We start from the raw sequence: 72,089 nt of genomic DNA on the forward strand, positions 1-72,089 counted from the left end.
GTAAGTAACACCTTTAAGCAGTGACTCGGCAGAAACGTTCTTGCATTGTCTGGGGTGAGCACTTAAGAGCATAAATGAGTATTGTTTGTTGACGAACTCAGTGTACCAGAACTCGACTCACTTAGTTTGAGAACACGCCATGATCCGTAGACGGTAGTTTCAACTACAAACTGGTGAGAAATAAAGTTCCCTAAACATATATATATATATATATATATATATATATATATATATATATATATATATATATATACCTCCAGATCTATCTTTAGGGAACTTTAGAACAAACTGGTGAGAAATAAAGTTCCCTATATATATATATATATATATATATATATATATATATATATATATATATATATCCAGATCTGTCTTTAGGGAACTTATTGTTCTTCTGGTCCAGGGTGTGGGTGGGTGTAGTATATAAATGGAATGCATTGTCACAAAAAATCTCAAAATGTACTTAACCGATTATTTACTTCCAATTTGTATAGATTGCTATAATAAAACTGTGGATACATATACAAAACGTTGTTAGCAAACAGGCAAGTTGTATTTGTAGCTTAACGGCTTATAATAAGGTCAGAGAGGAGGCAGTTGTGTGAGATGGGCAGGGGGGAGGGGGTGGGAAGAAATGGACACAGCAGAAAAGAGGAGATGGACAGAAGGAGATGGCATAACAAGATGGAGACAGAGAGGGCAAGCAGAAGATGAGTGGAGAAAGGGTTCAGATGGACAGTGAGGGGGGGGGGGGGGGAGGCAGGACGCAGGAGGAGATGGAGACAGAGGGGGAAGGAGAAGATGGGCAGAAAGTGGACGTAGGAGGATCTGGACAGAGGCAAGAGGGAAAAGAAGATCAGGACATACACATGGGGGGGGGGGGGAGAGGCAGGACGCAGGAGGAGATGGTGACAGAGGGGGGAGGGGAAGATGGGCAGAAAGTGGACGTAGGAGGATCTGGACAGAGGCAAGAGGGAAAAGAAGATCAGGACGTACACAGAATTATCAGACATGTTAGAAACGTGGTCTTTACCCCCTTTTGTATTGTTTCCCATGTTGCCAGACTGGGCCACAGCAATTCATGGCCAGGAACAGCTAATCTCTGATAAATGTCACAGCGTCAGAGTAACGATTTTGACAATGGTTGTATATACATTATTGTCGTTAGTGAAGGATACAAAAGTTGACGCAGGTCTTATTCACATCTATATGCCAGATGAACTCATATTAACAACTGTTCAATGTTGAAAGGAAATTGAATGTTTCAATTTCTGGGTGTAGTGAACAGATTCATTGATTGAACGAAGATTACTTCTCACCGAATGATATAATTTACTTTTGCAAAGCAAAGAGGCGAGAAGTTTAAACAGCATCTTTTGAGCACAGAGTAGTATTTTATTTAATAGTTTGAATTGTCTTACAAGTGACTGAAGAGTTTTATTTTCTGTTTCATTTTCTGTTTCATTTTCTCTCTTATGGCGGATTAGTGAAATAACTGACGACATTTTACATTAAAGCTATTAATTTCGATATTCATTCCTGCTATTCATCGTAGGCTTTTTCTCAGTCGTGTTCACGATCTGTAACGTAATCTTAAAATAAATATTTCTTTGGTCCAGTGAGAGAAGGAAACTTGGCCGGGAATACAGTTAATACGCAACCGACTTGTGTTAGATGTTTGTGATCTCTATGAGAGGCAAGACGATGCAGCGTTCTCGTTTGAGACAGCGTTGTCACCACCTAACAGAGACTGAAAGCAACTTCATTCTGACTCTCCATAAGGCCGGCTGATCAAATCATTCGGATGTGACAATGGGCGAATCTTAAAGTGCATGAGAACAAGAGGAGAGACATACTTAACATTGAGGTTCCGGCAGACCTTGTCTGACCACTGCAAGGGAGGATCGCAATACTGTGCACCAAGCACACCGCAACCCCTTCATATCTGCGCCTTTCATCCGAGAACAAGTAATTGGCTCCCTTCAACAGCCGGCCATAGTGGCGAAATGGTTCTTGGCGCTTCAGTCCGGAACTGTGCGACTGCTACGGTTGCAGGTTCGAATCCTGCCTCGGGCATGGATGTGTGTGATGTCCATAGGTTAGTTTGGTTTAATTAGTTCTAAGTTCTAGGGGACTGATGACCTCAGATGCTAAGTCCCAGAGCCATTTTAAGCTCCCTTCAACATTCTGTGTTATCCTGTACCATTTCTCTGAAACTTCCAGCAGGATTGTACAATTACTATCCCAAGCGTAGGCTGCCGTTAAGACTACAACACAAATGGCTGGACTTGCAGTGACACCGAGGCCGCTAACCGTAGGGTGCTGAGTCCTGATGAATAGAAGCCCGTTGTGTTCCTCCACCACCCAGAATGACCATAGTCGGCGAGTACGCGCTGACCTCGAAAGGCGTCACATTCATCCAGTTCTTTGGTAAGTGATACCCGTGTTAGTCCTGGTGTCGTGGTGTGGAGAGATATAGGGTATGATTTCAGACCACGATAGGTAGTGACTGAGGGAACTATAATGGTGCTTGACGGACACCATGAATGTTACCCCTCCTTCAGCATAATCTCGATGCCATGGCACGTATCTCGAAGAACTCTCAGCGTGATGTTGAGATTCTCGCACTGCTAATAAGATACCCAGGTAAGTTCCTTAATGGAACACACGTAGGAGACCGATCCCGTGGCAGCGCCAGTGTCTAGGATGTAAAAGAAGTGTAATAATTGTGGGCCCCCTTGCCTCAAGAGGATTAACGGCCATGTGACATCTTGCCCAGCCACATCAGCTCATGCATCCAGGCCAGGGAGGGAAAGGGGATGCAACACTGAACTGATGTTCGGGCTCATGCTGACAATTTCTTTGTAAATATTCAATTGGAAATGTGTCATTGAAATAACATCACGTACGACCTCGACCGGGAATTTTCGTAACTGTTTCTCTTCCTCTTGTACTTGCTTTACTTTTTTTGTCAGACAGTATATATCACCATAGACTGTATAAAATGCGTTCGTGAAACCAAGGAACATGGTATCACCCTAGGTGCCTATGTGTAAGGCACTACTGATCTCACGAACGAAGATATTTTTCCTTGATCCTGTGAGGATTTGTGATCACTAGTGAGAGAGAATGGTAACCAGATTTGTATACTAGGGTTGTCCAGAAAGTAAGTTCCGATCTGTCGCGAAACGGAAACCACAGTGAAAACCAGAAACGTTTTATTTGCAACAGTTAGGTACACCTTCCACCTACTTCTCTACATAGTTGCCGCTCCAACTTCGAGTGTTGTATCAACTGTCCAATATTCTCGTCAGAGAAAGCAGCCGCCTGTGCTTTCGGCCAGTTATATGCTCTGCTCTGTAGCTCGTTGTCTGTGGAAACATTTTGTCTTCATAGGCAGCGGTTCTTGTGCGCAGAGATGAGACTCAGGGAGAGCCAGTTACCGACTGTATTGTGGGTGATCAAACACTTCTCATCGGAAACGCTGCAGGAGCGTATTTACTGCCCCTGCAGTGTGCGTCCGAGAATTGGAATCAAGAAGGAACTGTTACATTTGTGTTATGTGGGTTGCATGACACAGGCGAAATCGCTAGCCAGGCCCTCATACTTGGCGGGAGACGCTATTCCCTACGCACCTTTACATGCTCACTGTTCACTCAAAACTGAAAAGAGCGACACGACACGATCGACGGGCATACTAGAGACACTGCCCAACACATCTGAGAAAAGCTTTACCGGATTTTCCCAGTGGTTTCCATTTCGCGACCAATCGGAACCTACCTTCTGGACAATCATCGTACTTAACATTTCGAAAAGAAATTTTAAATGTGTTAGCCACACTCATGTAACAGTAACTTCTCTGGACAAAAGAATCGTTTAATACGCCCCTGGACTTGATAACTGGCAGTAGTGGATAAGCAAGTTAGTCCGCAGCTTCTGCAAATACGTCGCATTCGGGTTAAGCTACTCGCTGAGGAATTTCGCCAGACTGCGAGAATGTTGATGTCGGCGTTTCACCCACTGATCCACCATGTCCCACAGATGTTTCTATGGGTTCAAATCAGGTGATATTGCAGGCCAATCGAGATGTCACAGGGTGCAACAGTGTTGAAAGATCCAGTAACATATTCTTTCAGTGCGATGACACCAGCGGTTGTCGCCTTGAAACGTAGGCCCATCAGTAATATACTCATATTGGTGATGTTGGCTGGAAGGCAACAGATGATTATCCAGACTATTTAAACAGACATACGGTTCATATTAGTGATATCTCAGCGAACGAGTCCAGTTGATTACAAGAAATAGACTACACAAAATATACAACTTGTATGTGACCAGTCAGCTATTGTCCATAATCGATGATTTCTAGCCCACTGAAGATGCACAGCTTTTTGAGACTTCTTTGGAGGTTACTGACTCCAAACGCTCGTTGGATGCTGTTCCACTCTCAGTATTCTCCCACTGACAGTTGGGGTTGGATCTTCATTCACTGTTGTGTTTAGAAGAGATATTGTGCTGCAGGCCGCGAAACGACTCTCTAAACCCCCCCAATCACGATCTTTTCCCGACCGCAGATCTGATGCGCTTATCGTGGCTATATGTTAAAGGACTACTTGTCGACGCGTTGGACAGTCCGCAACGATCCAACAACTTCACACACATTGAGCTCGGCCAAACACGATTTCACCTTTTTCCACTTTGTTACGACCTTAATTTTCGCCATGCTTATTGACAACGTCCGCTTGAAACACAAATACGATACTGCAGGTCCTGTGTTGACCCGAAGTACGATGCTATGTTCCTTCGGACATGCATGCATGTTGCGACTACAGGCGTTATGAAATGCAAGAAACGTATTTGCTGTTGTGAATATGGTAAACCATAAGTTGCATAATGGAATGACGACTGTGAAAAGCGGGCCGCGGTGGTCGAGCGGTTCTAGGTGCTTCTGTCCGGAACCACGCGGCTGCTACGGTCTCAGGTTCGAATGGTGCCTCGGGCATGGATGTGTGTGATGTTCTTAGGTTAGTTAGATTTAAGTAGGGGACTGATGACCTCAGCAGTTAAGTCCCATAGTGCTCAGAGCCATTTGAACCATTTTTGAACTGCCAAAATTTGTGCCAAATCGGACTCGAACCCGAATTTCCCGCTTATTACGAGTGTTCGCCTCACCATTAGGCTATCGGGGCACGACTCAGAGCTAGATCCAAACTTCCATATATCGTCAATCATGTATCCACAACCTGTACTCATACGACAATTATGTATATTCCCACTCACGGGAAACATTTTAATTGAAAGTCATTTGCCCGGTGTCTGCGAATAAATGCGGTGTCACAGTGCTTGCGGTGTTCCGAATTAAGATGTGATATTTTTTTCCGACATGTCGCTAGCGCCCAAACACGCTGTGGGTTGTGCCGCTCGAGTGCTTTGTCAACCGGAGCGCACACGTACGATGGAGACGTTTGCCTTGAATGTCTGGAGTGGTCCGACCCGCATCCGCAGAGCTGGCCCGGAAACCCCAGACGTCAGCCGCTCAGCTCACCAGCACCAGCATGTCCTCAGCCTACGCCACCACCACCGAGTCGGCGCTGCTCCTATTGCTGATCGTTGCCCACGCCTCGGCAGGCCCCGGAAAACTGCGTGAGTTAGCAGACAGCTCATACGAATCGTTTGCGCCTACCTCGCCGCCTAGCACACAGGGCGCTTTCTGTTCCTAAATCGCCAAACTTCTATCTACATTTATGAAGAAAACAGTTGGAAGAGATCTGCACCCCTTAATTTTTGGAGTGAATTTTAATTATTTAAAACCAGAGTAACCCGTTCTACTTCCGACGTTAGCGAAAGAATCCATATCAGAGTATGGTAACGAATTCCATAATAATACAAAACACAAAGTAATCCAGTAATTAATTTCATAAATAAATACCCTCAGATATAAATGGGGTTTGAAAAAAATTGGCACATGGTCATGAGTAACTGCTAATATGACATTTTCTACATGTGCATCTACATCCACCGTATTTACATACCCTGCAAGTCATTACACGTTGGGTGTGGCCGAGCGGTTCTAAGCGCTTCAGTCTAGAATCGCGCGACCGCTACGGTCGCAGGTTCTAATCTTGCCTCGGGCATGGATGTGTGTGCTGTCATTAGGTTAGTTAGGTTTAAGTAGTTCTAAGTTCTAGGGGACTGATGACCTCAGATGTTAAGTTCCATAGTGCTCAGAGCCACTTGAACCATTACACGTTGCGTGGTGGCAGGTATTCAGTAAAACGACTAATCATTTCCCTTCCTCTCTTGTTCCAGTAGCAAACAGAGCGAAGGGAAAGGGCTGTCTAACTCTCTCCTTATGAGCTCTAATTTCTCGCACATTCGTTTTCCTTACGCGAAATGCAACGGAATCGTTCTTCAGTCACCTTCGAATGCCGGTTCTTTAGATTTTCTCAATAGCGTTCCTCGAGAAGAACACCACCTTCCGTCCAGTGATTCGCATTATAGTTCCGGAAGTTTGTCCATAATTCTTACATTTTGTTTGAAGCTAGCGGTAAGAAATCTAGGAGCCCGTCCCACAATTGCTTGAATGTCTTTTTTTAATCCGACCTGGTGCATATCCCAGGCACTCGAGCACTACTCAAGAACAGGTCGCACTAGCATCCAATATGCAGTCTCCTTTACAGGGGTACCACACTTCCCCAAACTACCACAACCTTAAAATGATAGGTCGGTGGTCGGAATTTAGTAGCGTGTGAGACAATATAAACGAGTTACCACATACCACAAAAAAAATCAGTCGCACCTGATGCGCACATATTGCAGAGCACAGCCCTCGAAAAGGCACTTTAAGACACATGCAATAACAACTACAATAAAATAAAAGTGAAATAAGCCACGAACCTACTACGGTGTCGTAGCAGGCGGAGAGGTGATACTCCGACGTGGCGCGTCCCAGGTGGCGGATAGGGGGGTCCTCACCGGCTTGCCGGCGGACTTGAGCGAAATAAAATAGCTCTCGCGGACCAAACACACAACATCAAGAAATCCATTAGTGTCTGTTCTGGTATCCAGCGACTAGTGGTCTGCGTCTGTTTACCTAGTTGGTGCGGCAGTGAAATATGGCTTGATCTCAACAATCAAGTCTGCAATTACCGTGATCTTGTTGAAGGTCACCACAACCAACTTCAACTTGAAGTAATCATGATGGAACAAATGGAAAGAAATCCGCTACCCCAGGCCCCAGTCAACGGACTGGACTTTCCTGGTCATCGGATTCTGGGGGACCAGGAACATCATGAGGAGAAGAGTCGGAGCTTCTCAAAACCTCTTCGCAAGCACTACCTTGGCACTCTCAATGCAAACACTCTGTTCAAACTTGGAAAACTAAAACAACTGACAGACATGCTAGATAAATTTCACATCAAAATTCTTGCCATCCAAGAGACGCGCTTCGTAGATGAAAACCATTTCGACACAGAACATTACAGGATTTACAAAGGTAAACCTGCTGTCACAAGAGGAACACCATTATTGTTTGGTACAGGGTTTGCAGTACACAAATCAGTCATGGATAACATCATAGACTTCAATTCAATATCAGAAAGTATCTCGACACTGTCCTTCAAATCAGGTAATAAAGCATACACAATTATCAACGCACATGCACCTACAAATGACCATAACAGAAAGAAGCCACAAGAAATTGAAGACTTCTGGGAAGACATGGAGGAAGTAACTAACAACGTACCAGAAAGACATGTGAAAATTGTAATGGGTGATTTCAATGCGCAGCTTGGTAAGGAGAGAAAATTCAGAGAAATAACAGGCCCATACTCAGCACATATTCGCACGAACAGAAATGGGGAACACCTCATAAAATATTGTCAAAACTTTAACCTCAAAATCATGTCAACACAATTTCAAAAACCAAGACGAAAACTTACAACATGGAAAGCACCCAACACAGTGTGGGGAGAATTTCAGATTGATCATGTGGCCATATCCAAGAAAAATTCGCGGGAAATTCTAAATGTCAGAACACGTAAAGGAGTCTTCGAGTCTGATCATTATTTGCTACAAGTTACGATTAGGCCAATCCCAAGACTGAAACAGACAGCGCAAAACAAAATAGTCAAATCTGATCCGGAATACTTGAAGATAAACAGGGATAAAATCGTTGAAGAAATTAATAGGCACTCAATAGACACATGGACAGATCTGGCGAAGGCAGTCAGAAGACTATGTGCTGGGGACAATCACCTAGAAAACGCAAACATAGGTGGTGGAACGCAAAGTGTGATGAAGCCATTGAGAGAAGAAAGCAAGCATGGGACAAGTTCAGTAGCTACAGAAATTCAGAAACATGGAAAGAATTTCACGAAGTTCAGAAACTAGCATCGAAGGAAATCAGAAGGGAAAAACGAGCATATGACAATAACAGACTAAAAGAAATTGAGGAAGATTTCAAAAGAAATAACACAAGAAATTTTTACAGAACTTTCAAAGAAAGTATTAAGGGCTATCAACCCCCTAGCCTCTGCTTCCGAAGAACAGATGGATCCCTGGAAACAAACACAAAAGAAAACTGTAAAATTCTCAAACATTACTTTGATAAACTTCTTAATTGCAAAAAACCTACAGGAAAATTAACATTCCAAAAGACCACATCTAATGCCGATTCTGATCCACCCACAATAGAAGAGATAGAGGAAATCATAAAACAAATGAAAAATAACAGAGCTGCCGGAGAAGATGGTATTATCCCCGAGATCTGGAAACTCCAAGATGAAAACATCACCAAAAAAATCCATAAGATTATCTCCGAAATTTGGATCACAGAGAAAGTGTCAGAGGAATGGAAATGTGCATTGATCCATCCGTTACATAAAAAGGGTGATAAGTCAGATCCAAACAATTACAGAGGCATTTCGCTAGTACCAGTTACATACAAAATTTTCTCTAAGGTGCTATTAAACAGACTAGAACCACAAGCAGATCTGCAAATTGGGGAATACCAGGCAGGCTTCAGAAAAGGGAGATCATGCATCGAACAGATCTGGAACTTGAGAACACTTTTGAAAGTCAGACAGGCAAGAAACACTGTAGTTACCTTTGTGGACTTTAAAAAAGCATATAATTCCATAGACAGACAGACACTCTTTGACGTACTGGAAGAATATGGTATCGACAGAAAAACCAGGGCACTTATACAACAGACGCTTACAGACACTACCTCCAAGATTAAGTTCATGGGAGAAATTTCGGAACCCTTCCACATACACACAAGTGTCCGACAAGGAGACGGGCTCTCACCAATCCTGTTCAACATGGTGTTACACAAAATTATCAAGCAGTGGGAGGAACAAGTTAAAGGAATACAGCTGGGAAGAACACGTGAAACCAAAACAATCATAAAATGTCTGGCATTTGCAGATGATATAGCCATACTCAGCAATAATACACAGGAGGCAAAGGAAGCACTGGAATGCTTGCATGAAATAGCTGCCAAAACAGGTCTGCAGGTATCTTACGAGAAGACACAATATATGGAACGACAGACCAACAATGTACACACCATGCATACGGTATATGGATCCGTAGAAAGAGTCGAAAAATTTAAGTATTTAGGGGAGTACATACAAATGGGAGGATCAAACAAGGCGGCTAACATGGAACGAACGAAGAAACTCCAGAAGGCATACAAACTCACATGGTCACATTATAATAAGAAAAGCATATCGAGGCAGGCCAAACTTAGGCACTACAAAACAGTTGTATTACCAGAAGCATTGTACGCGTCAGAAACAACCACAATTGGAGCATCAGGCATCATAGACACAGAAAAAATAGAACGCAAAATTCTCAGAAAAATATTTGGACCAATTCACAGAGATGGCATATGGATGAAGCGACCTACCAAAGAGCTGTACCAGCACACTGACAGACTAACAGACGCGATCAGAAAACGCAGATTAACTTTCTATGGGCACATACAGAGAATGGACAACAACCGACTTACAAAGAAAATTTTTGATGTAGTAAACAGCTCAAGCAAGAAAACAAATTGGTATCATGAAATAGACGAAGACTTAAGGCAGATAGGGATCAACAGGCAAATGATAGGAGACAGGAAATACTTCAGAAACAAAGTTAGGAGTGCAAAATTTATTGTAAAGGAGAGAAAGAAGAAAGGAACATTATGGACAGAGCAAAGGAAACAGGAACACAGCCAAAGGATGAAGAGATTTTGGGAAGAGAAGAGGAAGAAAGGAAAGAAGTGAAAATTGTGTCATCATGTGATTTTCGAGTTCAAACACTGTCCATAAGGCAACAATGAAATGAATGAATGAATGAAAAGTGAAATAAGTTGATAGTAAACAGCATTGACCCTGGAATGAGATTTTCACTCTGCAGCGGAGTGTGCGCTGATATGAAACTTCCTGGCAGATTAAAACTGTGTGCCGGACCGAGACTCTGCAGAGTGAAAAAAATCTAATTCTGGAAACATCCCCCAGGCTGTGGCTAAGCCATGTCTCCCCAATATCCTTTCTTCCAGGAGTGCTAGTTCTGCAAGGTTTCACAGGAGAGCTTCTGTAAAGTTTGGAAGGTAGGAGACGAGGTACTGGCGGAAGTGAAGCTGTGAGGACGGGGAGTGAGTCGTGCTTGGGTAGCTCAGTTGGTAGAGCACTTGCCCGCGAAAGGCAAAGGTCCCGAGTTCGAGTCTCAGTCCACCACACAGTTTCAATCTGCCAGGACGTTTCAGCATTGACGCTGTTTATGAGGTGTCAACAAGATCAACATAGAAACACTCTTAGTAGAAACTACATTTACTTGATGGAAAGCAGATATGAAGAACAGTCATCACAACTAGAAAACATATTACGTTTGGAACTGAATGAAACGCTTTGAATCGTTGCAAGAGTACAGCGCTATGCTCTGCAGCTTACCTTTTCGTGGTCTGTGCGTTGTGACGTCAACAGTTGCTCGTCGTGATGGCAGCGTATGTACTGTGGTTCCATCAGCCATGAAATGGCAGCAAATACCCCGTATTGCTTCGTATATTATTATGCTGGCGGTCACATTACACTCCGTCACATTCTTTCGATACAAGCGTAACGTAATCGTAATCGTCGCTCTATCGATACATGTTCGTATATGCACGACAATAATATCTCATACACACACGGCACTGCTATTGGCATTCAGTAGAAGGTTTTCAAAGAGTAGTTAATTCACTTTAACTAGCCGATCACCATGTTACAGTCCTGCCGCTTTTAGTATGAGTATCACGACCTCAAGTTCACAATTCCGGTAAAACAGTCTTGGACGTACTAAACACTTGAAATATTTCCCCGTCGACGTGCTGCAGTTCATTGAGTTGCACACAAGACAAGAACACTGAAGTACGTTAGTTTATGCAGTTCAGTTATTCGCACGCAGTTCTTTTGTAAGAACGACAATCACTCTCCATTAGTGTCAACATAGTCATTTCTGTTTACAGTACTCCACCGAGCTAACAGTAAAGACATTGTCTAACATTATCATTCAAAATTTCCACGTCGAAATTTAGTTCAAGTTTTTCTATGCCCTACCTTATGCCTGGAGGTCTTGGGGACACAAATTTAGTTCAAGTCTTGTCTTTTTGTCCCACACGATAAAATGAAATGATCGCATGGCACTAATGGTCGGGAGTCACCAATAGGTGAACTTCAGCCATCGAGTTCAATGTATTTTCAGTTGGCGGCATATTGGGCGAGTCCCGTATCGATGGTGACGAAATGATGAAAAGAACAACACAACACATCCAGCCCCCGAGCGGAGAAAATCTCAGACCTCGTCGGGAATCGAAACCGAGCTTGCTGCATTGCAGTTGGACGCGCTCACCACTCAGCTAACGCAGCGGGCGTCCCGCGCAATCACATATCATGAACTCTCGTACGCCACGTCATTGCACATCTACTGACCGTCATTATTCGACTGCAGCTATCGGTATCGATATCGACTGCCACAAAATGCTGCATGTTACTTTTAGCTTGACATATTATATTTAACAAAAGCATTTGAAAGATCAAACATAAGATGAACCGTTTGCACACTGAATTAGTGGAAGATTCATGTAGCAATATAAACGAAACAAAACAGAGTCATTTCATACCGTAGAAGAAAACAATAAAATATTCTAGACCACCAAGGGTGAGTACAAATTACAAGTACAAAGTAAATGAGGCAAAAGAAAAGAAACAAGAAGTCATTTACCTATTGCAATTAGCAATACCTTCACACAGTGCACATCCGTCAGTGGAGCTTCTTATACGTCACTGTCCGCTATCAACATCGTCGATTGGGGATCCGTGTGAGGAAGAGCCTTTCTTACTGCAGGTGGGGAGCTCTTAGGTGCAAAGTGAGGTGCGGAATAGAGGATCGCCCTGGCTGCTAAAGAGACCGATGTTACTTTCCGCACTGACCGAATACAGGAAGAATTGTACCGCAAGTTATATTTTTTAAATTAAACGAGATTTTAAATCGGATCGTAGATTGTATTACTGTTTACACGGGTGGGTCTAAGCAGAGGTATTTTATCGGATGCTCCGTTTTGCTCGCCAACACTGTCCTGAGCACAGGGCTCCCAGACAAAAATTTTTAGTTTACCATACAGAATTCTTTACTATCCTGAGGTTCCAGTAGCGGAGGAGAGAGCATTACAAGAAATTCGGCATCTGCTCTGATTCTCAGTGCCCTTCTTGCTGTTGGTCAGGTGTACACAGCAGATCGGATGATATAAGAAGTGCAGGACGTTCTCCTTCTCTTGCGAAGTCAGGAAAAGAAGATAACTTTCTTCTGGGTTCCAGGGGACGTAAAAATCAGGGGAAATCTCTATGACGCGGCTGCTAAGGAGGAATGCTCCCATCTCTTAGATTGCTCTTCAGTCCCCATGCAGGCTGTTATCTACAGTTGTGACCCAGAAGACCTCCGACGCGGAGTTTCGGTGGCTGCAAGTGAGTCATAGCAAGCTGCGTTCAGTGAGAAACTTCAGTCCCACCGTTGCTCACCTCCTTCAGTACACCACGAGAGGAACAGGTAGCCCTTACTGCGCTTAGACGTTTTCTTACATCTTGAGGAGCTCGCCATGTGTCACAGATGTGGACCGTAGCTGTCGATACGATGTTTATTAGTGGAGTGGGTTTTGTATGATGAAGTGGGATAGATTTGTTTCTCCAATACCACTTACTCTCTTTAATCATAATAAGACGAATGTGTTTCGCATTTTAACAATTTGTGTGACGTCCCGACTTCATCCCAAATATTGGGTGTGAGATTTTAATACGACACAGAACGGTTTGGTAGCCCATTATTTCTAAGCAGTCACCCAACCACATTGATCTGTCCCATTTGAACCCCGTCTGTCTTGGTATTTTATATTTGATTCTTCCTAATGATTCTGATGTGTTTCGTCTGAACACGCTCACAATGACATGGTAGTATTTTCAATTATTGGTTGTATACAGCCGGCCGAAGTGGCCGTGCGGTTAAAGGCGCTGCAGCCTGGAACCGCAAGACCGCTACGGTCGCAGGTTCGAATCCTGCCTCGGGCATGGATGTTTGTGATGTCCTTAGGTTAGTTAGGTTTAACTAGTTCTAGGTTCTAGGGGACTAATGACCTCAGCAGTTGAGTCCCATAGTGCTCAGAGCCATTTGAACCATTTTTTTGGTTGTATACACAAATTGGTTTTCCAATTTATGGATATTTTTTATAGATTTTCAAATACGCCTTGCTGTTTAGCACCCTAACTGACAAATCATCATCATCATCCTACCTTGAGAGAATATCTTGTGTAACGAAGACTTGCTCGACTGGAAAAGACCACGGGTCACTCCTGTTCACATAAAACGTAAATGAACAGACGCACATGATTAAACCCCAATGTCGCCTACATCGGTGTCTTGCATGGTCCTCTAACATGAACAGTGTCGCAATTTTTTAATAATTAACTTCAGTGAGTGAAAAAACGTAAGTCATGTAGTTTTTATTTCCAGGGTCATGTTTGCATTTTTGGTGCATGCTGAAATCCCCGCACCACAATGTCCAAGACGATGTTAGCAGACAGAGAACGAATTCGCTCAATCCATTCATAAGGTGTTTCTTCAATTTCATCACTACTCCCTCTTTCATACTCAATTTTAACAACAGGCTGCAACATTTGGTTCTGCGATTAACTGGCGCGAGGATTTCAATACACGCAAGGATTACACTCTCGTACAGTATCACTCAAACATATTTTGTAGAGATAATAAATTCAGAAAACAATTTTTTTGCAGGAAAGTTTAGATGAAATCATGAAATTACCAAATCTCTATAATGAGTCCTTTATCATCTTACCCCTGTTGCCCAATTGTAGTGTTTCCATCCATAATAAAACACAAGTGAAGAAATTAATTAGATTAAAAGTATTCGGTTAAAACTAAACGGAATGAAAACAATAATAAAACCTTGACCCATGATGTTCTTGGCTTAACACTTGATTACATAGAACTTTGCGTGTATTACTGCAGCCCACCTGCATGTCATAGACTCCACGAGTTTGACCAGTCGCTCCTGCGGGATTTTATTCCGTTGCTCAAATAATCCTTTGTGGAAAGTCTCCTTTTTGGCGCAGTTTTGTTTGCGAACACGTTTACCCACCTCTGCAAAAAGGTGTGATATTGGATTTAATTGCGGATATTGGCTTGCCCATTCAAATACCTTTACTTCGTGTTGCCTCACAACTTTTAACACATTTCTGAAAGTGTGCTTCGGATCGTTGTCATACTAGAATTGCTAATTGCGTGGCATATTTCGGTTTCCATGAGGTATAGTATGGTCTGTTAGCATTTCACTATACGTCAGACTATCCATCACCCCATGAAGTTTGACCAGAGGGCCTACATTACTTCTTGAGAAACAGCCCCTCACCATGGTATTCTTCCACCGTGCTTCCTGTCGGGTACATAGCACTTCTTGTCATTTGTCGCGTTTTTCGGCTATCGAACCTACTGCACCCCGCCTGAGGAGAAGAGCTTAAACTTGCTTTCAACGCTTCACAGAATTTCTGACCAGTCCTCAGAAGTCTACGACGCTCACTTGTTAACGACCTATAGTTTGTTTAGCCATTCTATTTTTCGCACTTTTCATAGAATGGACAGTGTCTTGAAAGGAGGATATAAGATGAACATCAACAAAAGCAAAACGAGGATAATGGAATGTAGTCAAATTAAATCGGGTGATGCTGAGGGTATTAGATTAGGAAATGAGTCACTTAAAGTAGTAAAGGAGTTTTGCTATTTAGGGATTAAAATAACTGATGATGGTCGAAGTAGAGAGGATATAAAATGTAGACTGGCAATGGCAAGGAAATCGTTTCTGAAGAAGAGAAATTTGTTAACATCGATTATAGATTTAAGTGTCAGGAAGTCGTTTCTGAAAGTATTTGTACGGAGTGTAGCCATGTATGAAAGTGAAACATGGACGATAACCAGTTTGGACAAGAAGAGAATAGAAGCTTTCGAAATGTGGTGCTACAGAAGAATGCTGAAGATAAGGTGGGTAGATCACGTAACTAATGAGGAGGTATTGAATAGGATTGGGGAGAAGAGAAGTTTGTGGCACAACTTGACTAGAAGAAGGGATCGGTTGGTAGGACATGTTTTGAGGCATCAAGGGATCACAAATTTAGCATTGGAGGGCAGCGTGGAGGGTAAAAATCGTAGAGGGAGACCAAGAGATGAATACACTAAGCAGATTCAGAAGGATGTAGGTTGCAGTAGTTACTGGGAGATGAAGAAGCTTGCACAGGATAGAGTAGCATGGAGAGCTGCATCAAACCAGTCTCAGGACTGAAGACCACAACAGACATGGTTTATTTGTCCGGAGACCTACAAGGTGCATTCCACTGACCCCTGGTCACAGGAGAGGTGTCAAGAACGCAGTACATGATTATTGGAACAGCGGTCCCAGGTTATGTTCACGGACGAGTCCAAGTATAGTCTGAACAGTGATTATCGCCGGGTTTTCATCTAGCGTAAACCAGGAACCAGATACCAACTCCTTAATTTCCTTGAAAGGGACCTGTATGGAGGTCGTGGTTTGATGGTGTTGGGTGGGATTATGATTGGTGCACCTTCACCCCTGCATGTCTTTGACAGAGGAACTGTAACAGGTCAGGTGTATCGGGACATTTTGAACCAGAATGTTCGCCTTTTCTGGGGTGCAGTGGGTCGCACCTTCCTCCTGATTGATGGTAACACACGGCCCCACCGAGCTGCCATAGTGGAGGAGTACCTTGAAACAGAAGATATCGGGCGAATGGACTGGACTGCCTGTTCTCCAGATCCCATCGAGCACGTCTAGCATGCTCTCGGTCGACGTATTGCTGCACGTCTTCCAACCCCTACACTTCAGGAGCTCTGACAGGCACTGGTGCAAGAATTGGAGGCTACACCCCAGCAGCTGCTCCACCACCTGATCCAGAGTATGCCAACATGTTGAGCGACCTGGGTACGTGTGCATGGTGATCGTATCCCATATTGATGTCGTGGTACATGGGCACAAAACAGTGGCGTTTTGAAGTACATGTGTTTTGGGACGGTTTTCTCAACTTATCACCAATACCGTGGACTTACAGATCTGTGTCGCGTGTGTTCCCTATGTGCCTATACTATTAGCTCCAGTTTTGTGTAGTGCCACGTTGTGTGGCACCACATTCTGCAATTATCCTTAATTTATATGCATGAGTATAGTTTTTAAAATTTAAGATTGTAATGTGAATTTTATTATAACTTAGAGTACATCCATTGAATTTACAAACTACGTATTACGTGTTTATTTTACAATTGACGACGGCAGAACGCGCAACTAAACCTCGTTTACGTGCAGACGTGACCGAAGGCGCCCAACAATACTAAACAATACCCGAATGACCCAGGCCGGTCGGCGCTGTACAGTCAAACTATACTGATACTGTAGTACATTACAACTGATGCGTAGTTTTGGCGACTGCTGAAATGTATAGTTATCGCGGAAATATACGGTGTCGGAGTACACTCAGATCAAAAAGTGTTAATAAATAACGTAGTTCAGTTCTGTCGGTAAATACGAAAAAGCTTTGCTAATACCATTAGAGAGAGCTATGGTGAGTGGAGTAGCAGCAGTACAAAACTTTCCTGTCCTACGTGGATAAATGGTATTGTGAACACTTACTATGCAGCACCTTACTACACATACCTATTAGGTTGTAAAACAAATTTAACTTTTCCATACTAGTCTGTAAAATTATATAATAGCAAGTCTAGTTCTGTGTTTGTTTGTCTGTATTTATTTATTAGTTTGTGCACCAAAATCTCTATTTCATTTTCATTTCTTACGCTTTCCTATAGATTCACGTATTAATACCGAAGGTGTTTTTTTGTCTGCTACACATTCAAGTTATTAGATCGCAAAACGACACTTCAGTTTTAATTTGGAACGAATATCTGTAAAAGTACGTATTAATTTCTAATGTATGACACGTTCGCTGGAATTTTTAGATCCTGACACAATTTTTTCATTTTACTTTTGAACGGTCTCGTGTAATACAACAAATTAAAAGTGAATGTATAAAAAAAAATCCGTTTTCTCCTACGTGCTCTGCTTAATTTTTAGGACATAAAATGAAATTTAATTTCTTTTTGTTTGTTTCTGTTGTCTTTCGACAGAAGAATGTGCTAACACAGAGTAGTTTTAAGTCTGTTTTATCCGCTGCCATATACCAAGTACATTTTGATTGAGAGCGACTAGACCGCTGATTCGTCCTTCAGAACAACGAATAGCAGAGTACGGAAACACCAAACAGCGCTCCCACTCAAAACGGCAATTGTGAAGTGATCGGGGTAATATTATTTGAAACATGTTCGTTTTCGGGGGGGTCGCAATAATATGGTGTGCCTAGGGGCGCAAAATTTTTAAATCCGCCACTGCGAACGGTGGGTGCGTCCACAGCCAACGGAGCAGAACTGTTTGTGCCTTAAGAGGCACTTTATCGAAGAGTCATACCGCACAGATAGAAGGCAGAGAAACATCGTCCGCTAAGGCACAACATGGAGGAAACTGTCTGCTGAGTGATCGTTACAGACGGTTATTGAAGAGGAGTGTAACGAAACATAAGAGGACGACAACTGCAAAGATCACTGCAAATCGCTTTTCGGAACATATTTCGCAGGCAGTATCCACGTATGCCACTGAACATACCTACGACGCACAGTTCAAGAGATACGACGTCGTAAACACTGAGATGCGTGACAAAAATGCTGCATCATGCATGAAGTTTAAAAAAAAATATTTATTCCTTTATTCTGAGTCACTGCCCCCCCCCCTCCCCCCTCTGATACTTCACTGCGCATATGACAGCTTTCAACGGCGAAGCGCAAACGGCTGTAAATAAAAACACCCGTCTATAGAGCTATGAAGAAGCGTTGCGATAGAGACGTTTATGAAATGGCTTTGAAGAGACGCGAAGCAGCTGCAGCCAACTTCCCGAAACTGCTTCATCATTTTGAAGGGGATTTTCGTATAAATGGAAATGATTTTTTTTCTTATATTGCACTAGAAACAAACTTAATTTTTTTTCGGTTCTATTAGAAAATTTTCAGACTGAATAAGCCAGCAACGCCGTGTTTGTCAGTTGGTGTATCGACAAACAGATGGGGAACTGCTAGCGAGGATTTCAGTGAGACGGATGGTACCAGTTCTATTTGAAGCTGTAATTTACTAATCTTAACAGGTATTGGCAAATTTCATAACACTTTAATCATTTACAGAAACTGAACCAGCTTGACCAAGCTGTCTTCAAAACATGAAACCAATAAGAATAGCAAAAAAAGACGTTAATTTTGATTCTTACATACTCTTGAACGTAACCAATATAAAACTTTTGTCATAGCAGTTGGGGCGGAAATTTATTCTTCGCCTCCGCCCAAAGGAACGAACTATTACTACAGTTTAATAACAGAATTCAAACAGAGAAGATATTACACGGTTTAATATCACAATATACAACTTAAGGCAAATAACATGAAGCAAAATCATCCTAACACTAATTTAATCAGTTAAAGACAAATTAATAATCAGTATGTGACTAACCATGAATCTTCAACGCAATAACTTGAAACATTAATAGATTAAAAACACTCTAGATTATTAGCGAAACTATTAAAAATCTCAATAAAACTAGTGAACATAACTGATAGCTGAGCATACAGCACGGATTTATAAATTCTTTCTTTTGGTGTAGTCCAACAGGGAGACACAAAGTGGTGTAGAAGCTGTTCATGATTTAATACACTGAAAAACAAAATTTACTCCCTTGAGGCCACTTTTAAGTGAAATGCTCTGAGAAAACACATTAAAATAGGTGTATCTAGTAGAATCTGGCTCGTAAAATATTAACCTTTAATTATAAAATTCACACGCCAATGCATCGAACACATGCGGTGCTCACCATGAGTGCAGCGTAGCGACTTTTCCAAAGTACTTACATTAGTTCCAAAACCTGTGTCACTCATCACCGGCCAATATATTGAACATTGCACATGGCGTCAGTCTCCTGCCACAGAATCTGGTACACCCTGTGAAGGTAGTAGTCTACCGAACATCAGCGTCACATCTGAGACACTTGTGACAGTTCCAATCGAAATCGTGACTCCCCACTTGCAGACAGGCGATGTCAATGCGGCACAGCTGAACACACATCTATATTCTTTTCCAAAGAAACAATACGTAGTAGCGATACATATCACACGTAAAAGATTAGGAGAAGAAGAGGATCTGATAGCAATGCTGGACTGTAACAGTTACTCTGCCACGATCATTTTATTTACACATTTCATCCACCACAATTTTCGTTGACTCAGCGAACCTTAAACACATTTTTTTCTGAGTCATCAGTCTTGTGACTGGTTTGATGCGGCCCGCAATGAACTTTTCTCCTGTGCCAAACTCTTCATCTCAGAGTAGCACTTGTAACCTACGTCCTCAATTATTTGCTGGATGTATTCCCATCTCTGTCTTCCTCCGCAGTTTTTGCCCTCTACAGGACCCTCTAGTACCATGGAACATTACCTGATGTCTTAAAAGATGTCCTATCATCCGCTCCCTTATTCCTGTCAGAGTTTTCCACATATTCCTTTCCTTTCCGATTCTGCGCTGGACCTCCTCATTCCTTACCTCATCAGTCCACTTAATATTCTACGGTCGTCTGCTGTGCCACATCTCGAACGCTTCGATTCTCTTCTGTTCAGGTTTTCTCACAGTCCATTTTTCACAACCACACAATGCTGTGCGCCAAAGTACATTCTCAGAAATTTCTTCCTCAATAGCAGTATGCTCCAGTTGCACTACGTTCTGCGTGTATCAATACCTGGTGCCCGCTCTACCACTGTATGTACTTTCAGCAACTTTGTTGCCCCATGTATCACAGTTGTAAAATCAAATGCCTTAAGAAGAATAAAAGCAGCAGTAATCGGCCGATACCAGGGAGATTTTCGGCCATTGCGGTGAACAGTAGATCACTTCGTCGTCTGTCAGCTCACTGAAAAAATTCAGAGAACACGTTAAACAACTACACATTTTGTTTGTAGATTTCAAGAAGTCCTATGACTGCATAGTCATCAGGAGCCTTTATATATATTTAAGAGGATTCTTGATGTCACAGGAACTCATCAACCCTGTAAAAATTGGCATGAGTGAAACAGGCGGCAGGGTGAAGACGGAACGCGGAGTAACAGATGAGTTTGAAATTGTAACAAGTCTAGGGTAAGGAGACGGTTTATCTCCTATTATATTGAATTTTGCCTTTGCGAAAATCATACGTGAGAGCCGTAAAGAGAACTAAGGGATCGTCGTCGAGGGAACGAATCGGGCTTATCTAGAATAACTGAAGGAAATAAACAGAGCACTGGAGATGGCCGCTACCAAATTCGGACCAGCCATAAACGAAAGACTGATTGACCTCGTTATCTCGTCGACAAGGTGAAGATACTGCATAACTACAGTCAATGCGGATAGGAAACAGGTCCCACGATAGAGTCGCCGCATTTAAATAAGTGTTAGCACTTTTTACGGAAAATTCGTCATGCGAGATACAGATCAAAGTCAGGAACCTCCCATAGCCTAACACACCTGCCTTGTTCCAGACACGGTTCAAGATTCGGCTGCATGAAACTCATGACTGTGAAACGTGAAGCATTTGAAAGCAGGATTTTCGTGAACTTGTCCCATTTCAGAGGAAACTTTAGCGCAAGATCCTTGGCCCGATGTTACATGGTGCGTCAGGCACAACCATGAAACAGGTGAACTCTACCGAATTTCAGCAGAGTAGAAATCATCAGAAGTAAGTGACTGCTGTGGGCTAAATATGTAGTTTGAATGGAGGACGGCATGTGGCCACTGGAGTTCCTGGATTTCATCCTCACATGTAGGAGAATGCGAACGAAGCAGTGGAGAGAAGACTTGCAACAGTCAGTGATAAATGTGGCCGAATGGTAGATGCCAGCGACGGATATACTTGTGAGACGGTTGCATGGGGGCTTAATTATTATTAAATTTGAAAATCATTTTTATTTTTGGTGGCTGTATGTCCGATTACGCTGTGTCTCGTAAACGGTTGGCCCTGACTAGTATTTGTACGCAATCTGACTGCATAGAATAACAACAAAGAATGAAAGAAAATTTTCGCTAACACAATTAATTAATTAAGTCCCCAGCAACTATAAAACATACAAAACCAAGGCACAAGTATAACTGTTCTGTGTGTGGAAGTGTGATTCAACGTACACATCTGGCACGGTTCTTCTTTAATAAGACAAGAAATTTTAAATATCAATTATACTGAAGTGATAAAAAAATAGAAATACTATAATTGCTCAAGAAAACCAGGATTACACTCTAATACAAGAACACAAGCCAGATGCTTTGTTGACTGAACCTGTAATGACGCATTATTTAAAACATTGAGATAATAAAAAGAAAAGGAAAAACTTTTTTTTCTTTTACCTTCATATATTGACGAAAAGAACTCTAATCATTACAATATATCTCCACAACGACTCGCTACTACCACATCTCAACAAGAACTTTTCAGTACCACATCTCAGCAAGCACTCCCTGCTATGAGTTCTCAACAAGCACTGACTACTACGAGTTCTCCCCAAGCACTGCCAGTGGAGGCGGCTGAATAATACTCTTTGGCGCAATCTCTGGCGCTGTGGCTCAGTGTAGCCACCTTTCATATGCCCCTCCTCCACGGGCCAGAATTTGATGGTATTTTTGCCAGCATTGGTGGTGAAAATATCACCATATTCGTCCACAAAATACAGACAAAAATAAAAGATAATATTAATACGTATATATCACATAATTAGATAAAATTTTGGCTTTGCACTGAACTTTCAATAATTTAATATATAAAATACAGTAAGCAATACAACTTCTTTTCATACATGTGACTTTACATAATAGTTCACACAATACACAAAAAATCAGTTTATACAAATGTTCACATAAAATGCTTTCAATGATTAGTTCCAGCAGTAGCACCCAGCAATGGTCAACAGGTGCAGACACCAACAAGTGACATCATTCAGCAGAAGCAGTTCCATTAGTGGCACTCAGCAATGTTGAGCAAGTACAGACACCAACAGGTGACATCTTTTCAGTAGAAGCAGTCCATCAGTGGCACCCAGCATTGTTGAACAGGTGCAGACACCAACAACTGACATTATTTCAGTAGAATCAGTCCATTAGTGGCACCGAGCAATGTTGAGCAGGTGCAGACAGCAAGAAGTAACATCATATCAGTAGAAGCAGTTCCATCTGTGGCACCCAGCAATGTTGAAGAGGTACACACAGCAACAAGTCACATTTCTCAGCAGAAGCAGTTCCATTAGTGACACCCAGCATTGTTGAACAGGTGCAGACACCAACAACTGACATCATTTTAGTAGAAGCAGTCCATCAGTGGCACCCAGCAATGTTGAACAGGTACAAACAGCAACAAGTCACATTATTTCAGTAAAAACAGTCCATCAGTGGCACCCAGTAATGTTGAGCAGGTGCAGACAGCAACAAGTGACATCATTTCAGTAGAAGCAGTTCCATATGTGGCACCCAGCAATGTTGAACAAGTGCAGACACCAACAAGTGACATTTTCTCAGTAGAAGCAGTTCCATCTGTGGCACCCAGCAATGTTGAGCAGGTACACACAGCAACAAGTCACATTATTTCAGTAAAAAATAGTCCATCAGTGGCACCCAGCAATGTTGAGTATCAGTAGAAGCAGTTCATCAGTGGCACCCAGTAATGTTGAGCAGGTGCAGACACCAACAAGTGACATTATGTCAGTAGAAGTAGTCCATCAGTGGCACCCAGCAATGTTGAGTAGGTGCAGACACCAACAAGTGACATTATGTCAGTAGAAACAGTTCCATCAGTGGCACCTAGCAATGATGAGCAGGTCCAGACAGCAGTCCATAATATTCACTATCACTAATCACACTGTTCATCAGAGTTTATAAGCAGAAATTAAATATGTCCCAGTGGCACCAATCATGTAGAAAAAGTACAAGTAACAGTCCATAATATTCACTATCCTAATCACACAGATCATCAGCAGAAATTAATCATTTCTAAGTGGCACCCATTATGTTGAAAAAGTGCAGGTAACAGTTCATAATATTCACCATCACTAATCACACAGTTCATCAGCAGAAATTAAACATTTCTAAGTGTCACACATCAATGTTGAACAAGTGCAGGTAACAGTTCATAATATTCACCATCACTAATCAGACAGTTCAGGCATGAACAATAGTTTGAATACACATACAAATGCTTTTACACACTAAACATATAAATTCTAATAAACACACAATGATATCAGATAATTGTCATATTAACTATTACAAATACTCAAATATCAGTAAACCTATAATATTTATGGGTGTCAGAGCAAGCCACTACAAACAAATAAAATAATATTTAGGAGATAGGTTGGGACTAATTATTTGGGATTAGGAAAGGAAAACACACAAAACACACTCACTCTTCTTTCATCCACATTAAGTACTACTGTGTAATTGAGTAGTGTTAACTGTGTAAATGCAATTCTGTCAAAATTTTATGTTCATCTTGTGTATCAAGTAGTAGTGGCAGCAATGTATAACAGTCAATAATAGTTAAGTCAACGTCATAGTCATCATGTCAAGACCAATGTATGCCAAGCCAGATCAAAATGTACGGTTGCTGAACAACTGTCAGTGAGCCAAGATATGCAATTACTTCCTCTCTCCAAAAAAAAAAAAAAAAAAAAAAAAAAAAAAAAAAAAAAAAAAAAAATATATATATATATATATATATATATATATATATATATATATATATATATGTACTGCTTATTGACTTAACAAAGTGTGTGTAGACAATCTTCCTTCTACTTGAGTGTTCTAGTCTGTTATCTTCATCCTCCTTGTTCCATATAGACCAACAAAAAAAAAAAAATATGCACCTCACTTACTTTACCTCTTATCCACCAAAACTCCAATAATCATCAGCATCACATAATCTCAATACTTCAATAATACCTCTAACGTCGATACATATAAATCTTATCATCAATATCATTTACCTTACCTCTTGTCCCCAAAAACTCCAATAATCATCAACTTCATACAATCTCAATACCTCAATAATACCTCTTCAATACGTCCACACATATAAACCTTATCGCCAATATCATTTCACTTCCATAACAACTCTTTCCTCTAGTCAGTCTCCTCGAACAAGTACAGATAAAATCCTAATGCAAACCTCATCATCCCATACAATCCGAACACACACTCTTAACACACAACCTCTGTGTAATCCATGTGACCCAAATCTTCTATTCATTATGAATTATAAACAAAAGAAATGCATACATGACCTCTAACAGACTTAGTTCGAATAACTCTCAGCAATTAAGTACGATTACGTAGTGTGAATGATCATAATATTTCACAGTGTGTACAGCACTTCAAGAATCATGGCAAACAGAAGCAAACATGTGGAGTATTTCTTGTGTCAAGTGTCACTTCCTATTTCAATTGCTCACGAAAAATGCAGTGTAATAACTGTCAATGGTCTAAACCTAGTTTTGGTATGTCATGTCGTTAGCTTCCTTCCTACTAGCATAGATTTATACAGCTTCCACAAAACCTCCAGCTCATGTGACTTCTATGAAGTTTCTTGTACTAATGTCGTTTATGTCGAATTATAGCAGTTCATTTTCTTATCTTAAAAATATAAGGCACTGAGTGTAAGCAAAACATGCAATAGCGAGTAAATATACCAGTAGAGAACAGAATGTCAACAAGTGGATGCAGCACAATTCTTACAACGAGGCTCTGCCAAGCGAATAATCTATAATTACTACAATAGTGTGACCTAAACTCTATGTTTGTACACAGTATATCAGCATTTCTATACACCAAATTAAAGAGTAGTTATGACAACAAAACAGAAATGTGTAAATATGCAATCCATAAGCAAGGCAGCAAATATGTTATCTAACATAATAAACAGGTAATTAGCATCATATCAGCATAAACAAATAAATGTTCATATGTAATCTTAATAAGTAAACATGAAGGCGCAAGCAGATAAATCACAAAGTATAACTTACATACATAACCACAGTCAGCACAATTAATCAGGTGACAATTATAATTTAAATAAATAAGCACAACAGGCACATAAAAAAAAATGTGACATCAGTGAAAAAGCATGGCAGCCAAGCGATGCATAATATACACAACTTACAACCCAGTTCATTAATAATCATTGTCAAAATCAGCAAATGTACGCAATCACGTCGCTTCACAAGTAAATTCATGGAACATGAAATTTAGCACAAAGTATAAGTCACGTAATTGCAAGCAGCAAATTACGTCTAAAGTACGTACCTAAGTGGAAATATGTTACCTGAAAAATGAACTCAATTAATAGTTACCTTTTTAGTTTATTAGTTTCTTCTTGGAAATTACATTCTTTCTGAAATTTTCTCGATAGCAAGTCCTCTTAACGTCGGAGACACACAGAATTTACCTGAAGTTCTTAAATATCTTATACAACCGTATCCTGAAAAATACTGAATGTTAATAACATAATTTATCAAGTCACTATAGCTTTATACTGAATTTAGTCGGAGATATTAGACTCTGTATTTGTTTACGGCTGTCAGTGCATTCGCACTGTGCGCTCGATCAGCTGTAGGCGCGTGACGTAGGAAGCATTTGTTTGCGGTCAACGACTGCCTTGTGCGGCGCGCAGACTTGACTGTTGCTTTGAGTATATGCCGCCGCCAAAACACAGCGCGGTATCCTTGTATTCTCTGCATGTTTACGTAAACTGTTGGTTTCACGAAAGTATGTCATTCCACAAAAATTTTAACGTTTGATATATGATGTATTCCCTTAGAGCGTCGTGACTTAAGAGTTTCTATTTCAACAGTGTTATCATGAATAATTCTGCGAATTCTATATGGACCGTTATAAAGCAGAAAAAATTTGCGACACAAGGCTTTTCCTTTGTGAGACAAACGATGAGACTTAATTAACACCTTCTGACCAACTGACAAGATTTTTAAACGACCAGGATGTTTAGCTGATTTATCTCTTCTAGCAACTGCAGATGTAATATTTTACAGAGCCATGTTCACAACTTCAGAATGCCGCAGTTTCCGTGAGGGCGGAAAAGGAACGATTTCAGATATGCGATTTGTCGGTGCTTTGTTTTTTAATATCAGTATAGGCAGTAAAGGAGTTGAATCATTAGGGAGTTCATTCAGAATGTTTTGAAAAATATGAAGATACTGATCCCACGTTCTGTGATTCTGATGACAATAAAGACGACACAATTTATTGATTTCCTTCATCCATCTTTCTGAAGCGTTAGATTGAGTGTGAAAAAGTGAAATGAAAATTGGTTTAATTTTACGAAGAGTACGAAGCCAAATTTTAGAACGAACCTGTGAGCCATTATCTGATATAACCTTATCAATATGACCAACTTCTTTAAGAAAATGGTTAATGAAAGCATTAGATACTGAACGAGCTGTTGCTTTGCGTAACGGTGTAAAACACACATATTTTGATGTCAACTCCACTGCTACGAAAATGTACGCAAAACCATTAGTAGAACGAACCACTGGACCGAACAAATCGACTGCAGCCATGTCCTTTAATTTCGCTGGAATGATAGGAAACAACGGTGCTGTGAGAGAAATTGTTGGCGGCTTAGCCTTTCGACATAATTTGCATTTGGCCAGAACAGATCGAATCGTTTTTCCATATTACTGAAGTAGCAATTTTCCCGTAATTTATGAAAGCATTTTCTGGGACCAAAGTGTGCATAACTGAAATGTGTGTACCAAATCAGCTTATTAGCCCTCTCATCAGGAATACAAACTAACCAAACAGAGTTGTCGAGCGATTTTCGTTTAAAAAGTACTTTCCAGATAGATTGCAAAAACGAGGTGTGGCCAAATCATCCAATCTAACAAAGCGTCTAAGAAAATTACAGACACCAAGGAAACTACGAACATCACGTTTTGTGGTAGGAACAGCATAATTACGAATAGCATCTAATTTCTCTGGATCAGGAAGAATACCTTCTGTAGAAATAATGTGACCGAGAAATTTCACCTGAGAACGACCAAATTCAGATTTTTCTAAGTTCACTGTAATGCCAACTCTTGCAAAAATACGTAATAATGAATCCAAAATTTTGTTGTGCTCACTCCAAGAATGTTTAGCAATAAGAATGTCGTCAACATATGAAGTAATATTGTCACGAAGATAAACAGGTAAAATTTCGTTTAAACTACGAATGAATGCTGCAGAAAATATAGTAAGTCCAAACGGTAATTTCCGAAATCACATTTAGGTAAATAGTCATATCAGGTTATTGTTTACTTACTCTCTAGATAGATTGATAATCGAAGAGTTGTTTTGACAGATGCAAAGAGTAGTAAAAGAGTAGGCAGCGGTGCAGAAAACTAAAAGGGAAATAGCACCACTACAGCTCGGGGCCCTATGCTCGCTACGGCACATATTCACTTAGTGTAGTGAATCCCCTGAGGACTTTAATAGCCGCACATAATTTCCAGTTTGTGACTTAATGGCCAGTTTGGTGGAAGTGCGTACATAAATTGATCTAACCATGAACATGGATGTATGTCATACTTAGAATTCCGAAAGAGCTTAAATTTCCGAACTGTCAAAAAGTGTTTATAGTCAAAGTTTTCGCCTCGTGGCGACAAGGACCTACCGCGTCTGTCCCAATCCGAATGTCGACTATTGTCAAGCTCACGCGCCTGGCGCTCTCTTGTTGCTTCCCGTAAATGAAACAAATTATTTTCTTCAAAACCCTCTGATATCTGTGATTCTAAATTTCTTCTGTTATCTTTTCCTACGATTTCGCCTTCAATTTGCTTGACTTGCTTTCGTAATGCCTCAACTTCCCTTTTAACGGGTTCATTAAATTTTCCCTGATTTTCAACATGTTTATTTATGTTCTGGTACTCTTCAGTTTCCGCAAATGGTAATGGAGCTGTATCATCCGAATCTCTGTCCCCATTTAAACTAAGACTTGTCAATTTATCTGAAATCTCCTCATCTCTTTCCAATAAGTTTACGTCTTCCGTAAGTGTCGCAACTCGGGTTTCGGTATTGTCACATTTAGTAGTTGACTGTTCACACTGTTGCGTTAAGTCATTTGGTACGGATTCCTCGATTCTTTCAAATATTTCTTCCTTATCGTGTGCACGTTGTAAATTTAACTCTGAAAATTTTTGTACTATCACGCGATCTTTTTCTTCCTGTTCCCTGCCCTGTTCCTCTTGTCTGATTTCTGTTGAAATTAAGCTATTATTGTGAGCCTTCAAAATCGGTTGTACTTCTTCTCTACTTTCTTTCTTTGATTCATCTTTCATGTTTTTGAAACACGTCCCTATTCGTGAGTCTAACTGTGTTTCCATTGTTTCCATCTCGGTTTTAATTGTTCCTATTTTTGAGCTTAACCGTGTTGTCATTGCTTCCATTTGTGATCTCAAATTTAATATTGCACCCATCAACTGCTCCATTTCTTCTGTCGTTAACCACGTAATCTGTGAATTTTCTGATTGAGAAATATTTTGAACTGTTTCCGGACTATTTTCCCGACTTATTAAATTGTTTTCCACTTCATTATTCATGATACTGTTTTCCTCTGTTGGCGAGTTCGCCATGTTAACATTTTCGTTATTCTGACTATTCATCATTTTTGCCTGTTTCATTGACCGCGTAATCATTTACAAAACATAAAAAAATTCGTCACTGTACGAAAATTACACACAATGACTCTTTATCTCCAACAATACCATTTACACGAAATGTTTCCTTCAAACACGATTAATCGAACAATTGAAATAATTGCACTAAATTGTCAAACCCGTAGACAAGACAACACAAATTAAATTTTGAAAAATACCATTAGAAGAATGCAAATTACCAAATCTACAAGTGCAATATAGACTACAATTACTAAACTACAAATTACTACAACAATACTACTGTCTACTATTTTTACAATCAGAAGAATTCCAAGGGACAATCCGAAGCAGCGGTCGCCACGTGCATGGGGGCTTAACTATTAAGTTTGAAAATAATTTTTAATTTTGGTGGCTGTATGTCCGATTACGCTGTGTCTCGTAAACGGTTGGCCCTGACTAGTACTTGTACGCAATCTGACTGCATAGAATAACAACAAAGAATGAAAGAAAATTTTCGCTAACACAATTAATTAATTAAGTCCCCAGCAACTATAAAACATACAAAACCAAGGCACAAGTATAACTGTTCTGTGTGTGGAAGTGTGATTCAACGTACACATCTGGCACGGTTCTTCTTTAATAAGACAAGAAAATTTAAATATCAATTATACTGAAGTGATAAAAAAATAGATATACTATAATTGCTCAAGAAAACCAGGATTACACTCTAATACAAGAACACAAGCCAGATTTTTTGTTGACTGAACCTGTAATGACGCATTATTTAAAACATTGAGACAATAAAAAGAAAAGGAAAAACTTTTTTTTTCTTTTACCTTCATATATTGACGAAAAGCACTCTAATCATTACAATATATCTCCACACCGACTCGCTACTACCACATCGCAACAAGAACTTTTCAGTACCACATCTCAGCAAGCACTGACTACTACGAGTTCTCCCCAAGCACTGCCAGTGGAGGCGGCTGAATAATACTCTTTGGCGCAATCTCTGGCGCTGTGGCTCAGTGTAGCCACCTTTCACGGTGGAGAGGGAAACTTGAAGTGGCGTGCTGTCCAGCGCTGCTGATCGCGTAAAAGAAAGAAAGAATCACAGTTGTACTGACACAGTTTGTTTTTAATGCGATTTTTGTTCTGTAGCACATAAATACTTTCTGCACGACATAGAAAGGCATGGTCCTCATACAGAAACCTAAATTGGCACCAGACACATTCTCCTATCTGACTACAGAGTGAAAATTAAACAGACAAACCCTGAGAGTCTGAAAGAGACACCAAAACAAATGTTTTCTCTACTGTCATACATTTCTATGAGGATTTTTTAAACTGGTGGTGGAAGTTTCCTGTCGATGAAATGTGACTAAGCCAACAAAGTCTGCGCCGTTGCGGGGGACATTGGAAACACTTCTTTTAATGTGTTTTCCTGTGAGGTGCAATTTTACGAAGAAATAAAATCATACTTATAGCAGACAAAAAGTAACAATAGCTCTAATTCTTTATTGCAAAGAGACAACAAAATTAACACGACACAATTAGTTCGATTACAGCAGAGGCTCAAAATGAATCCATTGGCTTGTAAACAAGGATTCCACAAAGCGGGTCGTTTTCTATCTAACAAGGTCGAACCCTGCACGAGTGTTCTCGAAGCGTTCTCCTGCTGCTACTATCCAGGCAACCAGATCCTCTTCTGATTCAACAGTGGTTTTGTAAACATGGCTGCGCATCTGTCGAACTGAAAAAAGTCCAGAAGGGTCAAATCCAGCGATCTAGTAGGCCATGGTGCAGGGCCGCACGTGCCAAATCAATTTTCTGGAAGCTGTCACTTCTAGAACCGACGCACAGGGTGACTGTAATTAGCCGGCGCTCCGTCACGCTGAAAATTCATGCGCTGTCTTCTAGCGAGTGTTGCATCATCCAGTTGCGGTCTATGTTGGAGATATGGCCCGATTAAACGGTCACGAACAATATCTGCCCGCACATCCGCGTAGAACGCACGTGATGAGCGCGAGTGAATGCGGCACTTGTTTTAAACTCACTCCGAACATGGGAACAGTGAATGTAGAAGACCTCGTCACGTCCGAACGTTGTTTCATCTATAAACAGCACAGAGGATCGAAATTTGGGGTACATTTGGCACTGTTACAGGCACGACTGCGAAATCTGTGCTCTGAGAGGATAACATCTGGTTCGATGTTGTGCGCAGGCTATAACTGAAATGGATGGACGTTTCTTACCCCATCTGATTCGTCCCCATGCTACCCCCAATTGCGCAAGTGCTGATGGTAGGTTGTCGCTCCTTATGCTGCGGGACAGCTTCCTCAAATTGCAGAGTGTGTACCAGGCTTAGCCAACAACCGCGCCCGGCGGGCGCGGCTGCGCTGCTCCACGGGCGTAGGGCAGTGTAGTTCAGCGACCCGTACGTGTGTGTCGCTAGTGTCGGCATAGGAGCGACGGAGAGAGAGAGAGAGAGAGAGACAGAGGGAGAGGTAGCTGCAGAGCGAGTGAGACCACACAGCACTGCTCTGCGCTGGACTGTCCCGCGGTCAGATCCAACGTACCAAACAAAACAACAGAGGAAGCGCAGCTCTGTAACAATGGCCGATGAGCGGTAAAACAAGCAAACCATTTAATGTTTACGTAACAATTAGTGTACTAGTGGCAGAATTGCTACGCAAAACTTTAGAAAACCATATCCAAACAAGAGTCAAAGAACAGCTTAGTAGTTTTCTGAACCACAGGTTGATTCTATTAGTATTGCACAAGCATACTCGTCATATGTACAATAGGCGTCGTCTGAAAGATGAATCAATTTCTTAAATGAACTAGTGTCATAAATATTCCACTTTAGAAATAATTTTAAGTAAGGGATATACAGCCTCATTCTTACTGTTAGTAGTCACGAGTAAATATTTTTGTTGTACTTCGTGCTACGACCTTTTGTATCCCTTTTAAGATTTTAGACATCGGATCAGTAGTTTGCTGTTTAGTACGCTATAATTTTAATTTGCAATGTTTGAAAACTTACTTAAAAATTGAATTAAGGATATAAAGACCTTTACTCCTTACAGTGAACATTGTTAAAGAAGACAATTAACATTTTACAGGTTTCTCTTTTTCGAGGAAATCATTTTGTCTAGGTTTGGTGCAATATTCCGGAGGACTGCTAACCTCAAAGAATTAGTCAAATTTTTAAAGTAGTGAACGATTCTTAGGTTTAGCAAACTTTAAAAGGGAGAAAAGGCGCTCACAAATATAAGTGGAACCAAACATTGAGAGAAGTTTGGCCGTGTGCTTGTGCAAGAGAGGATGCTTCTCCAGAGGAAAACAGCTGTAAAAGTTGTCCACAGTTTCACACATAAAAAAGTTGTCCTTCAGGTGGATATCGTACTGCAGGTTAATCACTACTAGATGAAACATTTGCGAGACGTCCTCTGCCCGAAGGGAAAATGGGCGAAAAAACATATCTAAATGAAATTACAATTGAATGAAAACCATTAGCTGCTGACGGGCGTTAATATACATCAACGGGGCAGCTGAAAATGTGAGCCCCAACATGTTCAAAAGAAGAGATGCCATCTTCATAATTATATCTAAGGACGGTTGAAGCTCACTTATCTCCAAAACTCTGTTTTCAAACTCTTCTTGCAATTAGCAAATGATTCGAACATAAACTGAAAAATCTACATCTTTTTTAACGCTGTCTAATGCAGGGAAGTGCTCACAATTCTCCTCGTGCAAATGTTTTTCCCACAAAATAAGTTTTCCTTTTTTTTAATGTTTCAATCGACTGCACTAAATCAACAACAAAGTGATTTTCGCCTTGTAGTGAAATGTTAAAAGTATTTAAAGGACCATTTAGGTCACTCAAAAAAGCCAAATTCGCCACCCACTTAGGATCACGAAGTAATTCTTCTGGACGTCCTTTCATTTCCAAAAGGTTATTGATTTCGTCTCTCAAGGGAGAAAACCCGATGAAGCACCTTCCCTCTTCTCAGCCATCTTACTTCGGCTTGGTAGGGGATGTCCGCTTCGATATCAGCCAGAAATTCTTCAAATTGGCGATGTGTGAGTCCATGCGAGTGAAGATAATGAACCTTGTAATATCTCTTTATTTTCGATGAATTATTCTGATACAATTCTACCCCTGAATGACGTTTACTAATTCTCTATCTTCATACTCGCAGAAGCCACGCGAAAAGTAGTTCATACAATAGCTGTGCCATGAGCAGATTCACCGGATTCAGACGTTTCATCTTGGAGAAAAGGTTTTATTGAGGCGACACATCCATTCCTCGAAACTGATGAAGAACATAAAGAAATGGAATCTTATTTATACCGGACGATATGTTATTGTAAATACACCAAATCCTGGATCATACTTGTTGGCATATCCCGAATCGAAAAGAATAAAGGGATTATTCCCGCATAATGATATTAGGAAATTTTTTGAAAGATCGTAGATCTGTGATACCAAATATGGAGAAGAATTTAGAGTGGAATTTGACTATGAGTCGCATGTGTACATAAATATCAAGAAGTTTATGTTGTCTAGAGGTTAAGAGACAGTGAGATTACTCCTGTAATAGGTTAAGAGACAGTGAGATTACTCCTGTGGTAGGTTAATAGACAGTAAGATTGCTCCTGTGATAGGTTAAGAGACAGTGAGATTACTCCTGTGATAGGTTAAGAGACAGTGAGATTACTCCTGCGATAGGTTAAGAGACAGTGAGATTACTCCTGTGATAGGTTAAGAGACAGTGAGATTACTCCTGTGATAGTTTAGCACAAAAATTTTAAGATAGGTAGAAGAATTTGTTAATTACTAGTGTTTGTAAGTGTGGACTATGAGCAGAAGCCACAGTGATATACAATGAAAGTGCATCTACATTTCCTCAAGACACGGCACTTATGTGAGAATTGCGTGTGAAACTTGAACAGTGTGGGATATGTAGGTAAATACGCTGTGTGTATGATGTGCGCTGTTCGCGCAAGGAAACAAATGAACTGTGAAATGAAGCAACAGTCGATAATGTCACTGTTGCAAACAATTGAAGAAACTCTCTGGTTGCGCGAGAGAAAATTATTATAATTTTTAGATTTTTCATTATGCCTTCTTTACCAGGAGAATTAATTTAAGAATTTTAATTAACATTTTAAGAATAGCAATTTGTGTGTTTCATATTATGGACGTAATTGTTGAAATATATTTCCATAAACGTTCATGAGAGGATGAAGAAGATTTCCTCGAGTCGATGATTTGTTAAATGAACATACATCATTAATGGTATTTATTTGCAAGTCGATCTATAAATCAATTAATTATAAGAATAATGAAAATTTTTCAAATTATTCCTTTTGTGGAGTCAGTGTCATATGCCTATGTTTAAAATTTTTCATCAGGTGTAAACTTAAATTTTATCCATAATTTCGTAATTGAAAGCAAACCTCGGACAGATTCAATGCTCTACTTCCCCCTGCACTATAGCAAAACGAAGAATAGATTAAAAATTTTTTTGAGAGGAATGCATTCGATATGAGCTACAAAAAAATTTAAATTCCCACAGTCTATTTGGCAATGTTTTGGACAATCAGCAGTTGTAATACAAAACAACTTTGGTATTGAGGACTACAAGAAAATTCTCGATTGTCAGGACTGATGGATGTTCCAGTCTAGTAGAGATGGAAGAATATAATAATCCACTCCGATTTTGAGTTCAACGATGAACTATGGACTTCGTTGCCTTAATCCACTCTCTTCCAGGGATTTATTCAGTCAGAACCTTTTCTTATTCCGCTTTAAACCTGTTTCATGTTCACGTCCCTGACCATCTGTTCCTGAGATCATCTTCCTGTTTCTACGGCACATTACCAGCTTCTGTCCTGTACCATAAGCCATCGCCTGTTCTCCTTGCCGCCTCCACCAAACGCTGTACATCGCCTACCCGGTGTCCATACCCAGTGTTCCTGTTCCATCGACTTCACGAGATCGCCGGCTACATCGTCGAAAGAAGAATTTTGAAATTTTTTTTGAGCAATATTGTAAAATTTTTTTTGGCTATGAGGCACTTTTCCTTCGATCTAATCTATGGAGGTTCTATATATTTCAAAATTACTGTATTTAGGCTTTCCTATCTTCTTTAATACCTGAGCTGGGGTCTATTCTTCCGGGTTTTCCAGGGTTTCCCTGTGAAGGCCAGTTCCCAAATGGGTAGACCTGTTTCGTAATTACACCAATCTACATCTTCCCTGGTTGTGTACTCGGGATGCGGGTATACCCCGGTACATGTAAAAGCTACAGCTTAGGTATTCTCGTAACTTATTGTCTTAACACGTTACCCATACTCTCTATAATAAAATTCTACTAATTCAAAATATTCTTCTTTTGAATAAACAACCCAACAAATTTTTTCTGTTAGCTCGCAAAGTGTATTATCATTAACTTTGCTCGCTGCGAGGGGCAATTGTAATATCTCTTTATATTCGATGAATTATTCTGATGCAATTCTACCCCTGAAAACGTTTACTAATTTTCTATCTTCATACTCGCAGAATCCATGCGAAAAGTAGTTCATACAATAGCTATGCCATGAGCGCATAAGTATTCTTTGTGGTACTCTCTCTGGTGGTTGTTAGAGAAAAAAAAGGAAGAAAGCTTCCGAGATTGTCTTCGTGCCGATTTGCCTGAGCTTGGTTTGGAAGAACTGTAATCTGATTACTGAGATTTATCACAGAAGATAACTGATACGAACTGTACGATTAAAAAGGAAATATATATATAGATTGCTTCTTCATACAAAGGTGTGTATTTGACATTTGAGAATTAATGATATTTATCGATATATTGCGTAGTTGTTAATCGGAAGGGAACTTCCGAAAGACTGGATACGAACCTGCATTTAATAATCCAAGAGCTCCATTACTTCTTCGGAAGGTTAAACTTCATCAAAACCAAATATCCGCTTGATCTGAGGTTTCCCGACTGATTATACAACGCTCCCAAAATTACGAGGCATTTTATTTGTACAGATTAGCAGACTGCCGCAAAGCACGAGCCTGCAGAGAAGAAGAATCATCGCCTGATTTCATTCTAACAAGTAAAATTTCAGAATCATTTTGAGTGACTGAGCTATGACTGTGTTTCCTATCATGAATGATTAATTGCTCGAACGAATTGAGAGCTACAGAATTACGTAGATAGTAGGAAAAATTACAACCTTTCGAACAACTGTGTCCATATCACTTTTTATGTTGACAATTTTCGCACAAAGTGCCTACTGGTGTATCAGAGAATGGACTGTCGCGAATAAGGAACAGCCGAGTTCAGCGGCTTTTGACCTGACGTAAGCCAGGAATCCGGTGCGTATCCATTGTAGCACAGGGGTTCCATCTGTTGGTACACTGGTCAGGCGTTCCCATCTTAAACCCATTGACTGGAACAGGTTTTCCAGGGCTAGAAAAGTATCCAAACCCGTGGTTGTGACTTTTAATAATATAAGTCGAGAAATTCTTCGGTGACACAGAGATTGTCCGCGACGCCCCGAATGAATATGACGAGCTGAGGTATGTCCGCAACGTCCATAGACTCGTCAAGAGCGACAGAAAATGCAACGAAGTTTGCCGCTCTCTCCATTCATTGCTGCTCCATATCTGAGGCCATATCTTCGACTCAGCGAGCAACAGTTTGAGGCGAAAGAGCTATCTTTTCAAATTTTCTCGTGAGGTCTGCTGGGCAAATGCAAGCCTCCGTGTCGACCAAGCAATCCTTGATGAGCTTCCCAGCCGCAGAGGGTTTCCCTGCTGTCGCAATACTCAGCGAGCATTTGCAAGCTACGCGCAAACTTTCCCCACCTGTTTCCTGTTCCTACCACGACAAAAACACCTTAAATTAAGTTTGTACAATCCTGTTTTTAAAGCACTTTTATCAGTTTAACAGTTAATTGTTTCATTCATTGAAACCCAAGTAAAAAACTTACATGAAAAGTTTCCAACACACAATTCAACAAAACCTGACGTTTTAATTTCATAGAACGGGCATATGAGTAGTGAAACTGAACATCAAATTTCTGGATGTTCAGATAGATAGTAAGCTGTCGTGGAAAGCTCACGTTCAGGATCTTGTTCTAAGACTTAAAACTGACATTTTTACTATTCGAACGGTATCAGAAGTGAGTGATCGTTCGACATGAAAATTAGTCTACTTTGCTCATTTTCATTCGCTTATATCGTATGGTATTATATTTTAGGGTAACTCTTCCCATTGTAAAAGGGTATTTTAGGCTCAGAAACGGGCGATTCGGGCAATAAGTGGTGTAAGTTCACGAACCTCTAGTCGAACCCTGTTCACGACTCCGGACATTTTGACATTGGCCTCTCAATATGTTCTCAATATGTATATTCCTTATTGTCATTTCTTGTTAACAATATTAGCTTATTCCCAAGAATAGGTATCTTTCGTTCGGTTAATACTCGGTAGAAATCAAACCTACATTTGGATCAGACTTCCTTAACTCCTTTGCAGAAACGTGTGCAGTATACTGCTGCATCCATTTTCAATAAGCTACCACTCGAATTCAAAAATCTTAGCAGTAATCCACGCGCTTTCAAGTCGAAACTGAAGAGTTTCCTCATGGGTCACTCCTATTCTGTCGACGAGATCCTTGAAAAATTAAACTGATTCTTATTGTATTGTTGATTGCGTTTATTTAAACTTACGGACTGACTTTTTTCGGGCTCATAAACGTTTATTTTTATCTGTTATTACCTTTATGTTGTAATTTCATGTATTGACACGTTCCATGACCTTGGAGATTTGCTCCTCAATTTGGTCCTACGGAACTTGACGTGAAAATAAATAAATAAATAAATTGGTTTTAGGCGCGTTTTCCCCTAGTTCTTCTGCAAAGCGGTCAAAGACGCTAGCAAGGACAGCAGCATGTGGTCGCAAAATAAATTTTTATCTATTGGAACATTTTAGTTTTAATTAATTGAAAACATAGATCAAACAAACATATGTTTTCCCATACATCAAAACACAAATACACAAAAGCAAACAATGACTCTTAATGACACTTTTGCTGGCCGAGAGAGCGTTTGTGACGGCTTTTCAGAAAGCGGCATAAATTAAGGGCCTGAAACTTTTTCTTATGTCTGTGCTACGCGATTTGTTGCACCCAAATACAAAAATTAACCGAAAAGAAATGTTCCTTGTTGCTAACAATCTGATATTCGATAACTGGCATATTGCTAAGTGACATATCAGATTATAAAATATAGCTTTATTTATCATACGATAGGAAACAATTCACTGTAATTCTGCTTGAAATTTTCTTTCATCTCTACATGCTTTGACTGGCGTTCACATGATATTCCAATGACATACTACACATTTGGCTTGATTTTCGACAGCAGTACAAAAGAAATCAATTTCCCTCTTGGGTATGTGCACGAGCAGCTCCTATTTTTTTCTTTTTTTGCTGCTGTTGACCATCCACTCTACCCACTGTAGCATTACGTCTGTTGTCTAACAGCTTTGTGTCGTATCAGTGCTCTTACCGTTGCTGGTGCGGTCTGTCTTCTGTACGAAGCGCGCATACTGCGGCACGGCGAAGACCGGCGTGCGGACCGCACGGTCAGCTAACCGACACGGCTCGGCCACTGCAACAACATACGAATTCGACCGGGGCGCTTGCCTCGGGCGATCGTGGGCGCTAGCGCCCCACGGGCACAGTTTGGACGAGCCTTGTGTGTACAGTGTCAATTATTCCCCGTCCAGGTGATCCGCTACATGACGCGGTCTGACACAGATGTCGATACACATAAGTAAATGTCAAATGAAACGGCGTATAACGATTGACGCGTCCCTTGTGATTTGATTTGTAGAGCCCGGAGCCATATCAGTGAACTCATTCTATTTTTGTCGCTCTGTTAGTGAACAAGTACTGTTCTGTGTCAAGAAGTACTACTACTCATAAATGAGAATGTGAAACAGGTATAACAACTGAAGAGCGAAATAAGCCCTTCACCATTACAACAAAAGAGCGAATACGCCCTTCACCAGATTAAGTAATGCTCACAGGAAATTATAAAGTCTTAAAAAAAATTGTTTTTGCGCCCGGTGCAGCGTCCCAGAGGTTGTCGGTTTAAATAATTTTCACCCTCTACGTGCGGTGTAGATGCACATCCAAAATGTCTTGACGAATATCGAACGATCTCACACAGCTTCTTAAGTTCACCAGGTAGACTATTACTCCGTCCCTCAAAGTTTGTAGGTCTGGAGAGCTGTTGACGACGTACAACTGGTACCGGATTCCATTCCATCGCTGACGGCAGTCTTAGGGTGTATCCGTTGTGAATGCGACAATCGGTGGCAGGGTATCAGCGCAGGGAGATACGTGACACAACGACACATAGGAGCTGCTGTGTCCGGACGTGTCTGTGATAGTACCGTGAATGAAACTGTACACCTGTTGCTGTGTAACCATGAACTATTCGACGTTTCTGCAAGGAATGGTGTATCACTCGCGGAAACGTAGCACTGATTGAGAACACTGGTCGCGCAGAGACCTTAACTGATGCAGAACGAAGACACGTGTCAATGACAGTCAGCTCCAAATACGACACTAAATGATGCTGACGCTGAATGTAGGGAAATTTTAGCGAGTTTACGAGCAAGAACTGCGAAAGGAAGTGCATGCATTTGCTCATCTTGGCTCATGGTAGTGGCTCCACGGAAGTGTAGAGCCTCGATTTCACTTCTTATAGAGTATTTAAAGGCCTAGAGGGGACCGACTAATCAACATAAGCACATAATTTTAACATTCAGAGATGAACCTCTTCTTGAAGTGTTGATGTGGAATGAGTCAAAATGACATCTCATACTGTTTATCAACTAAATGGTGACAAATCAAAACGTGGCAGTTGCAAACCATGGTAAGGGAATTACGTTGTTTAATGCGACGAAACTCTTAAACCAGGTACGATTATGTTTGGTATGAGCCATATTAAAAGAAAAGGCTAGAAAGACTTTTGCTCTTAGGCGCCACGATGAACGGTCACTGTGTTATCGTTCTTGAACAGTTTGACAATACTTACCCATGAACAACCCGCAAAACAACGAGTTCTATTTACCAAGCTTTGTCTTACTGGGAGCCTGCTTCTATTACCAGGAAACCGTTCTACAATTGTTGAAGCTAACAATCACCGCAGAGAGAGACGATTGGAGATAACCTCTCCGTGAAGTCAGGAAATCTGCTGGAAGCCTATGGAGCGCCAACGACGCCGGTAAAACGTTGTTAGAGTTCAGTTATTTATTCACAATGTTTACAAGTCGCCGTCCTTCTGCAGCAGCCTCGGATTTTTCTAATTCAGCAGAGTGTGGGATTCTAGCTGACGTCTGCGAAGTCAGCTGAGCGTTTGCACTCCCAGAAGATGATGTTAGCGACCCCGGCCGCGCGGCGGTGGCTGCCCAGCTGAATGTGGTTCTCGCACGACCTGCGGAGTGTGTTCGGTCCCGCACTTGAGTTCTAAGACGACCCAACCGTAAAGTACCTCATGCCATGCCTTGGGAGATTTGTATGGAGCTTTCATTAATTCCCTCAAATTCGGCAATATTTTTTGATAGACACTTTCAGCCCACATTTTCCTGCTATAGCATCTTCTACATCGAAATTGTTGGGCAATCAGTTTCCTTCTCCAATGTCGAACTCATTTTTTTACGTTCGACATGCTTAAACCGAATATCAACTCTTCAAATGCATTCATTTAATCCACGATACACATTTAGATATATTGTTACAATTAAATGCTGTTCATCCGTGCTACACTTTCCCTAACGCCTTTTTGTTGCCATACTGTAATTTTTTTTTTTTTTTTTTTTTTTTTTTTTGGGTGATCAGTCTACTGACTGGTTTGATGCGGCCCGCCACAAATTCCTTTCCTGTGCTAACCTCTTCATCTCAGAGTAGCACTTGCAACCTGCGTCCTCAATTATTGCTTGACGTATTCCAATCTCTGTCTTCCTCTACAGGCTTTGCCCTCTACAGCTCCCTCTAGTACCATGGAAGTCATTCCCTCATGTCTTAGCAGATGTCCTATCATCCTGTCCCTTCTCCTTATCAGTGTTTTCCACACATTCCTTTCCTCTCCGATTCTGCGTAGAACCTCCTATTCCTTACCTTATCAGTCCACCTAATTTTCAACATTCGTCTATAGCACCACATCTCAAATGCTTCGATTCTCTTCTATTCCGGTTTTCCCACAGTCCATGTTTCACTACCATACAATTCTGTACTCCAGACGTACATCCTCAGAAATTTCTTCCTCAAATTAAGGCCGGTATTTGATATTAGTAGACTTCTCTTGGCCAGAGATGCCTTTTTTGCCATAGCGAGTCTGCTTTTGATGTCCTCCTTGCTCCGTCCGTCATTGGTTATTTTACTGCCTAGGTAACAGAATTCCTTAACTTCATTGACTTCGTGACCATCAATCCTGATGTTAAGTTTCTCGTTGTTCTCATTGCTACTACTTCTCATTACCTTCGTCTCTCTCCGATTTACTCTCAAACCATACTGTGTACTCATTAGACTGTTCATTCCGTTCAGCAGATCATTTAATTCTTCTTCACTTTCACTGAGGATAGCAATGTCATCAGCGAATCGTATCATTGATATCCTTTCACCTTGTATTTTAATTCCACTCCTCAACCTTTCTTTTATTTCCATCATTGCTTCCTCGATGTACAGATTGAAGAATAAGGGCGAAAGGCTACAGCCTTATCTTACACCCTTCTTAATACGAGCACTTCGTTTTTGATCGTACACTCTTTTTATTCCCTCTTGGTTGTTGTACATATTATATATGTCCCGTCTCTCCCTATAGCTTTCCCCTACTTTTTTCAGAATCTCGAACAACTTGCACCATTTTATATTGTCGAACGCTTTTTCCAGGTCGACAAATCCTATGAAAGTGTCTTGATTTTTCTTTAGCCTTGCTTCCATTATTAGCCGTAACGTCAGAATTGCCTCTCTCGTCCCTTTACTTTTCCTAAATCCAAACTGATCGTCACCTAGCGCATTCTCAATTTTCTTTTCCATTCTTCTGTATATTATTCTTGTAAGCAGCTTCGATGCATGAGCTGTTAAGCTGATTGTGCGATAATTCTCGGACTTGTCAGCTCTTGCCGTCTTCGGAATTGTGTGGATGATGCTTTTCCGAAAGTCAGATGGTATATCGCCAGACTCATATATTCTACATACCAACGTGAATAGTCGTTTTGTTGCCACTTACCCCAATGATTTTAGAAATTCTTATGGAATGTTATCTATCCCTTCTGCCTTATTTGACCGTAAGTCCTTCAAAGCTCTTTTAAATTCCGGTTTTAATACTGGATCCCCTATCTCTTCTAAATCGACTCCTGTTTCTTCTTCTATCACATCAGACAAATCTTCACCCTCATAGAGGCTTTCAATGTATTCTTTCCACCTACCTGCTCTCTCTTCTGCATTTAACAGTGGAATTACCGTTGCACTCTTCATGTTACCATCGTTGCTTTTAATGTCACCAAAGGTTGTTTTGACTTTCCTGTATGCTGAGTCTGTCCTTCCGACAATCATATCGTTTTCGATGTCTTCACATTTTTCCTGCAGCCATTTCGTCTTAGCTTCCCTGCACTTCCTATTAATTTCATTCCTCAGCGACTTGTATTTCTGTATTCCTGATTTTCCCGGAACATGTTTGTACTTCCTCCTTTCATCAATGAACTGAAGTATTTCTTCTGTTACCCATGGTTTCTTCGCAGCTACCTTCTTTGTACCTATGTTTTCCTTCCCAACTTCTGTGATGGCCCTTTTTAGAGGTGTCCATTCCTCTTCAACTGTACTGCCTACTGCGCTATTCCTTATTGCTGTATCTATAGCGTTAGAGAACTTCAAACGTATCTCGTCATTCCTTAGTACTTCCGTATGCCACTTCTTTGCGTATTGATTCTTCCTGACTAATGTCTTGAACTTCAGCATACTCTTCATCTCTACTATATTGTGATCTGAGTCTATATCTGCTCCTGGGTACGCCTTACAGTCCAGTATCTGATTTCGGAATCTCTGTCTGACCATGATGTAATCTAATTGAAATCTTCCCGTATCTCCTGGCCTTTTCCAAGTATATCTCCTCCTCTTGTGATTTTTGAACAGGGTATTCGCTATTACTATCTGAAACTTGTTACAGAACTCAATTAGTCTTTCTCCTCTTTCATTCCTTGTCCCAAACCCATATTCTCCTGTAACCTTTTCTTCTACTCCTTCCCCTACAACTGCATTCCAGTCGCCCATGACTATTAGATTTTCGTCCCACTTTACATACTGCATTACCCTTTCAATACCCTCATACACTTTCTCTATCTGTTCATCTTCAGCTTGCGACGTCGGCATGTATACCTGAACTATCGTTGTCGGTGTTGGTCTGCTGTCGATTCTGATTAGAACAACCTGGTCACTGAACTGTTCACAGTAACAGACCCTCTGCCCTACCTTCCTATTCATAACGAATCCTACACCCGTTATACCATTTTCTGCTGCTGTTGATATTACCCGATACTCATCTGACCAGAAATCCTTGTCTTCCTTCCACTTCACTTCACTGACCCCTACTATATGTAGATTGAGCCTTTGCATTTCCCTTTTCAGATTTTCTAGTTTCCCTACCACGTTCAAGCTTCTGACATTCCACGCCCCGACTCGTAGAACGCTATGCTTTCGTTGATTATTCAGTCTTTTTCTCATGGTAACCTCCCCCTTGGCAGTCCCCTCCGGGGGATCCGAATGGGGGACTATTCTGGAATCTTTCGCCAATGGAGAGATCGTCATGACACTTCTTCAAATACAGGCCACATGTCCTGTGGATACACGTTACGTGTCTTTAAAGCAGTGGTTTCCATTGCCTTCCGCATCCTCATGTCGTTGATCATTGCTGATTCTTCCGCCTTTAGGGGCAATTTCTCACCCATAGGACAAGAGAGTGCCCTGTACCTCTATCCGCTCCTCCGCCCTCTTTGACAAGGTCGTTGGCAGAGTGAGGCTGACTTCTTATGCCGGAAGTCTTCGGCCGCCAATGCTGATTATTTATCGAAATTTAGGCAGTTGCGGGGATCGAACCCGGGACCGAAGACGTTTTGATTATGAATCAAAGACGCTACTCCTAGACCACGGGCTATTCTACATAATATACATCAATAATAACCCTGTAAAACCGTCGTGTCTGCCTATTTGTTTGAACACCTTTCTCCGAAACCAATAGATGAATGTTTATGGGGGTTTCGCACATAGGTTGAGCATAGCTTAGGACACCGTAGAGATTTTAGTACATCAGCTGCAGATCACGGGGAAGGAAAGATACTACGATTTAAAGTTTTATCTAAATCAGAGGTATCTGTTGATTTCTCTATTTGAAAACGGTAATCTTCAAAACCACTAGATGAATTATCATGAGGTCTTCACACGCAACTTGAGCATATTTTGGGGCACCGTATACGCTTTATTTCATCAAAATCGGATTACGAAAAAAAATATACAATTACTTCAAAGTTTTACGTAAAACCGTCGTATTTGTCTGTTCCCGTGCTTGAACTCGCTTACCTCTTTCTTGAGTTTCTGCAGGTATTTGAGGATAACTTGTGTCACCGTATAAGCTTTATGTGTGTAGTGCAATGTACTTATTGATCTGATTAAAATTACACGAATTAGGGAAAAATACTTACTCTTTCAAGTAGCTATTTACTCTTTGGATTTTGATCTTCTACATACTTACGAATTTCTTTTTATTTAATTGATACGTGATACATGATATGATTAAAGTTAACGAATACAACGCTTATACGATCTTCAGTGTATTTACTCCACATTTCCACACTATTTGTTACATAATGTATACGTTGGATATTGCGTAGGTACTTCAACAGCACGATGCATAGATATGAGATCCCACCCACGTCCCCCCGTACCCACTACTCCACAGCGATGCCGTGCACGCTGATACACCGTTTATTGGACCAGCTTGTGAAAGGGTACAGTGGGGTGCACATCATAACCTATACTTACCTGAACAGGCTAGCACATGAGGGTAGCTGATGTTATTACACATGCAGTAGCTTTTTACTCACAATGACTCTTCATAATAAAACTACTGGTATGCGAGCAGAGACGCGGGTAACAGCTAGTGCAAAATTATTATTTAATTAATAATTTAGCGTAAAGAAGACATTAAAGAATTCATCACGTCTATAAAGGATGTCGAGAGGTCGGGACTTGTAAGGTGAGCTTCCAGGTAGTTTTTAAATGGAAACAGGAAATTTGATAAAAAAAGAGCCTGTAGTTGGGTAGGAGTGCAGAGGACTCCCCTGTGGAAAGTAATCGGGTGGCAGCTCGGAGAAACCATTACGATGGAAATTTTGGGTTTGTGGTAAAGTCTTATAGGGCTAAACTGCTGAGGTCATCGGTCACAAAGCCTACACATTAGTTAACTTAATCTAACTTAAACTAACTTACGTTATGAACAACAAATACACCCATGTCCGACGGAGGACTCGAACGTTCGATGGGAAGAGCCGCAGGGACTATGACAAGGTGCCCAAGACCGCGCGGCTACCCCGCGCGGCCCGGTACTATGACATTACGGAGGAGCAGAGAGAGGAAACGTGCTACCAGGCTGGGAGTGGCGAGAGGACAGAGCCGTTCCCAGTTCCAACGTCCGCGTGTAAGTACCGGTGGTGCAAGTCACTTGCTCTCGCGCTTCTTGTCGGTGGCCACTGTAAGCGAGTTTTGCAGACTTGCTTCGCCGTCAGTACCCAGTCGTGCCGAGCCCAGTGCTACGGGTCTGTGTGGGCTTTACGAACAACCTGACAATGAAAATAAATTGCAGTAAGTATTTCCTATATTGTCCAAAGGGGTGGTCGCCTGAACACATCATTTGTTAACATTAAGTGGCACTAATAATGCTATATGCATTTTTGAAAGCTCACTATACCAGCAAACTTCTCATATTGTACCGGTACAATGTCGGGAAGATATAACAGTACACTATAGGAAACTTCGCCAATTCCTCTTTGTCAGTTTCCCACGGTCGTTGTGGCCGAGCGGTTCTAGGCCCTTCAGTCTGGAACCGCGCGACCGCTACGGTCTCTGGTTCGAATCCTGCCTAGGCCATGGATGTGTGTGATAGGTTAGTTAGGTTTAAGTAGTTCTAAGTTCTAGGGGACTGATGAAATCAGATGTTAAGTCCCATAGTGCTCAGAGCCATTTTTTTTGTCAGTTTCCTACAAACGAGCCACAACGAATACAGATTGGCTCAAATGGCTCTAAGCACTATGGGACTTAACACCTGAGGTCATCAGTCCCCTAGACTTAGAACTACTTAAATGTAACTAACCTAAGAACATCACACATATCCATGCCCGAGGCAAGATTCGAACCTGCGAAGCCCGTAGCAGCAGCGCGGTTCCGGGCTGAAGTGCCTAGAACCGTTCGGAATACAGATTCTTGGCGTCTGAAAGTTAATATTATTTCCTGTATATTTACACATAAACAAAACATTATGTAGCCACTTACTTTACAACAGTAATCCTCTTCTCCATGTATACAAAAAATTTGGTGAAAACAACAACAGAATCAACGCTGACTTCAGACTATCTGTTCCTCGACACACAGAGTTCATAACTGACAATGTAGCCCTAGAGGCAAGTAGTTATCGCAAACTTCAATAAGTGCCCATTTGTACAACACGTACCAATTTTATAGTAGAGGTACAAATCAGGAGCCTGTAAAATGCGGGAAACCCCTCCCCTCTGCGTATGTATATTTTCAGTACTCTCACCGGAAGAATGGATAAGTCAGTGGCACATCTTTACGGGAGCCAGGATTAAATTGGGGCTAGAAGGGCAGTAGATTGTAGGGGGGGATGTAGTAGGTTCAAACATCTCTACAATGTGCAAAGCTGATTACAGACGATGTGAACAATAGATATATAGAATGGTATGAGTGCACTAGGAAAGTGTGACAGGACCGCTGTTGTTCTCTGCATACATAGATGATTTGGCTGACAGTGTGGGCAACAATCTACGCAGTATTTTAGGAAAGAGTGGCTTAAATGTAAGGAGAACCGCATGTAGGACGTTGGTGAGACCTATTTTTGAATGGTGCTAGAGCGTTTTGGCTCCTTACCAGGTCAGATTGAAGAAAGACATAGAAGCTATTCAGAGGCGGGCTGCTAGATTTGTTACCGGTAGGTTAGAGAAACACATGAGCGTTACGAAATGCTTCGGGAACTCTAAAGGGAATCCCTGGACGGAAGGTGACGTTCTTTTCGAGAAACATTATTGAGAACATTTAGAAGACCGGCATTTGAAGCTGAGTGCCAGACGATTCTGCTGCCGCCAATATCGCGCGCAAGGACCACGAAAATAAGGAAGTCTTTTTTCCCTCGTTGTATTTGCGAGTGGAACAGGAAGGCAGATGACAAGTAGTAGTACAGGGTGCCCTTCGCCACGCGTCGTACGGTAGCTTGCGGAGTATCTATGTAGATGTAGATGTGAATGAAATAAAAGCATTAGCATAAGACAGGAAAAGGTTGAGGACAGCACCAAATATATGGTAAAAGTGATAATTAAAAACATGAATCGTCAGTATAATTGTTACTTCTGTTGATAAATGTGCTCCATAAGTTTGAAATTTTAGAATCTGTGGTGAGGATGCAGGTAATGTAGAGATTTATCGTTTTATGAACTGCGTGAACTTCGGTCTGGTTTTCTCGAACGGAGACTTTCATGTAACAGCGTATTCAATGCTATGTTAAATCTTACGACAGATTTAAACAGTTAGCTGCACCGGAGCCCAAACCTTTTGCTCAAACTCTAGCTGACAGAATTGCGAGAGTTCGTTGATTTAGTACGTGCATCGAATGGGAGGGTAGTGTCATGAATTGCAGTGATCCGTCTATGTATCCTGATCCACACACGAACACAGTAAATCTCAAACGCGACCTCCGCACGAAAGATGTCAGAGGCTAGAATTTTTATGATCTCTTTGACGCTGTCTGGAGATGCTAATATTGCCGAGTATCTGAAGGTTTTTAGGATGATGTCGCTAAGACGACCAAACATATCGATGGAACACCCATTCATGCTCTTTGATAGACGAAGTTGACTGTTAGTAGGAAATGGAATGATATTATGGCATTGCTGGCCGGGAGGCGTCATCCGGGGAAGTTCGGCCGCCGACTACGAGTTTTTTATTGCAGTTGACGCCAAATTGGGCGATTTGCGTGCCGATGATGAGGACAATGCAACACCCAGTCCACAATCGTAGAAAATCTTCAACCCGGCCAGGAATCGAAACCGGGCTCGCTGCTTGGGAGGCAAGCACGTTACCATTCAGCTAAGCAGACGGACAGTTGTTAGGAATCCCATTGCAGGATGTTCACTGACTCAGTGAAATACACAGTGGTTGGACAAAGGTATGGGAAAGCCGCCAGAAATGTATGCTTACACATAAATGCAGATGCTAGCGAAATCTGCTGGCACGCTGTTGTGTTTGACCTCGAAGAGCAACTCTGCAATGTTCTTGATATATTGCATGTTATAACACTACCATCCGCTACTGTTATATAATAACCTCAAAGCTAGAAGCAGTTTGTATAGTGCAGTTATTTTTATTAAAGCAATTAGAATATAAAGAAACAGAGCAGTGGTACCCGCTGAAAGGAATTTCGTTGTCTTGACCGTGATGTACCTAACGGAGGTGGCTTATCGGAAGTGAAAGTCAGATTTACATAAATAATTAAACAGTAATAAACAATATTTAACCTATCCACATTGTTCAAAGGATAAAGAGAACGGCCGCCAGCCTAATTAGGCAAGAGAATGGTTAACCTTCTTGTTCAAGAAAATAGATATGAGTAACTTTAATGGACAGGCACAGCCCATACTTTGTGACATGAGAGTGCAGTGAACTCGGTCACTAGCAGATGTTGACGTTAAAGAAAAAAAAAATGGTTCAAATGGCTCTGAGCACTATGGGACTTAACATCTATGGTCATCAGTCGCCTAGAACTTAGAACTACTTAAACCTAACTAACCCAGTCATCACGAGGCAGAGAAAATCCCTGACCCCGCCGGGAATCGAACGCGGGAACCCGGGCGTGGGAAGCGAGAACGCTACCGCACGACCTCGAGCTGCGGACATTAAAGAAAGTGCTAACTGTTATAGAAGAACAAGACTATATGCATAAGTACAACAGATAATGATATACACTTTTTCCTTCAAGGCTTGGTCAAACTGAATGGTTTCAATAATATTACTACTAAAGTGCACTTTAGAATCATAAATTGGACATAAATTTAGTATCAATTTTCAAACACTTCCCTATCTAACGAGAGATGTGAATAAAGTTCACTGCAGAATTATAGATTGGAAATAGGTTTAGTCTTTCTTTTACCAATTACTTTTCTAACTGACATGGTAATAAAAAAAAATCACTAGGAAACTATTTCTCACTGTCCTCTGAATAAAAGAAGTTACTGTTTTCATAGATAGTGGTCTTCCTGTCACCTGTTACCTAGCATGAGCACAATAGACAAACTGTGTATCCTGTTACACTGTTAATATGCACTTCTAGTACATAAGAGAGACAAGCACTTCGCAGACATGAGTATATAACTTTCCACAAATGCAGTTAAGTACTTTTACTGCAGTGAGACACCATATTGAAAAATGAGTAAGAAACTGACCTTTTAGAATTTACAACAGGCAGCCCTATGGTCATTAACTAACCAAAACTTTATAAGCCTTAGTTTTAAGAACTTTTAAATTTTAAAAGTAACAGCAAATTGTCTTTATTAACACAGTCTTCTAATTTCAAGTCAATGATTAAATAGGTAACTTTGAAAGTCCACAAAACTTTAAATTGTACTTTAAATCACTGGGAGGCTTTCACAAAGGTACATTTACTACCTCCTACAATTTTACCAAATCCACAGTAAATCCGAATAATCCCTTCTTACCAAATATCAAACAACATTATTTAATTAACTGTTTGGCTCTGATGCTTTCATTTTTCCACAGCAAGGACACTCGGTAATCATAGATCAAAAGGAGAGAAACCTGAGAGGTGTAGTGATAAGGAAAAAGTCAAGGTATGTGCATAAATTCGGTTATAAGTTATTTATTTATTTATTTATGCATTTATTTTACCTGGCAAGATTAGGGCCTTCAGGCCCTCTCTTACACCTAACCAGGCATACTCAGATTCAACAAATTTCAGTGTCTACAGAAAATTAGGACATATAACATGTTATACAGTATTAATGTTAAAGAAAAAAAATAGAGATTATAAAAGTAGTACAATGATAATTATAACAATCAAAAAATAATTATAACAATCAAGAATAATAAAAATAATAATAATAATGATAATAATAATAATAATAATAACTATGTATATGAAAGTAAACATATTTTTCTTTTGTGAGTGTCAGTCCTATTGCTAGTTGGGAATTTTCTCGTTATATTCTTGCAGCTTGTGAGTTATTCTCATCAAGCAGAGACATAAGACGATGGAATGGGGTGAAAGAGATATAGAAGAGGTAGATAGGTTAGAGGAAGAGAAATAGAATGGTAAAATTCGAAGCTGTGATGTAGAGGAGAAAGAAAAAGATGAGGGGGGGGGGGGCACAACAATGGTGGCTATACCGTCCCTAATATGTAAGTCTTAAGTTCCCTCTTGAATGTTCAGTGGTTTTGGATAAGACGCAGATCACAGGGGAGCGCGTTCCATAGTCGTATGGCTGAGATGGAGAATGACACGGAGAAAGATTTTGTGTTATGTAAAGGTACAGCCAAGATGCTAGACGTATCCGATCTGGTATTGCGGTTGTGGAATGATGATAGGTGTTTAATGTGAGAAGATAGTTACCTTATATTTGAGTACTATATAGCATCCAATTAGCTGATCCTTCACTGTACATTACTATAATTCTTCTGTTCCATTACAGCAATTGCGCAATGTGGTGGCGAGTGCATGTTCGTAGGTGGATTTGCAGGTAGAACTGCTGGAATCTGTCATTTCTTGGTGGCGATGATAGATATCAATTCCAACATAATTCCAGATAGTTACTGCATCCATCCGAGGCTTTGGCACATTGGAAAACGGCACAAAAAGCCCCTCTCGGCACTAGCACAATTCACAACCTTTTCGTGAGCTGTTGGTGGTTCAGTAGCTCATCCCCGACTGACTCTTGATTCCATTTTTTTATCCATGTCAACCACATTTTGCGCGCTATACAAAGTTCCGTTCCCGAGGGGAACCACAACACCTTTTACATACAAAATAACTAAGAAACCTAAGTGATGGTCAGCAGTTTACATAACAGCAAACAATGACTTTAAACAAAATATTGTTTTGGTACATATTGGTAGTTCTACACAAAATTTTTTAAATTAAATTATTCAATTTTTAAAGATAACCAAAGAGATTATATGAGAAAGAGAAAACATATCATTTCCTCATATCACACTTCCCACACTCTAAAAGACATCAACGTTTTTAACAGTGAAAAGAACAACAATCTCATGGTATCGATTCATTTACAGAAACTCAACGATATAGCATTAAATAAAACAAAAGACAAAATAAATCAGTAGAGCATAACAGCTATGGTGTTACAAGGTGTCAGTAGTTATCACGACAGTTTTCTGTTTAGTAGTGAGTGCATTGTATCGGAACTAATTGAACTTGATTGATTGATTGTTGGTACTCGTGTGGTAGGTACTTCAAAGGCCAAGGTAGCCGAAGTGTTTCGTGTGCCTAGAAGGACCATATCGAAGAATTTATACCGTATACAAAGAAACCCGAAAAACATCTTCCGCTAAGTCACAGCGCAGACAGAAGTGATTATGACATTCGGTCACTGAAGAAGATTGTGACCAAAAATAAGAGGAAGACAGCTACAGAAGTCACTACAGGACTGCTTATCGCACTTGAAAACCCTGTCAGCATCAAAAAAACACGAAGGAAGCTCTATAAGCTAGGAAATGAAGAGCGAGCTGGAATTCCAAAACCACTTATCTCTGATGCAAATGCTCTAACAGGAATATATTGTGACGTAGACGTAAGACCTGGACTGTGGAGTAATGGAAGGAAGTCTTTCGGTGAGATGAATCGTGTTTCACACTTTTTCCAGCTTCCGGCTGAGCTTTACATCTCAGGAGTAAAATATGGCGGGGGGGTCGATAAGGATGTTGACAGCCATATCGTGGTATTCCATGGGCCCCACGGTTATTCTGTACGAGCGCATTGCTGCAAAGGATTATTTGAACATAGTGACTGATCAGGTCCCTCCAACGGTGCAGTGGTGATGCCGGTCGCACAACTCGCATCGTCGAGGACTGGTTTCGTTCGGACGAGGACGAACTGCCGCCTCTCTCCTCAATGTTAATGAGCCTTTGTGGAGTACTTTTAGAGAGATGGATGCGTGATAGCTTTGCACTTCCATCGTCGAATCCTGAGATTGCCAGCAATTTGTAGGGAAGATTGATAATATTCCGTTGAGAACCATATAGCGCCTATATTTATTATTTCAGAGATTAATGGAAGCTGTTCTGAATGCAAACGGGTTTCCTACACCGTATCAGTCTTGGTAATATGTTGTGTTTTTGGTTTTTCCATATTTATGTCCTCTGTAGTGTGTAAAATCCGAGGAGCAGCATTTCTAACTTCATAGGGCAATGTGTGTGCGTTTGTTGTGTGACTAGGGCCTCCCGTTGGTTAGACCGTTCGCCGGGTGCAAGTCTTTTGATTTGACGCCACTTCGGCGACTTGCTCGTAGATGGGGATGGAATGATGATGATTAGGAGAACACAACATCCAGTCCCTGATCGGAGAAAATCTCCGACACAGCCGGGAATTGAACCCGGGCCCATAGGATTGACACTCTGTTGCGCTGACCACTCAGCTACCGGCGGCAGACCATAGGGCAATAACGCGCCCATTTTGTAAGGCAGTTACGCCGAGTGACGGAAGCGAGTGAGCAAAGCGAAGGTCTCTGTGAGTTCCTTGTTAGGTGGAATAGATATTACGAAATTTTAGTAGCAACATAAGGCGTGAGATCCGACCTCAACAACAACAAGGTCATTACGATGGAATTCAACTGACGGCTATGATCGTAAAATTTGGAGGACGTTTACTTTGTACAGCTGCGTAGCTCGGCCTTCTCTTCGCGCTTGCCGGTGAACACTTCTCTCGACATACTAATGATACGATGCTTACGTCGTGGGGACACGCTAAAGACAGTATGATTTCGTTCCTGTCACTACCTCACATTTTGTGAGCGGTTGGACTGGAGACACCATTTTGTAGCACGTATACCGCTGGCAATTATGGAGGCGTACAGTACAGAAAATTTATTGAAGTGTTATGCGAGCTGGAACAAGCAATAATATGGTAATGGAAATGAGCATATGGCATCGTAAGCCGGGAGGTCCCATCCGAGGAAGTTCGGCCGCCGAAGGGAAAGTCTTATTTCAGTCGACGCCACAACATCCAGTCCCCGAGCGGAGAAAATCTCCAACCTGGCTGGAAATCGAACCCGGGTCCCCTTGCATGGGAGTCGAGCACGTTACTACCCAGTTACGCAGGCGGACAATAATATGGTATTTCAGTGCAACAGAACAAAGCAGGTGGGAGTCACACATCTACTTTGTGTAAATACGGAAAGATCTTACTCAGGCGGTTTCACACTCATAGAACCGGATTTTAACGTTGGTTGTTTACAAGAAGCTCGTTTTACACCTCGTTTAGAAAGGAGCAACGTTTAAGAGCAACAATAATTTGAGGGTGGCAGGATCGTGGCCCTTCGAGACGGCAGTTTCTCTTTAGACAGTATTATTCCTCGCGCTGGTCTGAATCACACATCTGTCCTGTGAACGTTGTTGGGCCATACACAACGCCATTCAGGATCACAGGCACTCCATGCGAGTAGCGTCAAACAGCTCGGATGCTCTCCGCTCGCTCACGCAGGATCGTGCAGCCATTTCGTGTACTTTGAGTCAAGTGGGTTGCAGAAAGGCAGCAGTGTGGCGCCGTCCCTCCACATTCACGACTGTCTTACTGGTCCGATACCTGGCTTGATCATATGAAGTGCCTTTGAGTACACAAATTTATCATCTCTGCCACAATTTGATCAGCAGGCATTGAAACTCTGATGTGTTAAGGCCGGTGGGTGTGACCCATCGTCGAGATCTCTGGGACGTTATCTTTGAACAGGAGAGCGCAAGGACGCATGTTTTTCACGCTGTTCTGACCAGCCTCGATACAAAAGATGTTCGGCAGGCATCCTGGGTAGCACATTCTGTAGATGTCCTACCCACTGAAAACATCGGGTCGTAGATAGCGCAGAGACTTATATGCCGTAATTCCCCAGCCGATACTAGTACAGTGGGAGCAGCAATGGAGTGGCGCACGGATATCTGTCGTCCAAGGTCAGTTCAAATCGATGCCCAATGAGATTTGGTTCTGCCAGAGGTGACTGCTCCGCAACAGTTCTCAACACGGCTTACCTTCAAATTAGGTCATGTAGCCTTTCTACAACCAGCTGTAAACTCTCGTCTTGGAGCACAACAAATATTTGTCTTTAAAAGACTGATAGGAATGTGGGGAAGGAGCTGCCTCAGTATTTATGCCGCCATCCTTACCAAAAATTGTGGCAACCAGACATCATCATGCTCTTTTACCAAAGAATATTTTTAATCATTTTACCTAATCTTTGGGGTTCTCAAACACTCAAGTCGTGCTGAACAATGGGTTGCGCAAGTGTTTTGTAAGTTCTCTCCTCTATAGATGAGCTACACTTTCCTAGATTTGTCCCAATAACGTGTTGAGATTCCACCTTCCTTACAACCGACTTTATCTGTTAGTTCCATTTCACGTCCCTTTGCAACGTTACGCCTAGGTATTCAGTCAAAATGATTGTGTCAAGCAGCACACCACCACTACTCTGCTAGAACATTGCAGGACGGTTTTTTCTACAAACCTTCAATAACGTACGTTATTCCACATTTAGAGAAAGGTTGTCATTTATCACACCAAATAGAAATTCTGTCCAAGACAACCCTGTATCGTCCTACAGTCGCTCTACGGTGACACCTTCCCACGCAATCACATCCTACTGCTCATCAAATCGTTTACGTATATTCGTTCATACAGAGAACAATATAGATCCTACGATACCTTTGTCTCTGCTGAACACTCGCCAGCAATCGAGTACAGAGTAAAAGCCTGCCTCACGCACAGAACCACTGAACCCAACTGGCACAAATCGCCGTCATCACGGGCTCTGATGCTATGGTTAAGAATTAGGATTAACTATTTAACTGCATCAGGAAAAGAAATTCACGAGCTCCCTTTGTACAGTCCTCATTTTTACCACTTGCGACTGTTCTTCGATCCACGAGTAAAGATTCCGGTGAACCGACGGTGGGAAAATCTCTTGGAGTTTCTTGTAAATGTGGTATGAAATACGAAACTACATAAATAATTTACGTTTAGAAATGAGTGGCTTCTGTGTCATTTGTATAAAGTTTTATTAGAGAGAGAGACTGAATACGTTGTATTGCTAACATTTCCTTTCTTCTGTTGCCCGTCCGAAGCCGCAGATTGTGATAATACGAAGAACTTCAAAAGCAAAGTTACCAATGCCGTCCCACGCTAAAAACGTTGCACAATAACAAAAGTTGAAAGAGAGTGCAGGCGCTGGATTTCTGCTGAGAACATTCTGCTCCAGTACGAATGACAAAGTATATCTGTGTGCAAATGAAATGGCGAGACGACTGGAAAACGTAAGACTGCACTTCATATGACCTCGTTTTATATTTAACATTTCCCGCAACATAGATCACAAACAAAACAGATTCACAGTATTACTTTTTTTGGCACCCTTAAGACATAATACTATTTTTATGTAGTGCAACTGACGGCATACGGACAGACGGAGACAATATCCATTCGCACTCAGGTTGAAATGTAGTCGTGGCTTATTTAGTTTTGTAATCGAGAAAAGTTCCTTCACATACATCTGTTGATCGAAATGTTGTATCACTTTAGCAACGTCATTATGTACACGTGGAAATTCTACCCGAGGAAAACGATGTGCGAAACATCCTGGACAATTTCAACGTAAAATTATTTGTCCTGAAGAGGGGAATAACACTGCTGATCAGTTAGTTTCATTTGCACGTTCACAGGGGCGCTTTCAGCTGAGACATCTGTCGTGAGTACAGCTCGAAAACATGTAAGACTTTCAGCGTCCTCAGTCCCTTTAGAAAAGTATCCCTGTAATTATGTCAAGGTCACAATGAATGCTTAAAATCTCTCTCCTGGCACTCCCATTTAGTTTTAAAGGCTTGGGAGGACAGATCACTAAATGGTCTTTTTTATGTAAACAGGCACTCGACTGTGAACGTCCTTCATACTACGAACAAACAATAAAAGGTAAACAGCGCTGACATGACGAGTCTACATCTACATGACTACTCTGCAACCCACATTTGAGTGCTTAGCAGAGGGTTCGTCGAACCACAATCATGCTATCTCTCTACCATTCCATTCCCGAACAGCGCGCGGGAAAAACGAACACCTAAACCTTTCTGTTCGAGCTCTGATTTCTCTTATTTTATTTTGATGATCATTCCTACCAATGTAGGTTGGGCTCAACAAAATATTTTCGCATTCGGAAGAGAAAGTTGGTGACTGATATTTCGTAAATAGATCTCGCCGCGACGAAAAACGTCTTTGCTTTAATGACTTCCACCCCAATTCGCGTATCATATCTGCCACACTCTCTCCCCTACTACGTGATAATACAAAACGAGCTGCCCTTTTTGCACTCTTTCGATGTCCTCCGTCAATCCCACCTGGTAAGGATCCCACACCGCGCAGCAATATTCTAACAAAGGACGAACGAGTGTAGTGTAAGCTGTCTCTTTAGTGGACTTGTTGCATCTTCTAAGTGTCCTGCCAATGAAACGCAACCTTTGGCTCGCCTTCCCCACAATATTATCTATGTGGTCTTTCCAACTGAAGTTGTTCGTAATTTTAACACCCAGGTACTTAGTTGAATTGACAACCTTGAGAATTGTACTATTTATCGAGTAATCGAATTCCAACGGATTTATTTTGGAACTCATGTGGATCACCTCACAATTTTAGTTATTTAGTGTCAACTGCCACCTGCCACACCATACAGCAATCTTTTCTAAATCGCTTTGCAACTGATACTGGACTTCGGGTGACCTTACTAGACGGTAAATTACAGCATCAGCTGCGAACAACCTAAGAGAACTGCTCAGATTGTCACCCAGGTCATTTACATAGATCAGGAACAGCAGAGGTCCCAGGACACTTCCCTGGGGAACACCTGATACCACTTCAGTTTTACTCGATGATTTGCCGTCTATTACTACGAACTGCGACCTTCCTGACAGGAAATCACGAATCCAGTCGTACAACTGAGACAATACCCCATAGCCCCGCAGCTTGATTAGTAGTCGCTTGTGAGGAACGGTGTCAAAAGCTTTCCGGAAATCTACAAATACGGAATCAACTTGAGATCCCCTGTCGATAACGGCCATTACTTCGTGAGATTGAAGAGCTAGCTGCGTTGCACATGCACGATGTTTTCTGAAACCATTCTGATTACGTATCAATAGATCGTTCCCTTCGAGGTGATTCATAATGTTTGAATACAGTATATGCTCCAAAACCCTACTGCAAACCGACGTCAATGATATAGGTCTGCAGTTAGATGGATTACTCCTACTACCCTTCTTAAACACTGGTGCGACCTGAGCAATTTTCCAATTTGTAGGTACAGATATATCTGTGAGCGAGCGGTTGTATATGAGTGCTAAGTAGGGAGCTATTGTATCAGCATAATCTGAAAGGAACCTAATCGGTATACAATCTGGACCTGAAGACTTGCCCGTATCAAGGGATTTGAGTTGATTCGCAACCCCTAAGGTATCTACTTCTAAGAAACTCATGCTAGCAGCTGTTCGTGTTTCAAATTCTGGAATATTCCCGAAGGTATTGACTGCGTCTTGCCGCTTGTGTACTTTACATACGGCCAGAATTTCTTCGGATTTTCTACCAAATTTTGAGACAATGTTTCGTTGTGGAACCTATTAAAGGCATCTCGCATTGAAGTCCGTGCCAAATTTCGCGGGTCTGTAAATTTTAGCCAATCTTCGGGATTTCACGTTCTTCTGAACTTCGCATGCTTTTTCCGTTGCCTCTGCAACAGCTTTCGGACCTGTTTTGTGTACCATGGGGGATCAGTTCCATCTCTTACCAATTTATGAGGTATGAATCTCTCAATTGCTGTTGCTACTATATCTTTGAATTTGAGCCACATCTCGTCTACATTTGCATAGTCAGTTCGGAAGGAATGGAGATTGTCTCTTAGGAAGGCTTCTAGTGACACTTTATCCGCTTTTTTAAATAAAATTATTTTGCGTTTGTATCTGGTGGATTTGGAAGAAACGGTATTGAGCCTAGCTACAACGACCTTGTGATCACTAATCCCTGTATTAGTCATGATGCTCTCTATCAGCTCTGGATTGTTTGTGGCTAAGAGGTCAAGTGTGTTTTCTCAACCATTTGCAATTCGCGTGGGTTCGTGGACTAACTGCTCGAAATAATTTTCGGAGAAAGCATTTAGGACACTCTCGGAAGATGTTTTCTGCCTACCACCGGTTTTGAACAAGTATTTTTGCCAACATATCGAGGGAAGGTTGAAGTCGCCACCAACTATAACCGTATGAGTGGGGTATTTATTTGTCACGAGACTCAAATTTTCTCTGAACTGTTCCGCAACTATATCATCGGAGTCTGGGGGTCGGTAGAAGGAGCCAATTATTAATTTAGTTCGGCTGTTAAGTATAACCTCCATCCATACCAATTCGCACGGAGTATCTACTTCGACTTCACTACAAGATAAACCACTACTAACAGACACAAACACACAACCACCAATTCTGCCTAATCTATCTTTCCTGAACACCGTCTGAGACTTCGTAAAAATTTCTGCAGAACTTATTTCAGCCTTTATCCAGCTTTCTGTACCTATAACGATTTCAGCTTCCGTGCTTTCTATTAGCACTTGAAGCTCAGGGACTTTCCCAGCACAACTACAACAATTTACAACTACAATTCCGACTGTTCTTTGATTCAAACACGTCCTGTATTTGCCATGCACCATTTGAGATTGCAGCCCACCCCGTACTTTCCCGAGGCCTTCTAACCTAAAAAACCGCTCAGTCCACGCCACACAGCCTCCGCTACCCGTGTAGCCTCCAGCTGAGTGTAGTGAACTCCTGACCTATTCAGCTGAACCCGAAACCCCACCACCCTATGGCGCAAGTCAAGGAATCTGCAGCCAACACGGTCGCAAACCCGTCTGAGCCTCTGATTCAGACCCTCCACCCGGCTCTGCACCAAAGGTCCGCAGTCGGTTCTGTCAACGATGCTGCAGATGGTGAGCTCTGCCTTCATCTCGTAAGCAAGACCGGCAGCCTTCACCAAATCAGATAGCCGCTGGAATCCAGAGAGAATTTCCTCAGATCCAAAGCGACACACGTCATTAGTGCCGACATGTGCCACCACCTGCAGCTGGCTGCACCCTGTGCTCTTCATGGCATCCGGAAGGACCCTTTCCACATCAGGAATGACTCCACCCGGAATGCACACTGGATTTCTTCCCCTCCTTAGCCGCCATATCCCTGAGGGGCCCCATTACGCACCTAACATTGGAGCTCCCAACTACCAATAAGCCCACCCTCTGTGATTGCCCGGACCTTGAAGACTGAGAATCATCCTCTGAAACAGGGCAGGCAGCTGCATCTGGCTCAGCCAGAGACAGTGCCTGAAACCTGTTTGTCAGACGCACCGGGGTGGCTTTCTGATCAGCCTCCGGGGACGTCTTTCGCTGCCTGCCACACCTTGGAACGACCTACCAATCATCCACAGGCGAGGGCTCAGCCCCACTGCGGGCAGCAACCGGGGTAACCACAGCGGCAGACCGATCTGGGGACAGACGGGACGAGGTTGACATCCCCGTGATACCCAAGTCCGGCTCCCCACAGTGGTGCCCATTGGCAACAGCCTCAAGCTGCGCGACCGAAGTCAGCGCCGCTTGCAGCTGTGAGCGAAGGGATGCCAACTCAGCCCTCATCCGAACACAGCAATCACAGTCCCTGTCCATTCTAATCGACGTTGAACAACAGCTACTGAAACACGAGTCAGTGCCTAGATTACGCAAGGAAAACACGCAAAGAATGTATTAACTAACCTGTACAAATGCCTAACGACTGCGCTACAATCTGCCTGAATTTACGATTACAGTAACTAAAACTCGAAATTGCACCTCCTATACGAAACTCACACGCAATTTAAGTAAGAATCTACGAAGTAAACACTAAAGCGCGATGCTACAACTCTCAAATACTATAATATGCCGGAAATTTATGAATTAAACAATGCAAGTACCCAAAAACACGCAAAGAAATTAATAATTAAACTATGTAACAAATAAGTAAGCTAGGGGTATACGACTTGCTGCTGCAGCTGCTTATCCAACGGCGGCAGGGAGCACACTCTACACAACTGAAGATATGGTTCAAATGGCTCTGAGCACTATGCGACTTAACTTCTCAGGTCATCAGTCGCCTAGAACTTAGAACTAATTAAACCTGACTAACCTAAGGACATCTCACTTATCCATGCCCGAGGCAGGACTCGAACCTGCGACCGTAGCGGCAGCCCGGTTCCAGACTGTAGCGCCTAGTACCGCCCGGCCACTCCGATCGGCCACAACTGAAGAGAAAATGGCCCCTCCGCAGTACTAAATGTATCACCGCGCTGTACAGGTTACTTCCGAGAAGCACCGAGAAGCCACTCTTGTATTTTTCTCAGTTTTAGGCGGCGTATTTTCATTTACGTTTATTATTTTTTTAGTCATAAGATGAAATATTTAAATTCAATATTATTTTAATGCAAAATCCTCTCTAAGAATACTAAGTAAAAGATTAATAGGATCTTATGTCGTAGATAGTTATGGTCTGTATAAACTACACGACATTGTTAGGTCACATCCATTTTTCGCTTGCTGCACTCATTGCTCGCTCTTGTTGCTAATATATGATTTCTGATTTCATTTTTGGCATTTTAATTGAGACTGCAGTAAAAGTTTTATTTATATGTACTGTACTGTGTACTGTGTAAAGAATGTACTGAAAAAACAACAAAGTTTATTTTAAGCAGTGTTGTTCTTTACTGAAAGATATCACTTCTCCGAGTCGGCGCTGATTTCACGTTATGAAATAATGACTTATCAAAGTCGAAAGTACAGAGAGAGAGAACATCAAATTCACTATGGAGACCGAAGCAAAAGGAAGATTACCATTCCTGGACGGCATGGTCAAAAGAAGAGCGGATGGCACCCTGGGCCATGGGGTATACAGGAAGAGAACGCACACCGACCTATATTTGCATGCGGATAGCTGCCACCCTTCTGCGCAGAGGAATCGGGTGCTAAAAACACTGGTGCACAGAGCGCGCACCATCTCCGACGCAGAGAGTCTGCCCCAAGAGCTGTAACACCTCAAAACTGTATTCCGGAAAGACGGGTACTCGGAATGGCAGATCAGACGCGCTCTCTGCCCCACCTCTACAGTACAGCGTGTGGAGAAGGAAGAAGTCACGGGGAAAGAGATAGCCACTGCCTATAAATCGTATACTGGCGCACTATCGGGGAAAATAGGACGAATATTAAGGAAACACCGAGTAGGAACTGTCTTTTGCCCACCAAATAAAAAACGAGCATTATTGGGAAGCGTCAAAGACGATCTCGATTAGCGAAAGGCAGATTCTGTGTCAATGTGGGAAGACTAATATTGGACAGACAGTGCGCAATATCGAAGATCGTTGCCGAGAACATCAGAAGCACACTCGACTTGGGTACCCCAACAAGTCGGCGGGCGCAGAGCACTGTTTGTCCGAAAATCACTAAATGGACTACCAACATACAAGGGTCTTGACAAAGACATATGGCCGGCTGGTGTGGCCATGCGGTTCTAGGCGCTTCAGTCTGGAGCCGCGTGACCGCTTCGGTCGCAGGTTCGAATCCTGCCTCGGGCATGGATGTGTGTGATGTCCTTAGGTTAGTTAGGTTTAATTAGTTCTAAGTTCTAGGCGACTGATGACCTCAGAAGTTAAGTCGCATAGTGCTCAGAGCCATTTGAACCATTTGCAAAGACATCTAAATACTGGGACAGCGCCGTTATAGAGGCTATCGAAATTCGTACCAGAGACGGACTCATCAACCGAGTTTGCGGCTACAACCTCAGCAGGGCATGGGAACCAGCATTGAGTCTAATTAAAAAGACGCTCAGCAAAGGAAACGAATGGACGACTAGGGCGGACGAGGCAATTACACTGACGCCACCAAAGACGCCGACGCCAGCGTCTCGGCGACCGCTGACGCGCGGGCGCGGACCGCGGAGAGAACGCCTCGCGATGGGAGGGGATTTAAGACGGTCGCCCACCCTCAGGAGCTCAGTTCGTCAGCGCACCTGACGATGGCGGCATGTCTGATCGCCGAAATATTGTGCCCGTTGGACACTATGGACCGGCAGTACACCCGTGGGGTGTTCGAGTATTTATTAACTGTTTATTAGATGAGAATTCATTAAGAAATGACTTTCAACTAAATAGACTATGGGAGTTTAAAAACTGATTTTAATCAAAATTTTTAATATGAACAGTCTGCTACGAACTACTAAAATATTAACAATGACAGTCGTATGTTAACTTTAAAGTTCAATACGACGCATATAATAAAATATATTGTCAAATTTTACACGAGCTAGATGGAACTTTTCTGATAATTAATTATGTCATATTTATGGGTCTTTCATGTTAGGAAAGACTGATGATGATGATGAGTCCCATACTTCGTTACAGAGCTTAGGGGAACGACGCGGAAGACGCGCGCCGCCTTACTAGGTCGTTTGCCATTGCCTTCCTCCGACCGTAATGGGAATGAATGATGATGATGAAGACGACACAACGACACCCAGTCATCTCGAGGCAGGAAAAATCCCTGACCCCGTCGGGAATCGAACCCGGGACCCCGTGCTCGGGAAGCGAGAACGCTACCGCGAGACCACGAGCAGAAAGTTTAATACTATAAAATTACGTAACTTAATCTTAAGGCAGGCCATCTTAACAAAATTGACACACTACGTTATATATATTGTGAATAAACGGTGTATTAGTAACGCATCACACGCAGTGCATATTAATAACTATTAAAATAGTGGGTAATACAGAACTGTGTTGCTCGAGGCCAGGTCGTGCATCTTACCATAGTTTAGATAAGAAGACAGTAAATATTTACAAAATAGCATCAACCTTACAAAATAAAACAATAGCAAGACCTTTTTTCTCAAAGCGACGCATCAAGATCGCTGCACCCGGAGACTACTAGGAAAAGAACCGCGAAAATCCCAATTATAAGTGTAACTACCAAGTATGACAAGACAAGGCAAGTGGGAAACGGCTTCATCCTTCCGCTCGAACCCGTGGCCTGCCAGTTTCTTAGGTATTAGGGCATTGTAAATTTAGCACTGGAGGGAATATGTGTGTGTATATCTATGTGGGGTTAAAATCGTAGAGAGATACCAAGAGATTAATACAGTAAGCCGGCTGAAATGAACGAACGCTGCAATAGTTACTCGGAGATGAAGAGGCTTGCGTACGATAGAATAAAATGGATAGTTGTCTCAAAACAGTCTTCGGACTGAAGACCTCAGCAAGGAGGTGGCTCCCAAATGAAGAAATCCTGTGACGTAAGCGTCTTTTGCAATGGGGAGTCTATTACGGCTCGATGCCTGGGAACGAGCATCTCAGAAACAGTGAAGGTGGTCGGCTATTCGCGTGCTACTGCCGTGAGCATCTGTCGAAAGTGGTTCAAGGACAGTGAAACGACGAATAGTCGACAAAATGTCGGATGTCAAAGCTTCAGCAAAGAATATAGAAAGATTTATCCCATTTTGAGAGTATTGGAGGATTAATTTGTTTTGTATGCTACAAAACAGCCTAGATCGCATAAAATATTTCTTTGATCATAGTATGAAGGCTTTCACGACCGGATGAAATATCTTCTGGTAAACCTTGCGGGATGTAAGGTCGTGGTCCATGAAACTCTTCAGCTCCTGACGTTTCGTCCAGTGCTTCGCTGGACATCTTCAGAGGGGTGTTTCTGCTCCGGTGAGTCTTGCCGAGTCGGCAAGACTCACCGGAGCAGAAACACCCCTCTGAAGATGTCCAGCGAAGCACTGGACGAAACGTCAGGAGCTGAAGAGTTTCATGGACCACGACCTTACATCCCGCAAGGTTTACCAGAAAATATTTCTTTGTTTAAGACAACCGGTTTCGACTAACTTTGCTGTCAGCAGTTTTGCCTGTTGTCGGTACTGGTACTAGCAAGATAGTGGACCCACGCATTCCAAGATTTTTGAGAGTCATTGTCGCTAAGCGTCAGTATTATTTCTAATTTTTCGAATTTTCTCATAGAGGACATGTCGCAAATTGCATCTAATAATATGTTTTCAAACCTCCTCCAAGAAACAAATCTGTATTTTGTGATAAGTTATCTCAGTATCTGCCATTTCGACGTTGGTACTATTATTGAAAGGAGGGACGTTATTATGCTCTTCGGAGGTGAAACGGTTTCGGAAGAAAGTATTCAGCATTGCGGCCTTCTCTCTGTTATCTTCCGTTTCTGCGCCTGTATGGTCACAGATTAACTGAATTACCGATTTTGAAGTGCTTGATGATTTAACGTAAGGTCCCCATACAGACCTATCGACAAAATTTTACTTTCAAAGTCGCTGAACCGTTTTGTCGTTGCTCTCCTTACGCCTATTTTTGTTTGGTTCACATTTTGTTTGCCTGCTTGATTTTGACTTCTCTGGAATCCGTGATGAAGCTGTCTTTCTTTATTTAGTAGTCTTCTGAGACGAGTATTAAACCACAGTTGGTCTTTCTCATGCCTTAAGGCCGCCCGGGGTAGCCGTGCGGTCTAAGGGGGTCTTGTCACGGTTCGTGCGGCTTCCCTTGTCGAAGGTTCGAGTCCTCCGTCGGGCATGGGTTTGTGTGTTTTCCTTACCGTAAGTTAGTTTAAGTTAGTTTAATTAGTGTGTAAGCCTAGGGACCTCAGATCTCAGCAGTTTGGTCCCATAGTTCCTACCACAAATTTCCAAATTTCATCCTTTTAGATCTTGCTTGCGGTCTAAGGAGTCTTGGCAGGGTTCGTGCGGCTTCCCCCCGTCGGAGGTTCGAGTCCGTCGGGCATGGGTTTGTGTGTTGTCCTTACCGTAAGTTGCTTAAGTTAGTTTAATTAGTGTGTAAGCCTAGGGACCGAAGACCTCAGCAGTTTGGCCCCTTAGGCCCTACCACAAATTTCCAAATTTCGCCCCTTAAGGTCTTTCTCGTAAATATTTGCCTAAGGCACATTGAACGATGCTTTCGATTCTTTTCTATTTGTGCCTCACATCTTCGTCCTCAGAACTGAATATTTGATGTTGACTTCTCAGATACTCTGCAATTTGTATTCGGTTACTCTTGCTAAGCAAAAATATTTTCCCGCCTTTCTTCAAATTATTTGTAATACTGGTAGTCATAGTTGCTATCACTAATACACTCCCGGAAATTGAAATAAGAACACCGTGAATTCATTGTCCCAGGAAGGGGAAACTTTATTGACACATTCCTGGGGTCAGATACATCACATGATCACACTGACAGAACCACAGGCACATAGACACAGGCAACAGAGCATGCACAATGTCGGCACTAGTACAGTGTATATCCACCTTTCGCAGCAATGCAGGCTGCTATTCTCCCATGGAGACGATCGTAGAGATGCTGGATGTAGTCCTGTGGAACGGCTTGCCATGCCATTTCCACCTGGCGCCTCAGTTGGACCAGCGTTCGTGCTGGACGTGCAGACCACGTGAGACGACGCTTCATCCAGTCCCAAACATGCTCAATGGGGGACAGATCCGGAGATCTTGCTGGCCAGGGTAGTTGACTTACACCTTCTAGAGCATATTGGGTGGCACGGGATACATGTGGACGTGCATTGTCCTGTTGGAACAGCAAGTTCCCTTGCCGGTCTAGGAATGGTAGAACGATGGGTTCGATGACGGTTTGGATGTACCGTGCACTATTCAGTGTCCCCTCGACGTTCACCAGTGGTGTACGGCCAGTGTAGGAGATCGCTCCCCACACCATGATGCCGGGTGTTGGCCCTGTGTGCCTCGGTCGTATGCAGTCCTGATTGTGGCGCTCACCTGCACGGCGCCAAACACACATACGACCATCATTGGCACCAAGGCAGAAGCGACTCTCATCGCTGAAGACGACACGTCTCCATTCGTCCCTCCATTCACGCCTGTCGCGACACCACTGGAGGCGGGCTGCACGATGTTGGGGCGTGAGCGGAAGACGGCCTAACGGTGTGCGGGACCGTAGCCCAGCTTCATGGAGACGGTTGCGAATGGTCCTCGCCGATACCCCAGGAGCAACAGTGTCCCTAATTTGCTGGGAAGTGGCGGTGCGGTCCCCTACGGCACTGCGTAGGATCCTACAGTCTTGGCGTGCATCCGTGCGTCGCTGCGGTCCGGTCCCAGGCCGACGGGCACGTGCACCTTCCGCCGACCACTGGCGACAACATCGATGTACTGTGGAGACCTCACGCCCCACGTGTTGAGCAATTCGGCGGTACGTCCACCCGGCCTCCCGCATGCCCACTATACGCCCTCGCTCAAAGTCCGTCAACTGCACATACGGTTCACGTCCACGCTGTCGCGGCATGCTACCAGTGTTAAAGACTGCGATGGAGCTCCATATGCCACGGCAAACTGGCTGACACTGACGGCGGCGGTGCACAAGTGCTGCGCAGCTAGCGCCATTCGACGGCCAACACCGCGGTTCCTGGTGTGTCCGCTGTGCCGTGCGTGTGATCATTGCTTGTACAGCCCTCTCGCAGTGTCTGGAGAAAGTATGGTGGATCTGACACACCGGTGTCAATGTGTTCTTTTTTCCATTTCCAGGAGTGTATATTCTCCTACGTTCGCATACAGAGCGAGAGGTGGTGGTTGTCGATGTTAGATGCCGCTGTAGCGACAGGAGGCCTAGAACTGTATCGACGTAAGTTGGGGTTCATTGTCCAACACCAGGGCGCAAGGTGTGTACCTAATGGGGAACATTCACTCCAGAGCACAGATGGTATCGGGGGCGGTAGTGCACTTTTGGTGTCGATCGAATTTCGTGTCTGACTCAACGGGAAGGTGGGACAGGATGTCTGTTTTGGTGTTGGGCGAAGGTGAATTTCACAGTGGTATCCTCTTAGAAACAATATCCAACACTACAAACGCTGCACTTTTTTTCTGGGAACTTGGAGCGATGGAAGAACAACGGAATAAAGGATCTGTGATTAGTCGACAGTTGAAATTTGCTGCCATGCACATACATACGGAATATCTTGGCCCCATGAATGATCGCGAAAGCCTTCTACTTAATATGGGAATAGTTAAACTACTCTGCATTTAACGTTTTCGAGGAGAAGGTAAATCAGCAGGCGGTAACGTGTGGGACAAAACCGCATTATCGCAGTCCTGGGTCTCGTCTGTTACCTGTACCAGCGTATATGACATCAGACACACGCCGTCCACCCGTAAAGTACTGGACAGCCATTGTTAGGCGGCACACCGCACTAGTCAGATGCCCGTCTTGTACAACTGATTGAGGGAGCCTTCAATTTGCGCCAAGCCGCCATGGCACCTAATATTACCCAGGAGTGACTACATCTATTTAAGATTAGTAGGTGCCACCATCGACATGGTCGCATATGGAGGTGATAATGTTTGTCTACGAATGTGCCCCGGTTAGTTGACGCTGGGGTTAAAGAAACAACGATATTCCAACTGACAATCTAGACCAGTTAAAAAGGGATTCCAGATTGTTGTGATGTTCCGCCTGCGTCACCCCTTTAATAATGATATCATCCTAATAATTAGCACAGTGTGGAATGCCTAGAAGAAGTTGTTCCAAATACAACCCAAAATCGTAAGCGATTGTACGTTTATAAGCTGTAGTATGTAATGAAGATTAACAAACGCCGTGACGAATCATCGAGCAGTAGTTTGAGAGACATGCCTTTTATAGGGGAATGAAAGCGTTTCTGAAGAAGAGAAATTTGTTAACACCGAGTATAGATTTAAATGTCAGGAAGTCGTTTCTGAAAGTATTTGTATGGAGTGTAGCCATGTATGGAAGTGAAACATGGACGATAAATAGTTTGGACAAGAAGAGAATAGAAGCTTTTGAAATGTGGTGCTACAGAAGAATGCTGAAGATTAGATGGGTAGATCACGTAACTAATGACGACGTATTGAATAGAATTGGGGAGAAGAGGAGTTTGTGGCACAACTTGACTAGAAGAAGGGACCGGTTGGTAGGACATGTTCTGAGGCATCAAGGGATCACAAATGTAGCCTTGGAGGGCAGCGTGGTGGGTAAAAATCGTAGAGGGAGACCAAGAGATGAATACACTAAGCAGATTCAGAAGGATGTAGGTTGCAGTAAGTACTGGGAGGTGAAGAAGCTTACACAGGATAGAGTAGCATGGAGAGCTGCATCAAACCAGGACTGAAGACAACAACAACAACTACAACAACTATACAGATACAGGTGGAAACGTTGTAAGTGGTAAGGCAACATTTGCCGGATATAAATGATGAAGTATCTTTATTATAATCATACTGTGGTGACTACGACTTTACAGATTTAGGACATTTTTCTTTGGGTTCATTGTGGAATTTTGCTTCAAGCCAAATTTCATGAATCCCGCGTAAAGTAAGTGTCCTACAGGTTTTGATGATTGAGTTTTCGAGTATCAAAATTTGTGACAGAAATGTCCGTATCTTTTGACTGAATTAAGCTAGAAGCATAAAAACGATACATTGCCAAAGGAGTATGGCCCTTAATAAGCGAAACACTGAAACTGGTACGTCTAAACGTTCCTCAAAAAATGTGTTCTTAACGGTTCGACGAGATTTCGTGATTGCAGCTGGTCGTCGTAGATGTTACTCCACGATATTTCAAATGGACACCAGCCAGTCATCTTTCACAGGGTTCTTAACAGTCGGACAGATAGACAGGTAGGCAGACACACAACAGGGTGTTGCTGTAAGGGTTCAGTTTTTACAGACCGAGGCAAGGGACCCTAAAAGGCACTGTTTCGGGCACTAAATTGACTGAGGTCTCTGCTTTGAACTAAACGTTGGGAAAGGCAATTAAGACGAAAATGTTTGGGGGAACAGGGAAGAGCTCAACTAAGAAGGTTAGAGTCCGTTCGACGTTGTTATACTTCGACGCTCGGGACACTTCTCCGAGGAGAATAATGGCCCTGCGGCAGTACAACAGGAACCGATGCAGGACCTCTCCCATGAGAGGCGAGCTGAGCTGTCGATAGGCTTCCTCACAGATTAATGATGCAGCAGGGCCGGCGTCCTGCTGGACTTCCACAGACCGGCCAGAAAGAAGTCCAGTCGAATGTGAGCTTCCGCGGCGGCAGGGGAGCCTCCTGTTTCGCAGGCGGGTGGCGTGGATTTCCATACTGACCCCCTGCTATGGCTGAGCGCGCTGTCGTTCGGCCGTTTGTTGACACACAGCTGCCAAGTGGTCCTTCTTGCTGAAGGCCCAACAATCACCCGCGTTTCCTACCATCATTTTAACGTGCCCCTTCCATTTCATCTCACTTTGCAACGTTGCACCTGAGTACTTAATCGATACGACTCTGTCAAGGAGCACAGTGCTAATGCTATATTCGAGCATTATGGGATTGAATTACTTCTCTTCCTCATTAACCTACATTTTTCTACAGTTAGAACAAGGTGCCATTCATCACACCAGCTAAACGTTTTGTGTAAATCATCTTTACGTCTTCCTACAGTCACCCAATGATGGAACCTACCCGTATTCCACTGCGTCATCAGCAAACAGCGGCAAATTGTTGCACACTGTCTGTCAAATCATTTGTATATACAGAGAATAAGAGCATTCACCAGCTGCCACATAGTCGCGAATATCAACAGTGATCCAGTACTGTCAAGTGTGTTTTTATCCCAGTCCTTTATTACAATATAAATTCCTTTGACGATGACCGGTTTTGAGGGCCGCTGTGGCCGAGCGGTGCTAGGTGCTTCAGTCCGGAACCGCGCTGCTGCTGCGGTCGCAGGTTCGAATCCTGCCTAGGGCATGGATGTGTGTGATGTCCTTAGGTTAGTTAAGTTTAAGTACTTCTAAGTCTAGGGGGTTGATGACCTCAGATGTTATGTCCCATAGTGCTTAGAGCCATTTGAACCACTTTGACCGGTTTCAGTCAGAAATGACTATCATCAGACAGATCTGAAGATGGTCATTACTAACTGAAACCGGTCATCGTCAAAGAACTTCATATTGTGATCAAAGACTGGAATAAAAAACGTTTGATAAAAGCGTTGCTACCACGCTTCTCTTTGGCACTCCTGTCGAAAACCTTGTCTACGATGAAACTCGCCGTCGAGGACCACATGCTGAGTTCATACGCCTAACAAATGTCGAACAGATCGGACTTGCATATATTTGGCCACACAATACCACAAAAAACCGAACACGTCTGGACAAAGTGGGTCACATGGTAGCGCTAGCTACACAGTGTTTTGTAATGTATTACACTCGTTCAGGGAAAGATTTAGGATTTCGAACGTTAGCAATATAACTAATGTGGACATATTATTGCTAGTTCGTAGTTGTTGATAATCGACAAACTATCGCCCATTTGCTTAAATACACTGCTGTAAAAATGTCGTAACATAACAAAATAATTAATGTAATGAAATATCGCGTGTACATTTGTCTAGGTAGTAAATTTAAGTGATTAACATTGTAAGATCACAGGTTAATCAGCCATTCTAGATGTGAAATGGTGGCACGATCATAACCAATCTGGCTGTCAGTTTGTTGATGGCAAGCATGCAAATGTGCATGCATTGTGTTGTAGAGTATGAGGATGTCAGTTTGTGGGATGGAGTTCCATCCCTATTGCACTTGGTCGGCCAATACAGGGACAGTTAATGCTGTTTGCTGATAACGCTGAACTTCTTAGGACTGTACATTCTCAAGATCACCACTGACAGCAATCATGTACAGTGGCTACATTCCTCCAAATCTATGTGCAATACCGCAGAGAATATCCTACTTGTCGTAGCCCGTTACACGACCTCGTTCAAACTGAGTGAGATGTTGATAATGGCGCCTCTATCGTCTTGAAAATATTCTTGATTAAAATTCCCCCAGGGAGACGTAAAGTCTTGTGTCGTCCAGTCTTCAAGAGTAAACAAGTGGCCCTTCACCTCCGGAAGCTGATATCGATGATGTTTCGTTGAATGGTTGGCACACGAGCGGTTGTTGCTGGCCCAGCAGTGGCATCTGCAGCAATTTGCGGAAGGGCTGCACTTCTGTCACGTTGAACTATTCTCTTCAGTCATCGTTGGTCCCGTTATTGGAGACTCTTTTTT

This window comes from Schistocerca americana, chromosome 8 (assembly GCF_021461395.2).
Source record: "Schistocerca americana isolate TAMUIC-IGC-003095 chromosome 8, iqSchAmer2.1, whole genome shotgun sequence".
Taxonomy (NCBI): Eukaryota; Metazoa; Arthropoda; class Insecta; order Orthoptera; family Acrididae; genus Schistocerca; species Schistocerca americana.